Source organism: Cornus florida, unplaced genomic scaffold (assembly GCF_030987335.1).
Source record: "Cornus florida cultivar Cherokee Brave unplaced genomic scaffold, ASM3098733v1 CherokeeBrave_3.0.0_Hap2_Chr11, whole genome shotgun sequence".
Classification (NCBI taxonomy): Eukaryota; Viridiplantae; Streptophyta; class Magnoliopsida; order Cornales; family Cornaceae; genus Cornus; species Cornus florida.
Window position 1 is genome coordinate 5755759 of NW_026775581.1, and position 71688 is coordinate 5827446.

At 39.1% G+C, this 71688-nt stretch overlaps 2 protein-coding genes across 2 annotated transcripts; one reads left to right on the forward strand and one right to left on the reverse strand.

Annotated features, from left to right (window-relative positions):
- The first annotated feature begins 23502 nt into the window (after positions 1-23502).
- Positions 23503-29714, forward strand: LOC132280802 (uncharacterized). Its single transcript, XM_059782558.1, has 4 exons — positions 23503-23768; positions 23883-24079; positions 24193-24368; positions 29424-29714. The coding sequence occupies exons 1-4, from the start codon at positions 23503-23505 to the stop codon at positions 29712-29714; spliced, it is 930 nt and encodes a 309-aa protein (XP_059638541.1).
- Positions 29715-34718: 5004 nt separating this feature from the next.
- On the reverse strand, positions 34719-35429 carry LOC132280803 (uncharacterized). The gene has a single exon (XM_059782559.1). It carries the CDS (start codon positions 35427-35429, stop codon positions 34719-34721), a length of 711 nt encoding a protein of 236 aa, XP_059638542.1.
- Positions 35430-71688: the final 36259 nt, after the last annotated feature.

The window sequence follows — 71688 nt, forward strand, 5'->3', positions numbered from 1 at the left end:
TTGCAAAGCTTGAAGCTCAAATTGGGCAATTAGCTAATTCTTTAAATGTGAGAGAGAAAGGTAAGTTGCCTAGTCAAACTGAGACCAATCCTAAAGGGCAATTTATGGCGCAAGCAAGTCCTTCATCAGAATTTTCTGGAAATGAGCAAGTTCAAGCAATTACTACCTTGAGGAGTGGTAGGAAAGTGGATAATAAGGTAGAGGTACCTAAGGAGGATAATGAATTGGCACAACCAAGTGGTTGCATCCATCCCATTCCAAATTCTATTCCAATTTCCTTGGATGCTAGTGGTTCCAAAAAGGACATTCCATCATCTTCATCATCATCTCCCCAATTAGAGAAGCCTTATAAGCCAAAAGCTCCATTTCCTCAAGCTTTGAGAGAGACTTCATCATTTGGGAGACAAGAAGGAAAAATTCATGATATGATAGAAGTGTTTAAACAAGTGAAAATCAATCTTCCTCTTCTAGATGCAATTAGGCAAATTCCACCATATGAAAAGTTCTTGAAGGACTTGTGCACACAAAAGAGGAAGAGCAAGGGAAGGGACCTTAAGAAAGTGCTTTTAACTGAACAAGTGAGTTCCATCATTCTTTCTAACACTCCTCCTAAGTTCAAGGATCCGGGTGCTCCGACTATTTCTTATGTTATTGGAAACCAAGAGGTTCGTAGAGCTCTCCTTGATTTAGGTGCAAGTATCAATCTCATTCCATACTCTGTTTACTTGCAATTAGGATTAGGGGACTTGAAGCCAACATCGGTAGTCATCCAACTAGCCGATAGATCAATTAAAAAACCAAGGGGAATTGTTGAGGACATTATAATTAAGGTTGATAAATTTTATTTCCCGGTTGATTTTGTGGTACTAGATACTGAGCCAATCCCTAATCTTACCAATCACATTCCAGTTATCCTAGGAAGACCATTTCTTGCCACCGCCGATGCCACCATTAATTGCAGATCTGGCATTATGGATATCTCATTTGGCAACATGATGGTTAAACTTAATGTTTTCAATGCAAGTCAACATCCCACAGATGAAGATGAGTGTTTCCTAGTAGATGTCTTAGATGAAACCATAGAGGAGACTCTTCCCTCTATTCTATCTAAGGACCCTCTTGAGGCGTGCCTTGGTGAAATGTTTGAAAGTTGTGGTTTTGACATAGAAGGATCCATAAGTGAGGTGAATGCTTTGATAGACATTGTGGCCACTTTGGATTACCCACCTTGGAAAAGTAAGAAAGAATCTCTTCCTTCACTCTCTAGTACTCCACCAGTTCCATCTCTCATCTCTCCTCCTATTCTTGAGCTTAAGCCTCTTCCATCAAATCTGAAATACGCTTTCTTAGGCCCAAAAGAGACTCTTCCGGTCATCATTGCTTCCAATCTTGAAAATGACCAAGAGAATGATCTTTTGGAAGTGCTTAAAGCTAACAAAGAAGCCATTGGATGGAGTGTGGCTGACCTAAAAGGCATTGACCCTTCTATTTGTATGCATCGCATACACATGGAAGAGGATGAAAGGCCATTTAGGGATGCTCAAAGGAGATTGAACCCAAATATGAAGGAAGTTGTCATGAAGGAGGTTGTGAAACTTCTAGATGCAGGAATCATTTATCCTATCTCTGATTCCAAATGGGTTAGTCCAACTCAAGTGGTTCCCAAAAAGTCAGGAATCACAGTTGTTGAAAATGCTAAAGGTGATCTCATCTCGAAACGCACCGCCACTTCATGGCGTGTTTGCATAGATTACCGAAAGCTGAATTCTGCCACTAGGAAAGACCATTTTCCATTACCTTTCATTGACCAAATCTTGGAAAGATTGGCTGGGCAACAATACTATTGCTTCCTAGATGGTTATTCGGGGTACAATCAAGTGGCCTTAGATCCATTGGATCAAGAAAAGACCACATTCACATATCCTTTCGGTACATTTGCTTATCGACGGATGCCTTTCGGATTGTGCAATGCTCCTGCCACTTTCCAAAGGTGTATGATGTCAATTTTTTCGGACATGGTGGAGAAGTATTTAGAAGTCTTCATGGATGACTTCTCGGTTTTTGGGTCCTCATTTGATTCGTGTCTCCAAAATCTCAAAAAAGTGCTTCAAAGATGTTGTGAGACTAATCTTATGTTAAGTTGGGAAAAGAGCCATTTCATGGTTCAAGAAGGAATCGTGCTTGGACATGTCATCTCTAAAAGAGGAATAGAAGTAGATAGAGCGAAAGTTGAGCTAATTTCTGAATTGTCTCCACCTACTATGGTGAGAGAAATCCGCTCTTTTCTAGGACATGCCGGTTTTTATCGCCGATTCATCAAAGACTTTAGCAAAATTGCTAGACCCTTGTGTAACCTTCTTGCCAAGGAGACTCCATTTGTCTTTGATGAAGCATGCCTAAATGCTTTTCATCAACTTCGCACTCTTCTATCATCCGCTCCTATCATGCAACCTCCAAATTGGTCCTTACCATTTGAGATTATGTGTGATGCTTCCGACTTCGCAATGGGTGCTGTTTTGGGGCAAAGGGTAGGTAAACTACCATATGCTATATACTATGCGAGTAAGACTTTCTCAGGTGCCCAATTGAACTATTCTACCACCGAGAAAGAGTTACTTGCCGTAGTATATGCCCTTGATAAATTTCGGTCATATCTCTTAGGATCCAAGGTAATTGTGTTTTCCGATCATGCCGCTCTTAGGCATCTTTTAATGAAAAAGGAAACCAAACCTCGCTTGATAAGATGGATTCTACTTCTTCAAGAATTTGACTTTGAAATCAAGGATAAAAAGGGCTCTGACAATGTCGTTGCCGATCATCTGTCTAGATTAATGGTTGAATCTTCTCCAAATCTTGAAATTCATGAATCATTTCCGAATGAACAATCAAATCTCAAATGGGACGTTGCCTTGGTTCGCTGACATTGTTAACTATCTTGCAACCAGCAAACTTCCCATTAATTGGTCAAAACAAGAAAAGGACCGATTCTTTGCTAACATCCGGAAATACTATTGGGAAGATCCCATTCTGTTTCATTATTGCCCGGATCAAATCATCAGGAGATGTGTGCCGGAAAGTGAAGTTCCGAGCGTCCTTGCTTTTTGTCACACACTTGCTTGTGGTGGGCATTTTAGTGGAAAAAAGACCGCTTTGAAGGTTCTTCAAAGTGGGCTCTTTTGGCCCATTATCCACCGAGATGCCTATAACTTTTGTAAGGTGTGTGTTCGGTGTCAAAAGTTGGGATCAATGTCAAAGAGAGACATGATGCCCTTAACTTCAATCTTTGTAGTTGAAATCTTCGATGTATGGGGCATAGACTTTATGGGACCATTCCCAATGTCTTATGGCTTTCAATACATCCTCGTTGCCGTTGATTATGTTTCAAAGTGGGTTGAGGCTTGTGCTACCAAAACGAATGACCACTCCGTGGTAATCGCATTCGTTAAATCAAATATCTTTACTCATTTTGGTATGCCAAGGGCTATGATAAGTGATGGAGGAAAATATTTCTGTAATCAATTCTTGAAGCAACTTTTCTTGAAATACTCCGTCACAAATAAAGTGACCACTCCCTACCATCCCCAAACAAGTGGGCAAGTTAAGGTGTTAAATAGGGAAATCAAGCATATTCTTGAGAAAACTGTCAATCCGACCCGAAAAGATTGGTCAAGAAAATTGAACGATGCTTTGTGGGCTTACCGGACAGCTTACAAGACTCCAATAGGCATGTCTCCATATAGACTTGTTTATGGGAAGCCTTGTCATCTTCCGGTTGAGCTACAACACAAAGCACTTTGGGCAATAAAAAGGCTCAACTTTGATCTTGATAAGGCTGGAAAGGACCGTTTACTCCAACTCAATGAGCTAGAGGAATTGAGAAATGATGCCTATGATAGTTCAAAAATTTACAAGGCAATGACAAAAGCATTTCACGATAAACATATTGTGAAAAAGTCCTTTGAAGCCGATCAAAAGGCTTGGTTATTCAACTATAGGCTCAAATTTTTCCCTGGAAAGCTTCGAACCAAATGGGAAGGCCCTTATCAAATTATCTCTGTCTCACCTCATGGGGCTGTTGAACTTAAAAATCTAAAAGATGAAGGGACCTTCAAAGTTAATGGTCAAAGGCTTAAACCATACATTGATGGACAAAATTTTCAAAGAAATGTGGGATCTACTCTCTTGGTAGATCCCATTTACTTTGAAGATTGAGAACATCTCACGTCTTTCTATCGACGTTAAACACTAGTTGTATCGAGTTTCTCCTTCATTGCATTTTAATTTCCATTTTATTATTATTTTATTTTTATTTTTCCTTTTGTACATTTATGCATTTTTAAATTTAAAAAAATAAAAAAAATTATAAATGAGTAATGTAGGTTGGTGTTTGATTTTATTTCTATTTTATTATTATTATTTTTATTATTTTTGTATATATTTCATGTTAGTTTTGATTTATTTAAAAAAAAAAAAAAATTAAAAAAAGTATTAATTAGTATAGGTTGATAAGTGATTTTATTTCAATTTTATTTATTATTATTTTTATTTTATTTTTTATCTATTTTTAATTTAAGTGTATATATTCTTTTTAGTTTTGTTTTGTTCTATTTTTTTGTTTATTTTATTTATTTATTTATTTATTTATTTTTATTAATATTATTATTATTTTTAAAAAAAAAAAAAATTGAAAAATTGAAAAAAAGGAAAAAAGAAAGATCGATCCCCAAAATGGGTAGGAGATCGATCCCATTTTCTTGGCAGAGAGCAACAAAAAAATAAGCCAAGTGGATTGATCCCCCGTCCAAAGGGATCGATCCCATTTTACTTATGTTTCTCCCTTCTCATTAAACAGTGAAGGGGACATTTTTTGCCTAAAATTGTCGATCCCCCATCAAAGCAGATCGATCGCCCCTTAGCTTTGTTGTACCCTACCTTCAATCTCCAAAATACATTCCTCTCTGTTCTCCCAGTTTCGAGTCGCCACTCTAAATTTCCTCCTGGCGTTCACGGTGTACAGGAACCCACAATCTTCCGCTGATCTCTTCTCCTCTTCCACGGTGTCGCAGCTGTTAAAAATGGCGCCATGGTTCTGAGTTCTTCTCCGCCGACGGTTTGAGTTCACCGTTGGCTTCGCCTTTTATTTTCAGACGCGGCTGTTCGTTGCTTTCCGGCGTCGCACCTGGGTTCGTCTTTCCGATGCCATTTGCCGTTTTCTGGGTTCGTTAGCCGGTAATTCCGGCTGGTTGGTTCGCGGCTCATTATTCTCCAACGAGGTCGCGGCTGCATCGGCATCATATTCCAGCGATCTCGGCTTCATCGGCATCCCTTTTCTTCCAGCGATCGCGGCTGGTTTACGGTTGCATCGGCGTTGTCTTTCTGGCGAATTTTTGGATCGCTGAATTCTTGCGGCGGTTGGTTCTTCCAACAGCGGTCGCGGCTGTTCATCTTCTCCGGCGAGCTTTTGGCTTCGCCGTTCCAATTGATACATAAAAAAATAAAAAAGAAAAAATAAAAAAAAGAAAAAAATTAAAATAATAAAAAAAACAAAAAAATAAAAAAATAAAAACATAACATAAAAATTTTAATAATTAAAAAGTATATATATATATATATATATATATATATATTGAATTGATTTATTAAAAAAAAAAAAAAAGTAGATAACAAATAAAAAATAAAAAATAAAAAAAAAGAGTAGCATTGATGTTTAAAAAAAAAAAAAAAAAAAAGAAAAAAGCTAAGTAGAATTTGTAGTAGTGTTTTTAGTTATTTATTTCTTTATTTATTTTTGATAAAAATAAAAAAAAATATTAAAATAAAATAAAATTTCAGTAACGTTCTGTCTTACTAGAGACGTTAAACTTAGCCCATTTTTCTTATTTTATTTTGTTGGTTGTATATACATGTTCTTTTCCTTTGTAAAAAAAAAAAAAAAAAAAAAAAAAAAAAAAAAAAAAAAAAAAAAAAAAAAAAAATTGAATTGATTTATTTTAGTATATATTTATTTCTTTTTAGTTTAGTATATATTTTTTCTTTTTAGTTTAGAATATTTTTCTTTGTGTTAAAAAAAAAAAAAAAAACACTGGGAGATCAATCCCATTCTTGAAATTAAAAAAAAAAAAAACATATCACAAAAATTTCAAAAATATGTGTCCCCGTTATGCCCTTCTGCTTAGTTATGCATGTTTTAATCTTTTACAAAGGGCTTGATATCATATCTCTTTACATCTTATTCTATATTGTTTTGGAATGTATGCTTTACTTATCCCATTTGATATTTGATGTGAGTTGCTAGTGTGGCTTTTCTAGTAGGTTTTTGCATCCAAGTTTGGGGGAGACCTCTTTCGTCATGGATCATTGTCGGGCGTCATTAACTTTTGCCATCATGGTATACTCTTTCCATTTCTTTCATTGTTCTCATTGCACATTGAGGACAATGTGCAGTTTAAGTTTGGGGGTAACGTAGCCTTGTTACATTCTACTTTAAGTTGAGCTTTAAATGCATGATTGAGATTTGAGATATATTTGGCAATGATTTTGAACTTTTGAAGCATAGTGCCTTTAAAAAACAAGTTGTTAGAGTCTAATACTTCTTGTATGCTCTAGGATGCCATTTAGGGGTAAATTTTAATTTTTGACATCATGTTTGCTTTTGTGGTACACATCATCTTGTTGGTTGAAAATGCTTTGAGAGTTGATTCTAGAATTCTACATTTGCACTTGCGCACACTAGCATTCAATTTGCGGGGTACATGCTTAGTTGATTATTGTCTTGGTTTGTTCCAATTGAGCTAGTATGCTTTGAAAGCTTTCATTCTTGATAAAATGACCTTGCAAAGAAAAGAAAGAAATTAAAAAAAAAAAAAAAAAAAAAAAAAAAAAAAAAAAAAACTGCATTCTTTCTACATGTTAACTGATTAAAAAGGAAGACAAAGAAAGAATATAAGATGTATGATTAGTTTGAGTTCGTAGCCTAGTCATTCTGAGTCATTACGCCCTTAGGAGTGTCTTTACACTTAACGCCCTAAGACCATCTGGTTTGGGAGTCGTTGGCTCAACGCTTGTTACATGGGGTGATTAGAGAGCTTAATGAACTTGGACATTGCACATAGTCATACATAAAAATAAAAAAAAAATTAAAAAAATTAAAAAAAAAATGAAATCAATAAAAAGATGTTTGATTGAATAACAAGGTTCATTCAATGTCTTGATGTCTGGTACTATATCTGTATACTAGTTTGAGGGTAAGACTATGCCATTACTTTGATTTGCTAAGATAGCAACACATTTTGATGCCGGTTCACTAAAAAAGGATGATAGAATTGATTCAATTTGCATGATTAACTTGCTTGATGTGTGGAGGACCATTGTTGCTTACATGATGTTGAAATATTGAGAATAGCTTAGAAATGGCAGAAATTTGCATACTTGAAGTAGTCTACTTTAAACACTTATTTGATATATGTCGTTGCTTCTCAAGTAAGAAAGAGCTGTTGATGTTTATGGGTATCATTTCTGCAAACCCTCACGAGACTTCACTCGTCCACTAGGGGTAACCTAGGGGTTTAAAAGGCTTGTTGCATATGCTAAATGCAACCGTGATCCCTACGAAAGTGGTGTTATCTTTATTTGCTTTATTAGTTCATAATTGTATATATGTTTGTTTCATTTCCATGCTGTAGTTTATTGCTAGGGACTAGCAATATCTAAGTTTGGGGGCGTGATAAATGCTTAAATGTTGCACATTTCAGCACCTAAGTTAAGGTATTTCAGTCTTTGCATCTATCTTAATTTTATGTTTTAGTCCTAATTTATGTTTATGTGTATTTCAGGGCAATAAAATTAAAATGAGCTAAGAACGGTCCAATTAAGCCTTTTTGGAATTAAGCAAAGATTTTCAGACAATGGCACAAAGCGGTCAATTTCGGGCCTTTGATGATGTTCCCAAAGATGGAGAAGCAAACCAAATAGCCCAGGGCAAAAATGGAGCTGAATAAGGCTTAAAGGAATTTGTCAACTCTGGGGGGATCGATCCCCAGGGTGGGGGATCGATCCCCCAGGACTTAGCAACATTACAGTTTTTATTTAATTTTTGGGCTCATTTTGGGAACTGTTGGGCTTTAATGAGATTGTTACTTAAGGCCCAGTGAGCCATTAGATTAGGGTTAGTTTTAGTTTTTATTTAGGTAAAGATTATTAGAGAAATTAAATTAAGTTTTATTTTATTATTTTTCTGTATCGTAGTATCGTATTTTCTCTCTGGAAAAACACGCGAAAAAAGAGAAAAAGCAAGAACAGGCTAGGGTTTGGAAGAAAAGTTCAGAGAAGATGAAGTAGATGATGGGAATTGTCCTGTCTTCGACTCCATCAACCATGAGTGGCTGATTCTTCTACTTAGGGTTGGATAAACCCTAAGCATGTAACCTATTCTCTCTCTCTTTTCATACTTTTTGGGGATTAATTTATGTAATTAGTATATAGTCTTGAATATTATGAATTAAATTCTTCCAATTGATTATCTGTATTAATCTCATATTGTCTTATGTGTGGTTGATTGATAAACAAATTTTACACATGAATTCTTTGTTAATTGATTCTTGTGATGGCTATGCATGGTATTGCTTAGTTGTAATTGTGTTTCAAATTGATGAAAAATGCTTCCATTTGATGGATGGTACTACATGTTTAGGTTAATTTGTTGTCTAATTATTTTTAAATTCATGTTTAATTTAAGTTTAATTAATTTAATTGCAATTCAATTATTAGGTAAGTAGACCATCCATACTTATGTTTGAATTCCATACTTTTTGTCACAATTGCATTATCTTCTAGATTAATGTGTGTTAAATTTGTAACTTGGATTGATAAATCATGCTTTGAATGGGTGAATTGCACTACACTTAGTTTAATTGTCATTAGGTAGTTGATTCATGCTTGAAATTGATGGTTTACACTTTTCATTGCACTTGTTAGCCACATATAGATTACATAGTATTATTTCCCCAATTAGTTGAAAGTGAGTGAGTTAGGGAATGTGCTTAGTGGTGAATCCTACACCCTAAGTCTCTTTCCAATCTCTTAAACTCTATTTCTTTATTGTAATCATTTAGTTTAAAATTAGTTTTAATCACAAACAAAACCCTTTTGGCAATCACATAAGCACTAAAGTAGAATTCAATTCTGGAAAACCTATAATTGTTTAGATCTCTTGGGACGATCCCTGCTCACTTCATACTCCATAGTATAAGTGTTTAGTGGTTTTATAAATTTTAAAATATGGTGCCCACTTGACATTATTTCTAAACCTAAAGTGTTGTGCATTATTTTGTGCACACGCTCGGTCGCACTAGCTTCTTATTCAAATCTCAGATAGCTAGAGCTCGTGTTGATAATGTTTTATGAATGTGATATTAAAGTATAAATTGATACAAGGAAAGAGAGATGTAAAGATGAGAGATAGAGAGATGTGTAAAGATGAGAGAGAGAGCTGTGCCTTTTGTATTTCCTTCACCCTTCAATTATATATATATAAGCCTATTTATAGGCATTATTTTCATGAGTAGCAAACAGCTTATCCAACAGGTTGCACTGCCACACTAATCCTTTAATCTATACATCAAATACAAGTGGACCACACACAAACATACATATATATAACAATAAGGGTTAAGTGCAAAAAAACTCCCCTAATATATAGGGTTTGTGAAGAACTAGTCCCTACTTTTTGAAAATGTGCATATTAGTCCATAAAATCAAAATTAAAAAAATAAAAATAAAAAAAAGGTGCAAATAAGCCCCTCTGACCACTTTTTTACAAAAAGTAAATAAAAAAACCCCATTTTACCCTTTTTATTCCTATTTTACCCCCCTAACAGAATGTGCATGAAAGCCCTACCCCATATCATATTCCCTCTCTCCCCCCCTTTTGCATAAAACCCTAACAAAATCACCACCGCTGCCGCCGCATATTATAGCAAACGCCGGGTGAGACTTTCTTGATTTTAGTTGATTATGTTGTCCATACTCTTTATATTAATGAAATTTATCTCTTTTTGAAAGGCAGGAACAAATTAAAAAGTGAATCAAAGGATGTGGTGCTCAATGGTTGACTGATTTGCTTTCATTATGTGGTGTTCAACAGATTTGATGGGTTGAGTATATGATCTTGAGGAGAAAGGGAAAGGCAGAGAGGAGACTGTTCATTTTTTTCTGTTTTTCTTTGTTTTTTTAACACCACTCTTGTGTCATTGACAGAGAGAAGACTGAAAATCAAGAGTGAGTTTTTAATCGTTTATTGAGAAGAAGATTGAAAATAAGAAAGAGAAAAATCTTATTATTGATATATATATATATAGAAGATCTTCGATTGCCAAAAATAGAACTGTTTGACGGAGTACTATTACATTACTTGTGATGGTCCTTTTTTCTCTCTAGCTGAGGCGATTAGGGTTTCCTAGGGTTCTTTAGATTTTATGTTCTAATGGAGGTGGGGCAACCCTCCTCTCCGGAGGGTGGTGGTCATCCCGTTACCATCCAACCTACTATCAACTGTCCAACATGGAGTTCATTACTGGTTACTTCAAACTCGGCGGGGTTTACTCCATTGAAGTATTACAGCGAGAGTAGAGGTCAAGAGATTGTGATAATTGAGGATGAAGATATTATCGAGAAAATGAAGTATTGGGAGAACTCAGTTGTTTGCTATGTGTTAGGGAGTAAACCATACTTTCCTTACTTTAAAGCTTGCGTTCAGAAGTGGTGGCATAAGGATGCTGTGGTGGTGTCGATGAAGGAAGGGTTTTTCCAGGTTCGACTCCCATCTGAAGATGATTTGTTGCAAGTGTTAGCGAGATTCCATACTTTTCAGGGGCGTGCTATCATTGTGAAGAAATGGCATAAGAGTATTCAAATGGAGAGAGATATATTATCTACGGTTCCTATATGGATGAAAGTTTGTGATCTGCGAGTGCATGCACGTAGTGGGACTTCTAGATCTAAGATTGTATCGAATATTACCAAACCGATGTATATAGAAGACATGGTACAAAGTCATGATAAAGGGCTCTATGTCCGTGTGTTGGCTGCAATGGAGGTTAATGGAGTTTTTCCATAAATAATACGCACTCGACTTCATGGATTGCCTTGTAAAGTGCAGGTAGAGTATGAATGGAAGCCTCAAGTTTGTAATCTTTGAAAGAAAATGGATCGTAATGAAGTTGTGTGTCCTCAAAATAAGACCAAACCTATTAAACCAAAGGAAAAATGGGTGGTTAAGGCTAAACCAATAGAAGTTAAGGATGTGGTGAATCTACATACAGTTTTGCCAAATGAAAATCAAAATGAATTGGAGGGTAAATCGAAGGTGGGACAATCAGAGTGTCATCAGCAGACTTTAACTACTAATGCGCTTCAGGTGCTTAAGGAAAGTATTGAAAGAGAAGAGAATATGGAGATTGGGGTCGTTAATGTTGAATTAGAGAAGCAAGTTAAGGAGAATAGTTTCTTTACATCTCCAGTTCAAATAGGAGATAAGGAGCAGGTTATCAACGTGGATGACTCACAAGAGAAGGTTCCAAAAACTCAAGAAGGGGAATGTGAAGGTTGTGATGTTTCTATTTTTCGTCATTTTCTATTTTTCTGGAATTTTTGTTGTTGTAAGGGCATTTTCATCTTTTTGCCATTTTTCGTACTAGACACTGTGGAGTGTGCCGATTGTGTTTGAGAGTTGTCTGGGGCATTTCATTGAGTTCAGGACTCTTTGAAATGCAAGGGTGATCATTCTGGCATTTTTCAGTTTTTTAGCCGGACGGTTCCGTGTGGGACTCGCTACCAGAATTGTTGCACACGAAAATTTTGGTTGGGTCCATTTGCATCATATTTATTTTATTCAATGTGTTATATGTGGTTATTGTATAGTTGGTGTATATATATATAAGTTTAGGGTGTGAATTAATACGAAAAAGAAAAAGGAAAAAAATAAAAGAAAAATGAAGTGGGACCCACCCCTACCTTAAAGGGGGTTAGAGACCACCCTTTGCTCTTTTATTTCTCTCTTCTCCCGCAGGTCTCTTTATCACTCTCTCAAAATTGCATTTTTTTCTTTTCTTTGCTTCAAAAGCTTCAAAGCTTGATTCCTCCTTTAATTCTTGGAATTTTTTAGTGCCGTTTGCGGCAAATTGAAGCTCACGGCGAGATCTACAAGTTGATCGGAGCCAATCTCCATTTGGCCACCATATAGGGGATTTCAAAATCCTAGGGTTTGAGGAGAATTTGGTGCTTTTCATTCATTTAAAGGTAAGGGTCTCTAATTCATGTTTTCTTGTTCTTTTGTGAATCAATTTCTAGTTAATTGATGTTAACATGCTTAATTGAAGTTAATCTCTCTTAGAATGATTTTATTATGGTTATAAAGTTCATAATTTTACATATATGTTGATTTGTATGAAGAACATGCCTAAGTGTTGATTTTCCACGATTATTGCATTGTGAATTTGTTAGAGATGATATATGTTTACATGTATGATTTCCTTGGATTTTTGGTGATGAATGCCTAATTGTAAAATTTGAAAATCTCTTATTTCCATAGTAGTGAAGGCATGAGACATACATGCATGTCATTGGGCATGAAAGAAGGGAAATGTTTTGAAAAGAATAAAAAGGGGGTTTTGGGGAAAAAAAAAAAAAAAAAAAAAAAAAAAGTTTTGGGAAAAGGATTTTTGTGAAAACCCGGACGCCAAGGGGCTACCGAGGGTCCGTGGAGTTGATGTAGCCTAGAGGGAACTAGGGAGATTGCCCTAGCGTGGTTGAGCTATATGGGCCCCAAATGACGCCGCGGGGTTACCAAAGGTCAGGGACAGTAGCCAATCCTTCTCTCGTGTCGCCAAGGGGGTACCAAGGGATGGGGTTACTTTAACGGTTTGAAAAGTGAAGAATGGAAGTGATTATAAGTATGGGGAGCGGCATACATGGCATCGCATATCATGGCACTGCATTGTTTATTATGAAATTGAAATTAATGTTGTATTCCTTTCCAGCATAGCATGATCCCTATTTACTATTTCTATTTATTATTTGGATTCACGGGGCTACAAGAGGTGTGTCTTAGGCACCACCTACTGAGCAATTTGCTCACCCGATTATATTAACATTTTTCAGAGCACGGTAAAGAAGTGGCGGACGACAATCCGCCACCACCTTAGTAAAGTTGACGGACTTGGACTTTTTGTGTTCGATGTGTATATTAACCCATTTTGTTGTAAATGATATTGGAGGATATTTAGCATCTTCTACATGTCTAGAAATGGTCTTGAGACCATTCATTGTATTTTGTGGTCTCAAGTTGATTTCAACATCCATGGAAGGCCTTAAAGCCATATTTTTTATGTATGACGTTTTCGCTTAACTTTAATGGTGTATCGGACTCATGTATGGCCTTATTTGATTTTAGTACTACTTAGTTATGCTAGTTTTGTCATCAAATGGAAGAATTGGGATAGGTTTGTGCTTTGTGTAAGGTCACCAATGGACCAAAGTGATGCCAAGGAGCATAAGACTTAAATTTTAGTCTGCAGGGGGCGAATTTGAGGTTCTGGGCATCTTGAACTGGTTCAGCCCCATTGAACCAGTTCAAGGGGGACCCTAGGGTTCAAGAATGAGCATTTTGCCTATCTTGAACCCGTTCAAGATTCCTGAACCCGTTCAAGTCCTCCAGTAGGTCACTTTTCCTTGATAGCCTACCAGTTTTGATCACTTGACTTCGTGCAGTCATAACATCTTTGTTCGGAACCCAAATAGGGTCATTCTTGAGTCCATTTTCAATAATTTTTAGTTAGCTTTCCAATGAGACTAACCTCATCCTTAAATTCCATTCATGTTCAGAGTTATGGGCAATTTAGTGGGACAGTGTCAGAATTTCCCTTGAACCAGGTAAGGGTACTTTTGGGAATTCGTAACCAATGACTGTAGAACTTCACCGAGTGTCATAAAATGATTAAGAATGACTATTTTAAACCTCATGTGATTAGTTAAGGATGGATTACCCTCTCATATTGTAAAATGACCAATTTGCCCTTAGTGTGTCCTCGGGTTTGGTTAAAGACCCAGTTAGCGATCCAGACCCCCGGTTTGGGTCATTACAAAGTTGGTATCAGAGTGATGGTTCAAAAACCATTTGGACGATGGGTCGAGGCCCACATAGGGTTGCATGGGAAGTTGTTTGCATTGTTTACGTGATTAATTGCTATGTGTTTTATTACTTGAAGAGGCATGCTTAACTGTCTAATTGTTTATATGCTTACATGTTTATGCTAAAGTGTTTCTTACATAGTTTTGCATGTTAAGTGTTAGAATGGCATCATTTCATGTTGAGTCATCCATGGTGGACTTTAGTGTCATGTCATTGAACCACTTCCTTGTCTTATAGTATGATGCCGCCACGAAGGGAACCCAGAGGTATTGGCTCTATGCCGACAAAAGGTGACGTTGGTGAGAGTTCTAGCACCAATCCGGTGGAGCAAAATGAGAAGGATACACTTCTTAGGGATTTGATTACCCCAAGAGGTGTTTCCACCAGAAAGGATGATGTTAAAGCACCTGTTGAGGAGGATGAAGGCTCGACGGAACTAGCATTGAACCGCTTATTACAGAGAGCCTTGAGGGCTACCATTGCTACTCATTCGTAGCTGGTACCACAACCAGTAGTTCAGGTAGAGGAAACGCCAGCGCAGAAACGTCTTAAGTTGATTTTAGGGTTTTCTAAGTTGATGCCAATGATGTTCGAAGGTGGTGCAGATCCCATGGTAGCGGATGACTACATGGATTAAGTAGAAACTCAGTTGACCTCTATGGATGTGATGGATGATTATGTGAAAATCATCCTAGCCACCTACAAGTTTACTAAAGATGCCAAGCTTTGGTGGAAGTCAGTCACCAACTGGCATAAAGTGGAAGAGATAAGTTGGGATATGTTCAAGGAGCTATTCTACGAGAAGTATTTTCTAGTTACCAAGAGATGGGAGTTAAAGGATCAGTTTATTAGCCTTATTCAAGGCAATATGTCGGTGATGGAGTACGAGAACAAGTTTACCTCTCTCTCTTGCTTTGCCCTAGAGATGGTGAGCAACAAAGTTGACAAGGTCTGGAAGTTTATCTCCGGGCTTGACTACAAAATGAGGCCGTTGATAATGGCATAATACATCAAAGTTTATTCGGAAGCAGTAGAAAGAGCACTATTGTTAGAGGCGGAGGCCAAAGATAAAGATGCAAGAACGGAACAGTGGAAGCAAAAGAGGAATGCAGGGTCATCTTCAGAAGGACCTTCATGGAAAAGGAACAGGGGTGGTTCATCTCAGTTTCAGGGGCAACGATCTGCACGATCTGCTCCTACCATTCCTATGCCAGCTGGGTCTGATAAGAGTGGAGTTGTTTGTTATTAGTGTCAGCAACTTGGATAGTATAAGTCCAGATGTCCTATGAACTCGACCATAGTTTCTGTACCATAGAGAGCTTGTTATGGGTGCGGCAGCAGGGCCATTTAATTTGAGACTGTCCGAGTTAGGGAGCAAGCACCGGTAGTGGTAGAGGGTTACGGCGGAGGCCATCGTAGTCGGCTATAGTTTTGTAAGGTTTTAGACCACCGCTACCACTACAGTCTACCATATCTTCACAGGGTTCACAACCAGCTAGGAGGGATGCTCCTATTATGTCGGCACAGTAGTCTGGTGTTCAGGTTGGCAGTTCTCAAGCGTAGGCACCACAGGGACCTGTCTTTGCACTTGCACCGACTGATGCATCTCCTGGTCCATCAGTTCTCCGAGGTATCTTTCTAGTGTTTGGTTCATGGGCTCGTGTCCTCTTTGACTCTAATGCATCTCATTCTTTCATATCATCCTCATTTGCACTTGCATTGGGGTTAGAGGTTAGTTTCATGGATCGGGCGTTGTGTGTTGACACGCCAATTAGGGTTTCAATGTCTTTGAGCTGAGTCGTGAGGGATTGTTCCATTGTGATAGCCGGATGAACTTTTATGTTTGACCTTATCCTCCTGGAGATGACTAGCTTTGATGTCATTCTTAGGATGGATTGGTTAGCTTCGTTTCATACCACAATCGACTGTTTCAAAGGTAGAATCACGGTTTGCACTCTTGAGGGAGACTGTTTCTTTTTCATGGGAGATCTAAGTGATTCCCTACCTTTATCATTATATGGGATTCGGGGACGGAGTCGTGGTGTTTACTTCTTGGCTAGTCTTCTAGCCGAAGAAGATGATGTAGTGGAAAAAGATTATCCTGTGGTTATTCGTGATTTTCTATATGTGTTTCCGGAGGATTTGACAGAGTTGTCTCCACACCGAGAAGTAGAGTTTACTTTTGATTTGATGCCCGGTACAGCGCCAATTTTATGGCACCATATCATACGGCACCAGTTGAGTTGGAAGAATTGAAAAAGTAGCTTGATGATTTTAGGATGAAGGATTTCATCCGACCGAGTGTGTCACTGTGGGGAGCACCGGTCTTGTTTGCTAAGAAGAAGGATGGTTCTTTAAGGTTGTGTATTAATTACCGGAAGTTGAATCATGCCACCATCATGAACAAATATCCTTTGCCAAGGATAGATGATTTATTTGACCAGTTGAGAGGAGCTAGTTGTTTCTCGAAGATTGACTTGAGATCTGGCTATTATCAGTTGCGGGTTAGGGATGAGGACATCCTGAAGACGGCATTCTATACACAGTATGGACACTACAAGTTCCTTGTCATACCTTTTGGCTTAACTAATGCGCTAGCGACATTCATGGACTTGATGAACCGTGTCTTTCACGATTACTTGGACCAGTTTGTGGTAGTTTTCGTGGATGACATTCTTGTATACTCACGAACTCGGGAGGAGCACAAGGTCCATTTGAGCATTGTATTACAGATTTTGCGGGAGCACCGATTGTATGACAAATATGAGAAGTGTGAGTTTTGGCTACAAGAGATAAAGTTTTTGGGACACGTTGTTTCGGAAGGTGGAGTGTCAGTGGATCCATCAAAGATTGAAGCAGTTTTGACTTAGGAGCAGCCCAAGAATGTTTTTGAGATCCAGAGTTTCCTTGGCCTAGCGGGTTACTATTAGAGATTTGTGAAAGATTTCTCCTGTTTGGCAGCACCTATGACCCGCTTGCCGAGAAAGGGATCAAGTTTGTGTGGAATGAAACCTATGAGTCATCCTTTCAATAGTTAAAGACAAGGTTGACTACAGCTCCAGTATTAGTGATACCCGAGCATGGCTTGGGTTATGTGATCTATTGTGACACTTCACGTGATGGTTTGGGATGTATGTTGATGCAGGATGGTAGAGTAGTGGCTTATGGGTTTCGATAGTTAAAGACTCATGAATACAACTACCCTACTCATGATCTGGAATTAGCAGCCATTGTGTTTGCTTTGAAGTGTTAGAGATACTACTTGTATAGTGAAAGATTTGAGGTATTCTCGGATCACAGAAGTCTCAAATACCTTTCTCCCAAAAAGACTTGAATAACAGACAGAGGCGATGGGTTGAATTTTTGGAAGATTACAATTTTGATTTGCAGTATCATCCAGGCAAGGCAAATATGGTAGCTGATGCCTTAACCCAGAAATCTCGTGGAACTTTGGCCGGTTTGGCTATCCAGAAGTGGAAGATACTTGAGAGTTTAGCAAAAATGGGATTGTATTGTTACAATGAGGATGATTGCAGTGAGTCGGCTTTCTTGTTTAGTCTTATGGCTCAGCCTACTCTTGTCGGACGAGTGATTGAGTCACAAAGACAAGATCCCGAATTGGATGCCATTCACACTTTGATCTCCAATGGTGAGATAGTGAAGGATTGGACTTTCCATGAAAATAGAGGTCTACGGTACAAGGATTTGTTGGTTGTTCCCACAGTTTACCGTAAAGACGTTCTACAGGAGTTTCATACTTTCCGCCTTACAGTTCATCCAAGTGGTACCAAGATGTATCACAATTTGAGACGTTAGTATTGGCGGAATAGGATGAAGAAAGATGTTGTGCAATTTATGGCTAAGTGCCTTACCTATCAGCAGGTGAAGGCCGAGCATCAGAGACCAGCCGGTTTGTTACAACCATTACCTATAGCGCAGTGGAAATGGGAACAGATTGCTATGGATTTTGTAACAGGTCTTCCAAGGTCACAGAGAGGCAATGAAGCCGTATGGGTCATTATTGACAGATTGACCAAGACAGCTCAGTTCTTGCCTATTAAGGCAAAAGATGATGCAGAGGCACTTGGTGCCCTTTATGTGAAAGAGATCGTAAGGTTGCATGGAGTTCCAGTAACTATTGTTTCGGATAAGGATGCCAAGTTCACTTCAAAGTTCTGGGAAGGACTTCAAGCAGGGTTTGGCTCAGCGTTGCACCTTAGTACGACATTCTATCGACAGACGGACAGCCAGTCGGAGCATACCATCCAGACTTTGGAAGATATGCTTCGGGCATGTGTGTTTAACCTGGGTGGTAGTTGGGAGGATCACCTTTCACTTATTAAGTTTGCCTACAACAACAGTTATCAGGCGAGTATTGAGATGGCTTCATTTGAGGCGTTCTATGGCAGACCTTATAGGTCACCAATTTGTTGGACCGAGGTAGGCGAGACAGCCGCCTTAGGACCCGACATAGTATTCGAGACTACTGAGAAAATTAAATTGATCAAATAGAGATTGCTCACAACTCAAAGCCGACAGAAGAGCTATGCAGATAGGTAAAGATGACCGTTATCTTTTGAGGTGGGAGACCATGTTTTTCTACGGGTTTCTTCACGGAAAGGGTTGATGAGATTTGGGAAAAGTGGTAAGTTATCGCCATGATTCAGTGGACCGTTTAAGATCTTAGACCGTATAAGAGAGGTTGCCTATAGACTTGCTTTGCCATAACAGATGGACAAGGTTCACAATGTATTTCATGTGTCGATGTTACGGAAGTATGAACTGGATCTATCATACGTTTTGGATTGGGTTGATGTGGAAATTGATGAGGATGTCTGTTATGAAAAAGGGCCAGTTCAGATCCTTGACACATGGTAGAAGGTGTTAAGGGACAAGGCGATACCGTTGGTAAAGGTTTTTTGGAGACACCATGGAATCGAGGAGGCTACTTGGGAACTTAAACGAGAGGTTCGCTCCAAGTACCCGGCGTTGTTTTCTTCCCCAAGTATGGCTTGGTTTCAGGGACAAAATCTTTTTAAGTTGAGGAGATTCTGATGTTTCCATTTTATGTCATTTTCTATTTTTCCGGAATTTTTGTTGTTGCAAGGGCATTTTCATCTTTTTGCCGTTTTTCGTATCGGACACTGTGGAGTGTGCCGGTTGTGTCCGAGAGTTGTTTGGGGCATTTCATTGAGTTCAGGACTCTTTGAAATGCAAGGGTGATCATTCTGGCATTTTTCAGTTTTTCGGGCAGGACGGTTCCGTGTGGGACCCGCTACCGGAATTGTTGAACACGAAAATTTGGGTTGGGTCCATTTGCATTATATTTATTTTATTCAATATTTATATGTGGTTATTGTATAGTTAGTGTATATATATATATATATATATATATATATATAAGTTTAGTGTGTGAATTAATAAGAAAAACAAAAACAAAAAAAAAAGAAAAGAAAAATGAAGTAGGACCAACCCCCACCTTAAAGAGGGTTAGAGACCACCCTTTGCTCTTTTATTTCTCTCTTCTCCCGCAGGTCTCTCTCTCACTCTCTCAAAATTGCATTTTTTCTTTTCTTTTGCTTTAAGAGCTTCAAAGCTTGATTCCTCCTTTAATTCTTGGAATTTTTAAGTGCCCTTTGCGGCAAATTGAAGCTCACGGCGAGATTTACAAGTTGATCGGAGCCAATATCCATTTGGCCACCATATAGGGGATTTCAAAATCCTAGGGTTTGAGGAGAATTTGGGGTTTTTCATCCATTTAAAGGTAAGGGTCTCTAATTCATGTTTTCTTATTCTTTTGTGAGTTAATTTCTAGTTAATTGATGTTAACATGCTTAATTAAAGTTAATCTCTCTTAGAATGATTTTATTGTGGTTATAAAGTTCATAATTTTACATATATGTTGATTTGTATGAAGAACATGCCCAAGTGTTGATTTTCCACGATTATTGCGTTGTGAATTTGCTAGAGATGATATATGTTTACATGTATGATTTCATTGGATTGTATAATGTGAAAATCTCTTATTTCCATAGTATTGAAGGCATGAGACAAACATGCATGTCATTGGGCATGAAAGAAGGGAAATGTTTTGAAAAGAATAAAAAGGGGGTTTTGGGGAAAAAAAAAAAAGTTTCGAGAAAAGGATTTTTGTGAAAACCCGGACACCAAGGGGGTACCGAGGGTCCGTGGTGTTGATGTAGCGTAGAGGGAACTAAGGAGATCGCCCTAGCGTGGTTGAGCTATCTAGGCCCCAAATGACGCTGCAGGGTTACCAAGGGTCAGGGACAATAGTCAATCCTTCTCTCGTGTCGCTAAGGGGGTACCGAGGGACGGGTTACATTAACGGTTTGAAAAGTGAAGAATGGAAGTGATTTTAAGTATGGGGAGCGACATACATGGCATCACATATCATGGCACTACATTGTTTATTATGAAATTGAAATCAATGTTGTATTCCTTTCCGGCATAGCATGACCCCTATCCACTATTTCTATTCATTATTTGGATTCAAGGGGCTACAAGAGGTGTGTCTTAGGCACCACCTATTGAGCAATTTGCTCACCCCATTATATTTAACATTATTCAAGGCACGGTAAAGAAGTAGCGGACGATAATCCACCACCAGCTTAGTACAGCTGACGGACTTGGACTTTTTGTGTTCGATGTGTATATTAACCCATTTTATTGTAAATGATATTGGAGGACATTTAGCATCTTCTACATGTTTGGAAATGGTCTTGAGACCATTCATTGTATTTTGTGGTCTCAAGTTGATTTCAACATCCATGTAAGGCCTTAAGGCCATATTTTTTATGTATAACGCTTTCACTTAACTTTAATGGTGTATCGGACTCATGTATGGCCTTATTTGATTTTAATACTACTTAGTTATGTTAGGTTTGTCATCAAATGGAAAAACTGAGACAGGTTTGCGCTTTGTGTAAGTTCACCAAAGGACCAAAGTGATGCCAAGGAGTATAAGACTTAAATTTTAGGCTGTAGGGGGCGAATTGAGGTTCTGGACATCTTGAACCGGTTCAACCCTATTGAACCGTTCAAAGGGGGCCCTAGGGTTCAAGAATGAGCATTCTACCTATCTTGAACCGGTTCAAGTCCTCCAGTGGATCACTTTGCCTTGACAGCCTACCAGCTTTGATCACCTGACTTCGTACGACCATAACTTCTTCGTTTGGAGCCCAAATAGGGTCATTCTTGAGTCCATTTTCAAGGATTTTGAGTTAGCTTTTCAATGAGGCTAAGATCATCCTTAAATTCCATTCATGTTGAGAGTTATGGGTATTTTAGTGGGACAGTGTCAGAATTTCCCTTGAACCGGTTAAGGGTACTTTTGGGAATTCATAACCAATGACCGTAGAACTTCACCGAGTGTCATAAAATGATTAAGAATGAATATTTTAAACCCCATGTGATTAGTTAAGGATGGATTACCCTCTCATATTGTAAAATGACTAATTTTCCCTTAGTATGTCCACGGGTTTGGTTAAGGACCCGGTTAGCGATTCGGACCCCTAGTTTGGGTCGTTACAAAGGTATTAATCAAGGAAGGTTAGAAAATGCAGAAGATCATCAAGGGGGTGTAATAGCTCCACAAGGTCTAGAAAATGAAAAGGGTCCTTTACAAGGGGATCCTTTATCACCTGGAAATGGTAATTCTTCTAAGAAATAGAAAAAAGGGAATCGAAAGAAGGAAGTGGAGATTGATCCATCTGTGGTGAGAGTCACTAGAGGCATGGTCGCGGGTGGGGTTGCACCTCTTAATCCAATTGTTTAATGATTGGTTTATGAAAGTTAGGGGACTCAATAGGAAGGCTATGCAAAAAGAAGTTAAGGCCTGGTTGAGTAATTCATCTTTATCATTGTGTGGACTTGTGGAAACTAGAGTTCAAGGTTTGAAATTTCAGAAATTAATAGATCATATTAGAAGGAATTGGAGTTGGGTGAATAATTATTCAGCTAATGCTAGAGGTCGTATATGGTGTGGTTGGGATCCAATGAAGATGATTGTTTCAGTCATGAAAGTTATAGCTCAAATGATTCTATTGCAAGTGGAGACTAGAGGGTCTTACAATAGGTTTTTTGTTACTTTTGTTTATGCCAAAAATATAATAACAGAAAGACTATTTTTGTGGAAGGATCTTATGGATAGTGCTCAGCATGTCAATGGTCCATGGATTTTACTTAGGGATTGGAATATAGTAAGGTTAAATTCTGCAAAATTGGGTGGCAAACATCACTCCGCTAGGGTGTTTCAAGACTTTAACAATACTATTGATACATTGTCCTTATCTGATATCCCAGTGATTAATGGGGTTTACACATGGTGCAATAACAGATTTAGTGAACATAGGGGTTGCTAAGAGTAAAATTCGGGACGCACCTCTGGTGTACCAGTTATCCTGCCCACGGTAAACGCTAGATTAGACAGAGGTTTGAAGAATGAGGCTTGGGAGCAGGCATTTCCAGATTCTCAAATTGATCTGACTCCTCCATTGACTTCTAATCATTGGGGGTTGTGGGTTAAATGTCCTTTAAAGATTACAGATGGGTCAAAACCTTTTAGATTTCTATCAGTGTGGAATTTACAACTAGCAGTTAAAGATTTAATTGCTAAGGTGTGGAAAGTGAGGACTACTGGTGATCCAATAAAGAAGTTCTTATATAAGTTAAAACTGGTGAAACAAGCTATAAAGGAGTGGAACAAGGATAAATTTGGGTTAGTGTATGAGCAGGTTATTGGGTGTAGGAATTCTCTTGCTGTGATTCAACAGTCATTGAATAATGACTCTCTAAATGATGATCTGATTGAGCTTGAGAAGGATAGTAGGATGAATTTAGAACTACTATCTCAAATGAGACTGTTTTATTAGCTCAGAAATCAAGAGTTCGATGGACAAAGGATCAAGAGAGATGTTCTAAGTATTTTTTTTCAGAAAATTAAACAGCATAGATCCAATAATAATATCTTGGTGTTACATGATGAGGGTGAGGTGATTACTGATACTAACAGAATCAAAGATAAGTTTGTGGAGTATTATAAGTCTGCTTATGCAAATGTCCATCTTGTGCAATGTAATCCTGATGTTAAGTTTATCAGGAAAACTTTGACTATAGAGGAAGGTGAGGATTTAGAAGCTCCTATATCCAGAGAGGAAGTGAAAAATATTGTTCTTTCAATGGGGCCTGATCGTGCACCTGGACCAGATGGTTTCACTGCAAGATTTTTTCAAAAATTCTAGAATATTGTGGGTGAGCAATTTACTGATGCCATTATATTTTTCTTTAATCACACTGATATGGATAGAGGTATTAATGGTACCTTTATTACATTGATTCAAAAGAAACCAGAGGCTCTAAAGGTTGGAGAATATCATCTAATTTCATTATGTAACACATTCTATAAGGTTATTGCAAAGATTCTTTCCAATAGATTGGCAAGTGTGTTGGGTAGGATTGTTGGTAAAGAACAGACAGCTTTTGTTCAGGGAAGAAGAATTCAGGATAACATCATTATGGCTCATGAACTCTTGAAAGGTTTTGGATCAAAATTTGCTAAACCGAAGTTGGCTTGGAAGATTGATTTGTAGAAGGCATATGATACGGTTTAGTGGTCATTTCTGCTGAAAATTATGGATCTGTTTGGCTTTGGTTCTAAATAGATCAATTGGATTTATAGGTGTATCTCTTCAGTTTGGTTTTTAGTTATTGTTAATGGCTCTCCTTATGGGTTTTTTCAACCAGAGCGAGGACTAAAACATGGTTGTCCTCTATCTTCCTTGCTTTTTACTTTAGTTATTGAGTATTTTTCTGGAACGATTGCAGCAGAGGTACAGTGCGGTAAGATTATTCCAACACAGGCTGCAATACAAGCTGGTATACCTATTACTCATCAGTTTTTTGCTGATGATTTTTTGATGGTGGTGAGAGCTAATATGGCTACTATCCTTACTTTAAAAAAGATTTGATTTTGTTTGAAAATACTACAGGTCTAGCTATAAGTAAGGAGAAATCTGAGGTGTTCCTCATTGATTTTGTTGAAAGAAGGGTTGAAATTGTTAGAAGTCTTGGTTGTAAAGTTGGAAATTTTCCATTTACATACCTTGGGGTGCCAATTTTTGACAAAATGTTGCATACCAGAGACTGCAATGACTTGATTGATAAAGTGATTTCTTTTACAACTAGGTGGAATGGTCTTCACCTTTCTATGGCTAGCAAAGTGGAATTGTCTAGAGCTTGCATCCTTCCCTTAGTTTAATATTGAACTTCTATGTACACTCTTCCTTCTGTGGTTATTAACCTGATAGAGAGAAGAATGAGGAATTATATATGGGGCCATGTGGAAGATAAGAAGAAGATGCATGGTTTAAGATGGAATAAATTGGCTGCTCCTAAGGAGGAAGGAGGTTTTGGGCTGAGACGGCTGGTTGATATTGATAAAGCTTCAAAGTGTAGCATTACATGGGATTTCCTGTTGTCTAAAGACAGAATTTGGGTGGCTTGGTTCCAGAAAAAAATATTTGAAAAATTCTTCTTTTTGGAATGTTATTTAAAGGGATGCTGATTCTTCCATCTGGAATTTTAGTAGTTTGTGATGTGATTAAAGAGAATTGTGGATACAGTATAGGGAATGGTCACAACATTAAAGCTTTTTTAGATCCATGGTGTGATTGTAAATGCTTAGGTTATCTTTTTAGCAACAGATTATTGGGGTATCTTAGCAGAAACAAACAATGTCTGTTGCAGAAATTCATTACTGTGGTCATTGGGATGACGAGTAACTGTTAAACACTAATCAAGAGCTGAGACAGGTTTTTTATAATCACAGAATTATTGGTGGAGAGGATTAACTTCGATGGAAGATTCCATTCAGTTTTAAAGCAGCTTGGGAGGATTGTAGAACTCTAGGACAAGTTGTTGGTTGGGCAGGATTGTGTTAGAGTGGAGGGAGGCCAAGATGGTCTACACACTCAGTACTTGTTCTACAGAAGGCTGTACTCACTCATTGCTATTTGAATTACAAAGGTTTCTCTCTTGCTTCAAAATGCTATATGTGTTACCAAAATGGCAAAACTTTAGATCATTTGTTTTGTAGTTGTAGTTATTCTTGGAAGGTGTGGTCCATTCAAACTAGAATTCTTGGTTGGGATTTACAGAAGATGTTGAAGTGCAGGAGTTGGTTGATGTGTTTACTCAAAGCTTTAAGGGAAAGGAGAATAAACTGAGTCGTATTGTTTTCACAGCCATGCTTTATTTTTTTTGGAAAGAAAGGAATGAGAGGATGCATAATGCTCTATGTAGAGATGCATTGTAATTGGCTAAGTGTATTCTTTGGGAGGTTCTTAATGTAATGGGGGTTAGCCTTTAGGATGTCCTGTAACCTTATTTGTTTGTTTTGTGGTTTCATTGGCCTGTCTTTGACAGGTTTTGTTTGTAAAGTAAGGGTATGCCTTTGCTAATTCTCCATGTACTATATTGTTAATATTTTATAAAATCCTTCATTTACAAAAAAAAAAAAAAAAGATTGCAAAAAAATTGAAATCAAAGGAAGAAATACGCAAATCAAATTTGCATAAAAAAGGAAAACATATAGCACATATGATGTAGAAAGGGGAAGGAATAAAGAAGAAAAAAAAAAAAGAAAAAAAAGAAAGAAAGAAGAAAGATTTAAGGTGTGAAATCAATAGAAAAATCATGAAGTTTTCAGAATTAAAAATGAACAAATCAGCAAAGAACACTTCCCCAGAAACTATGAAACAAATTGACGATTTGCAATCTTGGTGATATGTGGCATCGACAATCATGGGCGCGATCTGGATTTTGCCGAATTGTGTAAGCTTCACCAGTGGGTTTGTGCAGCCATGAATTATTGTCACATACAGAGATATATATTGATTATAGTAAAATGACTCAATTAGCCCTTAAATTAAAAGTCATATGAGTATTTTTAAGGGTATATTTGTCCCAAACAAATACAATTTAATACAAATTAGACAAAAGGGTCATTTTACATGGCTTATATTTATAGTTACTAATTTATTCAACTAAAGTGAGGGTATTGTCGTCATTTTATACCACATAGGAACCTATTTGCACCAAATTGATAGTATAGGATTTTTTTTTTTACCACATAGAGATCGTTTTGCACTATATCGATAGTAGATGGGATTTTTTTGCACCTAACCCTAACAATAACACCCATTTTAGTAGTCGATGAGAAGTAATGATTATAGTACTTCCATTGATAAATGAAAAACGTTATTGAAAAGAAAAAAAGATAGAAAAAGAAAACACATACTGAGTCAAAGATCCAGCCCAACAATGGAAAGGTCATAAATATTATTGAAATTATTATTATTATTTTTTCATGACAAAAATGGATTAGGGGATTATCAAATCATCTTTTTAATTCATTAACTTCATAAAAATCGTCATCATCGCGTCATCGTGGATAGCCTAGTCACAATTATGATGTGAGCTTGTCATGTAACTGGTGTTCCTAAACTTTTGATTAATTCTGGAGAGCGGATTTTATTAATTGCATTTTATACAAGCAAGGTGAAAGCAGCATCATGTCATAAATTACATATATCTATGATGTATCTATTTTGAAGAGTGTCAGTATTTAATTAATGAATGATATTATGTCATCAATTGTTCGGCTCCTGAAAACTGGGGTTCCACTTTCTAAGTGAATGGAATGTAAGGGTGAATGTCGGGCGTGCCAGAAACTGCTGTCGTTCCAAAGTAGATATCCGAACAACTATCCAGTAGGAGATTGTAGGGATCAAGCGATTGTATGAAGGACTGGAATTACCACCTTCGGAGGTTCCTTTTGCCTTGAAAAAGGACTTTTGGACTGCACTATGGCTAGTGGAAAGGAAAGCGGTATTGAAAGTGCAGGACTTCAAAGTAAAGTATTGGAAAGTAGGAATAATAAGTGCGGGACTTGAATTAAACATATTGAAAGTGCATTACATGAATATAAAGATATATGAATGTAAAGATAATGAAGTATTGTTTGGCTGTGTGATTTGAATAGGGTTTACAAGCGAAGCCTAAGTGATCTATTTATAGAGTTTTCCATGCATGCATAGCAGCCTTGGCAACTTCCACTTGTATTGATTTCGGGTTGCCAAAAGTCCCACGATTCTTTTGGCAGTTATAACTTCTTCCTTCCATCTTCTTCTAACCACTTTGTCTTCCACAATTTCTTGTTCCCTCTTTTCTACCGTAAATACCTTCCCCTTCAAACACGATTTAATTAGCTTTGTCATCCATAATTTACAATAACTTCTCTTCAATTAGTGGTAGCAGTTGCACGAAATACCACCACTTCCAATTGACATATCCTTATTTGGCCAAGTGTCCCATGAGTCTTATAATCCCCTCCTTCTTTAAACTCCCTCTCTTTCCCTAATTCCATATATACATGAGTGTATATAGGAATTATTACAAACCCACGTTCCCTCTTTTAACCGAACTTCCCTTCTTGAATCTTCCATAACATCGTGGCCTCTTGAATTTCAACGTCTGCTTCATTATGGACTATATCTGACATTAATATATATGTATAAATATATATATTTATGGATACAAATCATCCTACACCCTTTTCTTCTGTAGACCACACCTCATTGATTTTAGCTGAACTTTCCATATTAATCTTCATGGCGTCGTGGTTACTTTTCATTCTTCCACTGACTCTACATCATGGGTTGCGGTTATAACACACCTCCCTGATTTTAGCTTTTATCATGGGTTGTTCCTTCCATGAATAGATATATCATCTTCTATATTGGACAATCACGTCTCCTTAATTTTAGCAGCTTCCCTTCAGCTTTGCCTCATTTAGAACCCATGGCACCATGTATTCCTTCCTCACAGCAGTTACTTCATCGTGGGCTAAATCTGATATATATATATATATATAGAAATTAAACTCCCACGTCTTGTTAAATTTTAGCAAGAGAAGTTGACTTGGCTAAACCATTGTTGAAGCCTCCTAAAAATAAGGAGAAAACCAAACCCACGTTCTCCTTCTTCTTGTTTAATCAACTTTGGTTTTGCCATAATAGTAAGTCCCTAGTTTAAAAATCACAATAATGACTTTAAAAGGAACTAATATATCATGATCAGGACTATGGTAAGTTCAATGGAACTCGCCACATATGGTAAGATTTATTCACCCAGGAAAAGGTGGGCCCTTGTTTTAAAGATGGCAAGTCCTAATTGGACTTGCCTCTTTCCTTTTAATAGAAACAGAATCCATACAGCAAGTTCCACTGGAACTTGCCACATACTTCCTTCTTATTGGTGAATAACACAAAACTTCAACAACTCCATATTATGCTTCCTCTTTTAGATTTTTAAAAGAATTGATCTAATGTAGCAAGCTCATTGGAACTCACTATATATCACCTTTCCATTGGGCTAAAATAATGGAGTAAACATATGCCCCCCAAATTCCATGCCATGTGGAACAACTTAATGATAAGGCATGGGATTTGAATTCCGCCATCATGACCCACTTAAAATTCCAACTTCCTCTTTTCATGCGGCTAACATCTTTGTTTCCTTCAATAACTATTTATTCCACCGCTTATTTGAAAAGTACCACATATTCCGAGAAGATCCTATCCATTTATGGCAAAAACTTCATTCCTTTTTAAATTTTGAACTCTCCAAACAAATCCCCTTAAAAATCGTCATTGGATTTAGACAACCCAAGTAATCATTAGTTGAAGAGTTTCTACACAACACGCTGCTAGTTCCTCGATTTCCTCCATATTAACCCTCATCTGTCGCCAACTTCCAAAAGAACATTCCATGTCCCAATATAAGTCCTATCCATTTATGGCTAAAACCATCAAGCTAGCTTCCTAATCTTTATTACCTTCTTTTGAATTTTGAAAATCCCAACTACCAACCCTCAGAAAATGTAGCTTTCTCATTACTTCTATATATATGCATGTATATCTCTCATCCTCATCACAAAAGCTCTCTCTTTTCCCTCTTTCTTCTCCTCCAACCAAACCCTAAAAAATAGCAAAACTCTAACCTTGTAGAAGTAACGAACCATGGCTCCTGTCAAAGCTAAGAAACCTCCCAAACAGACCACTAGTTCCTCTCTTCCAACCCCTTCAATTCGACCTAAAATCAAAACTCGAAGCCCTAGCCATCAAGTCCAATTATTTCTGCAATCCCTGAATCTTGCTAGGCTACATCTCAACCCTCTGGTTCCCTTGAAGATTCTTCAATCGGGCTTGGACCGGCCTTTACAGGTGTGGCCCCTTCCGAGTTGGCAGAGTTCTACCCTTTCGATACGTCTCCTCTCCCCTTTGATTTGGAGTTCCCTCTTATTTTAAAGAAAGTAAAGCCCTCCTTCAGTATAAGGAATTGGCCACCATATCGTTCCTCTTGGACTTTCTGGGTGAATCGTCTTTCCAAAGATGAAAAGATTTCCTCACAGTGGAAAAAAACAAGAAATCTTGGATATTATCCATATTAGCAAGGCCTCCATTACACTTGACCCAAACCTTCTCTTCCCAGCCCTTTTTTCTAGTCTTCAACCATAAATGCCCTTCATTTGAGATGCGGAATGATGCCCCCAACCTTAAGGGATATTTGCTGTATTACTGGCCTCAAACCTCATGGAGATGATGTTAATGCCACTCTCTATGTTGACCAATTGCCTTTTCCCATCAAAAACACTGGCAATAAGAAATTTGTCTCATCCCACCTTTCTTTCATCAAACACTATAAAAGAAACGGGCAGTCGAAGAGGACGAGCACATAGCTTTCCTAATTTGTTGGCTTTCTGGCTACTTGCTATGCGCTCCATCCGGGCAAGTTACCAAGGACTTTGTTTAAGTTGCCATATCTTTGGCCAGGAATGGAGATTTAGCATTGGCTCCCCTCGTACTTTCTCATCTATACAGAGGTCTGAATGACCTCCTTACCTCCAAATTTTTAAGATTTCAAGGCCCTTTCTGGTTGTTCCAAATGTGGCTTAAGGTGTATTTCCAAGACAGAACTTCCCCTCTTACCATGCAAACTGGAAAAAACCTTCTATGTTATCCCTTAGCTACAGCAGCCCCTTCCTCTTTCAGCTTTGCTGAAAACTTTGAGTATTTTTACAACCAATGTGAAATGGGAGATGACAAATTCTTTGACCCGTTTACTTTCCTTGGTCGCATGCCATCATGGCTAGTCCCTTCTCCAGGGGTTTCCACCAAAAAACATTCTGGAGAATGGAAAAATATCTGGGCGAGCTTTCTACTTGCTCAAGATCTTCATTACAACACTGCCAATCCTACTCTAAGGAACAGCTTTTGTGGCCTGGAATTCTACAATCCAGCTCAACTAGCTAGGCAAATAGGATTCACCCAACTCATTCCCTTACCGCCATACAAATCTCAGAACAGATACTTCAATCAAAGAGTGAGGATCATAGATGTTACCAAATTTGCTGCAATTGATAAAGCTTATGAAGTGGAAAGGTTGACTTTCAACTTTCAAGGCCATACTAGTAAGCCTCAGTCTCCTAATGAGTTTACCGTATGGTGGACGGCCTACATTTCTTCCACTCGGACGAAAAATCATAAGGTCGTTTGTGACACTATTTTAGCCTCCTTTGAACCCTTATCTCCAGGTAACATGTACTCTTAGTGAACTTTGCCTTCCATCTTTTTCTGTTCCCTTTCCATATACTAAGGATTTAACTTAAAATTCCTCAGATGGAGAAGAAGAAATTCAAGAGGAAAGTGATGAAGAAGAAAGTGAAGAAAAAAACACTGTTTTGCCCACCAAAGTTGAAAGTGTGGCTGAGAGTGGTAATGTGAGTCACGAACTTATCTCTTCTAGTGACGAAGAAGAAGAAGTGGAAGTTGAGGAAGAAGAGGAAGAAGAAAATGCCTTGTATAAGGCAAAAGGAAAAGAAAAAATATCTCAGGTATTTCCAACAAAGCCAGACTTAACTTTTCCAACTTTTGGATTTTCCTAATATCTCCTTTTGTAGGGACTGGCCATTGTAAAGAAAGAGTTTCAACCCTAGTTTTCTTCCTCTGATGAAGATTCTTCCAATGATGATGGTATTTCCAAAGGGCAAACTCATACTCAGCATTCTGTCAAAACAATCACCAAGCATAGTCCCACTGGAAAAGTTGCTAGAAAAGCAAAAAGGAAAATTGACTTGGAAAAGGCCGAAGAGTTCAAACAGCCAAAAGACTCTCCAAAAATAAAAAAAGTTAAAACCAACCAAAGAAATTTTTTTGTAAGTCTCATTTGTTATCTCCTTTACCTTTTTAATCTCTTGAAATATTCATAATCCCCCTTACACTTGATCAATATGGCTCTACTAATATTCAACCAGATGCACAAGTTGCCCAAGGAGAGGATTTAGACCTTCAAGCCTCTATTATGGAAAGTCTACTGTCCAAAGTGGGAAAAGTCTGTCTATTCCAATTCCAACTATTGGAACCTCTATTCCTGCTGGTACAAGTGGAACTTCTACAGGCCCTCCTCCTCCCATCCTAAAGGCAAGTCTTCATGCGTTTAAGCTTCGCCTCCTTTCTTACTTTCTGTCTAATAAACAAAGCTTTTCTTTCCTTCAGGCCACCCCATCTTTGTCCACATCAACATCTTTCACAATGCATAGAGGAGCTCTCCCAGTGGCCGATCTATACAAAGTGATCAAGGCCACTCAGTCTTCAAGCACTTCAACCTCAAGTGCTAACATGCTCATGCTTCCAGATCCCTCAGAAGATATTATCACAGCAGTTAAAGGAAAATTGTTATCTTATCTTGCTTATGATGTGGAAAAAGTTGTCACTTTCCATTATGACCTGGCCAGAACTATTGTCACCCTGAAGAAATAACCTAGATTTCTTGATTACATTCAAGCTGCCTTAACCAAATTACAACATCAACTTCAGTTCATTGTTTCCTATGTGAATTCCAGTTCTTCCTCCCTTTCAGAATATGAAAGAAAGGCTAAACTTAGGGACAAAGCCTTTGAAAGTTTTTATCTTACTTTAGCACCCTACCCAGAGATCAAGGCATGAGCTAAGGAACTTGCAGCCAAGAAATACACATAGACTGAGGAGCTAAACAAAATTTAAAAAGAACTGGAACAAGTGGAACGTGATACGTTTGAACTGAACCAAACTGCTAGTGCCATTCTTACTGAATCTGAGCCTCACAGGAAAGAATGGGTAAGTCTGGTGAATGAATTTCCCCAACTTGAAGAAACAAAAACTAGGGCACTAGCTACCCTTGAAGAAGCAAGGAAACTTTGGATGGATCTTGGAGGTGTTCTTGCTTCCATTTAATATGGTTCTCTTATGATACTCTATGGTTGTTAGTAAGAAAATAAATAGATTACTTTGAAATCTTTGCCATGGCCAGCTTTTGAGGATTAGCGGCCATTTTTGAAATATATCATGAAATCAAAGTATCTAATGGAAATAATGTTCATCTTCTCAATTCTTTTGTATGTGCCTTTTGCATGGGAAATTTTAAGTCCTTGAAAACTGGAAAATCCCATCATATTCATTAACAACAAGGCATAACCATAACATGGCTTTCCATAACAAAGGAATTTAAGAGAACAAAATAAATTGCTAGCATAGAAAGAACATGTATGTACAAGCAAGATAAGTAGTTCCTAATATGAATAAAACCTGGACTATGTAATGTAGCCTCTTTCTCACTGAAGCATTCCATACTTAGAAAAATCATCTGATCTTGGAAAGATAGTTGAGTCTCATTATGTCTGTAGCCAATATACCTTTTCAAGCATTTAGCTTTTCTTCTTTTAAATGACTCCTTCATACTTAACTATCAAAAATGGCCAAAATATGACCATTATCCTTCCTTTCTAACTTTCCAGTTTACTTGGAAAGGAAGCTACCAGTCAAGTTACGTGGCTAGTGGAATGATTATAGATTTTTAGCTTTCATAAATGAAAGGATGATACTCTTTCAAGTATACACCATTCACAGGATGCTTGTGAGATTCTCCATCTATGTTCATTAATCTATAAGGCCCTTTTTCCAAGGACTCATTCCACCAAGTAAGGACCCTTCCAATTAGGGGTCCACTTTCTATATTCCTTGTCTTTGACTCCTGGTGGAAATCTGACTTGCCATACTAGGTCTCCTTCAACAAATGTCTTTGCATTAACCTTCTTGTTATATGCCCGTATGACTTTCTTCTTTTGAGCAATAATATGGTCCAAGGCATTAAGACGGACTTCATCAAGGTCTTCCAATTCCACCAACATGGCATGGTTGTAATCTGTTGGAGTAAGCTTGTTTTGGAAAGCCACTCTTACAAACCTTATGGTCATTTCCATTGGAAGAATGGCATCATGTCCATATGTAACCATATATGGTGTGACGCTAGTACTTGATCTTTTTGAATTTTTGTAAGCCCAAACAGCCTCAAAAAGTAGGTGATGCCACTCCCTTGGATGAATCTCAATCATTTTTTCAAGGATATTGAGAATTACTTTGTTGGAAGCCTCAGCCTGTCCATTTGATTAGGCAAAATATGGAGTGGAACTGATCACTTGGACGCCACACTCAGCACAATAATCAAGAACTTTGTTTCCAACAAAGGAAAGTCCTCTGTCAATGGTGATAGTCTCTGGAATTCCAAACCTATGAATAATGTGCTTCTTGATAAAATCAATCACTGTTGGCTACTTACAGGTCTTTAATGGAATAGCCTCCACCCATTTTGTAAAGTAATATGTTGCTACCACAATATGAGCATGGCTATCTACAGATGGTGGTGTTAACTTTCCAATAAAGTCCAAAGCCCACCCTCTGAATGGCCATATTTTTACTGCCGGCTACATATTGATAGCTGGAACTCTTTGGACCGGTCCATGTTCCTGACATGCAATACAAGTCTTTGCAAACTTTATGCAATCCTTCAGTATACCCTTCCAATAATAATTGTACCTTCTCAAAAGCCACCCTATTTTGATTCTAGCTTGATGTGCTCCGCATATTCCAAGGTGTGATTCTGCCATCACTCTCATGGACTCACTCCTGCCAAGATATCTTAGCAAAAGCCCATCTTCTTTACTTTTCTTGTAAAGATCTCCATCAATCAAAATATAATAAGGTGCCAAAAGCTGAATTCTTTTGTTCACATTGGTACTAGGCTCCTGCAAGAAATGGATAATTGGTGTTCTCCAATCTTCCAAGTCTAAGCCATCTATATCAACATTGAAAATCTCCCATGTTTTCTTAGCAGGTTTGATCCTTTCTGGCTCATCAGTTTGGAAATGACCTGCCATCTCATATCGTGACTCTATAAAAGGGAGAGTCTTTCTTTTGATTGTGATTAAAGTTTCTTCTACACCCGGTGGGACTTTCACTCAGGAGGCTAGTTGTGCTAAATCATCAGCCTCCATATTCAAATGTCTTGGCCAATATTTGAGTTGGAAATCATCAAACTGGCAAAGTAATTCCAAGGCCAAAGAATGGAAAGGCCTCAAATGCTAGTTAAGACATCTATATTCTTCAGAAAGTTGGCTAAGTATCAAATTTGAAGCTCCAATAATCTGGACCTTCTCCACCTTTAGCTCTAGCAGGATTTCCAGCCCAATAATTAGTGCCTTATACTCAGTTTGGTTATTTGTACACTTGAAATCTAAGAAGAAAGAAAATGTGATTTTTCTTCCCTTTGGTGAAATGATGACTATTCCAGCTCCTCCTCCATCATGAGTGCTTGATCCATCAAACATGAGAAGCCAAGGTGTATAGTCAAGGTAAAGATTATCCACCTCGTCACATATTTCTGAATCAATCTTGGTGGAAGGATAGTCTGCTAGAAATTCTGCCACTGCCCTTCCTTTGACTGCCTTTTGTGGAATATACTTGAAAGAAAACTCCATTAAGGCCAATGACCACTTTCCAATACATCCAGTGATCAAAGGCCTCGAAAGCATATACTTAATCAAATCTATTTGAGAAATAATATACATGGCCACTGGCAACATATAGGTTCTCAACTTCATAGACGCATAATATAAGGAAAGACACAACTTTTCAATGGAAGTGTACCTACATTCCACTGGAGTGAGCACCCTACTTAGATAATAGATAGCTTGCTCCTTTCCCCATTCATTGTTTTGAGCTAGAAGAGTTCCAATGGATTCATCAATGATTGATAAATATAATCTTAAAGGCCGCTTCTTGATTTGAGGCATCATCACTGGAGGGTTGGCCAGGTAGCTTTTCAAAACTTCAAAGGTTAGCTAGTGCTATTCTGTCTACTTGAATTCTTCAGCCCCTTTCAATTTCAACAATGGGGAGAAAACATGAGTTTTTCCAGCATGGTTGGCAATGAACCTCCTCAAATATCCAACCTAGCCAAGAAACCTTTGTAGTTCTTTCTTAGTGGCTGGTAGCTTTGCTTCAATAATTTCCTTTGCTTTATTTTGATCTATCTCAATACCTTTTTGGTGGACTAGAAAACCCAGGAAGTTTCCAGCTAAAACCCCAAAGGAACACTTCAAAGGATTCATCTTCAACTTGTACTGTCTCATTCTTTCAAAAGCCATCTTTAAATTATAGAGATGTTGAGCCTTGGCCGAGGATTTGATGACTACATCATCAATGTAAACTTCCAAGAAATGGCCAATCAGACCTTTTGATATGTTGCTCTGGCATTCTTCAACCCAAATGGCATGACAACCCATTCAAAAGTTCCAATGGAACCTGAACATCTGAAAGCTATCTTAGTAATATCTTCCTCTGCAATGTAAATCTGGTTGTACCCAGAATGTTCATCTATGAATGAAAGAATTTCATTTTTGGCAACAAAATCTACTAACTGGTTAGCAACAAGCATGGGATATTCATCTTTCGGAGTTACAAGATTTATATTCCGGAAATCCACATACCCTTAACTTGTCATTCTTCTTAATAATTAGAACAATGTTGGAAATCCAATCGACATACCAGGCGGTTCTTATAAAACCAGCCTTGTGTAGCCTTTCTATCTCTTCTTTGACCTTTAGAACAACTTCTTAGGACATCCTTCTTGGAAGCTGCTTGAAAGGCTTGAAACCTTCCTTGATTGGCAGCTTATGCTCTAACAGCTCTCTAGAAAGTCTTGGCATATCCTCATATGTCCATGAAAAGCAATCTTTGTATCCTTCAAGTAAGGAAATCAATTCTTCTCTAAAGGTTGGTTCCAAAAGCTTACTGATGTAAGTAGGCCGAGGGTCTTGCTCCGTTCCAAGATTAACTTCCAAAAGTGGATCTTGTACTTCAACCTTGAGGTCGTATAACTTCATTGGTGCTGCCTTCAAGTCTATCAGCTGGATAACATCCAACTTGTCTTCAGTACCTTCCATAATCTCCAAAACATTGGTTGAAAATGAAGTACCAACAGCAGCAGCCCTTTCCAGCCGTAGTTCAGCTAAATATGCTTTTAACCTAGCAAGGCAGCAATTAACTGCCTGGCCAAGTATTCTATTTTCTTTACGTTTCTCTTCCATAAAAACTTTTGTTTGAAATGTAGTGCTGAACACCGACCTTTAGTAGAATTGTTGGCCTTGGTGTTTCTTGGAAAAGCTCCCTTACATCATCTTCCGTGAGAGTTCTTCTCGTAGTGGCCTTCCTTGGACGGCCCTTGCTATCCTTTCTAATAAATCTGATTGGAACGAATTCTTCACTATACAACTCGGCATCTGCATAGTAAACCCTTGCCACAAATGGCCGGCTATCAGCCTCCACTACTTTTACCTCATCTCCATCCTAAAATATTAGCATTTGATGGAGTGAAGATGGAATGCAAAATTTTAGCTGAATCCATTCGCGGCCCAAAAGCAAGTTATAGGCCGATGTAGATTCAATAACAAAAAAGGCTGTGAAGGAAGTTCTATCTCCCACCGTTAATTCCAACGGTAGAATGCCTTGTGTCTTCACTATTCCTCCCGTGAATCTACAAATGGATACATCAGTTAGAATGATATCTTCAGGCAACTTTCCAAGCATGCACATAACATTGACTGGAACAACATTCAATACTGAACCATTATCCACTAGAACTCTTGCCAAGGGCCTCTCTTCCACTAGTACCTTGATATATAAAGGTTTGAGCTGCTGAGTCATGCCATATAGTGGCTTTTCTAACACAATTTTCTTTGGTTTCGTGGGGCTGTTTTCTTCAATTACAACTCCCTTTAATTTCTGGAGATGCTCAGCTTCTTCTTCAAAAACTTCTTCTATATGGATACCATTATTCAGTTCCATTATGATTGGCCCAAAACTAGACTATCCAGGGTTTTCCATGGGAGGACTTGTATCTACTACATCTCTTTCCATTGAATTGGGCTGATTTGGTTGTGGCTCAAAAAATAAGGGAAGAACCACTACCATATTGCAAGTAAATTCACCTGGAAGGCTCCCAAAACAGATTTTCTTGCTGCTGCTGGAATTGTTGGGGATTTCCAAGTCTATTCTATCTTTTGTAGGAGGGTCGTCTGCAGTCAAGGAATTTCCAACCTCTGAAACCAAATCCAATAAATCATCAGGATCTCTAACCCTTTCTTTAGTTGGAAGTTCAGATAAATCTGATGGTTTAGCCATCTTCTTTGGCCAGTTGGACCAACCATGGTCTTTCTACCATAATTTCCTTCTATCAGCCCTCTTCCTTTGCTGCCTTCACTTTTGTGTGTGGATCATATAGGAGTCATCATAAATAGGGAACTTAGGATGATCAAGCCTCCTCCACCACTCATTTTGCGAGGTAGGAGGTCTAACCATTCTTAGTCGGAGATGCTCATTCCCCCTTCTAACCCATACCTCCGAGGCCATTTTTGGCCTAGAATACCTGCCACCTTTAGAGCCTCTATCTTGCCAACTACTACTTCTATACTTTCTGCTAGGACGAGGCCCTGCCTAATAGGAAATTCTATTCCTTTCCAAACTCATTGGAAGGAATTTTGATCTCCTTTCTTCTGCCCTTCTTTCTGGATGGACCCAGCTTTCTTTCTCTGGAATGGTTACAGTAACTGTTTTTTCCACCTTTTGGAAAGTTAGCCGGTCATGGACCTTCCTTTTTTGGCCTCGGTCATCAGTGGACAGCTTCTCCTTTGGAACATCTCTATGACAGCCTTCATTTTGAATTTTACACTTGAGGAAACAACCTTACTGGATTAAGGCTATTTGAGCCTCACGGAGTTGCTTTTCCAACTCGGCCACCGTTTTCTCCAAGGATGCTGCAGCTTCAGGACTTTCAAGTTTTCCACTAGCTCTTGAATCTGCCAAGTCCACCTTCTTCTTAGGGTGTTCCATGGAAAGTGAAGTAACATTTGTGGCAACAACCTTGGGGAAAGGATTTTCATCAACACCCATAACTTCTATTTTTTTTGGAAACTTCAACCTGCCATCTTCACTCGCCTTTTGCACTATGTTACGGAAAATCACACAATTATTAGTGGAATGCCTCCGTGAATTGTGAAATTTGCAATACTCTTTCTCGGCCATTTCTAAGACCGATGGCATCTTGTGGCTTATTGTGAAAATCAGTTGCTTGTCAGCCATGAGTAAATCAAAAATTTGTTCGGCTTTAGAGATGTCAAAAAAGTAACTTCTAGAAGGGTTTACCCCCTTCCACTTGGAACCAGAGGCGGCCTGCGAGTTGGCCGTGGCTAATTTTGGTTTTGTCAAGGCTTCACAAGTATAGGCCTTCTTTATATTGAACTCGGCTAAATTTACATCAAACTCCCCTTCAGTTTCAGTGGTATACACCTCATAATTAGGATCATGATAGTAAGTGCCCTTGGAAGAACTCTTCCGGTCTTGCTCCTCACGAAGGAGCTCTTCATACTTAGCCACTCTGCCGACCAAGTCAAACAAGTCATGAAATTGTATTCCTTCAAACTTCTTACGAAGTTCAAATTCTAGACCATTCACAGCCATCTTCACATATTCTTCTGACGGCAAAGACAAATTACATTTGAACTTGGCCCACCTGAATTTGGAAAGGAAGCTCATCACAGACTCTCCAGGTAGTTGATGAAGTCTGGAAAGGTTTGTCATTGACACTTCAGGCTCAGCTCTATAGAACTGAGTATGGAATGAATCCTCAAATTGCTGCCAACTTTAGATGGAGTTGACTGGCAAGTTGGAATACCACTTGAAAGCATATCCAATTAGTGTGTTTGGAAACAAGCGTACTTTCAGCCATGGATTAGCTGCTGCTTCTCCACATTAGACAGTTAACCGACTGAAATGTTCCAAGGTAGACTATTCACCCTCTCCATTGAACGTTGCAAACTCCAGATTCTGAAATTCCTTGAAAAATCAACTTCATCAATGAACTCTGGATAGGACTTTCTGTAAGTTGGCCTTCCACCCCTTCGAGTTAGGCCAAATTCCTATTGAAGGAATTCTGCAAATTGGCCTCTATCAAGCGCCATAGGCTGTGGAGGGCTGTTGTCTGGCCAACCTTAAGGTTGATTGGCCACTTGATGCCCCCCACCCGCCATAAGCAAGGGGTTGGCATCTGCATAATTGTTCCTGCCATGGTTCCTTCCTCCTTGGTCAAAAAGTGGCTCCCTTGAAAAAAGTTGCCCCCCAACCGCAATAGGAATAACCATGGGTGGCCTTGCTGGAACAGGTACGGCTGGCTGAATGTTCACAGGTGGAACATTCTGTTGTGCTTGAGGGTTGTGGTATGGCCATGGTTAGCCAGGCTGATCATGCCAAGTCTGTTGTGGAAATGCCACAGGTGGAGGATTCTGAACTTGCTAAATGGCTGGCATGAGCGCAGCTTGTGGAACAGTCATCTGTGCCACTAGAGCAGTCACAGATGCAGCTGGAATGTAGGTTTGTGCCATTGGAAGGAACTGCACATGCTGCTGAGTTGGAGGGAACGGTCCTGCATGTTGCTAAGAGGAACTTCCTTCAACAAATGTGGCCGGCCTGCTAACTTGGAAGGCCAACTGTTAAGACCCTTCAAAATTGTTTGGCCGAGGGGCCAAACCTTGGTTTAAGCTTCCAAGGGTCCGTTTTAACATAGACTCGAACCTTTGAGAGATTCGGTCTACCATTTCTTCTAACTTCTGCTCGTTAACAAGAGCGGATTTTGCATAGTCTTAACTAGCCTTAGATTGGTCTTGCGCAACTCTGGCTAAGTCTTGCGCAAACATATCTTGCTGCATTGCCATTATGCGAATGTTGTCCATGATGGGTCCATTTGCCATTGTTTGAGCAAATTTTTCCACCATATCATTTTCATCAGGTGCAAATCATGAACTTTCCACTAGAAGTTCACTGGCTTGCATCTCTTCTAGTTCGGTAGGGTCTTGGACGGACTTGCCTTGCCTTCTTCTACCGGCCATTGAACAATTTGTCTAGATGTCCCGCTAGGCGTGCCAATAATGTTCGGCTCCTGAAAATCGGGGTTCCACTTTCCATGTGAATGGAAAGTAGGGGTGAATGTCGGGCGGGCCAGGAACTGCAGTCGTTCGAAAGTGGATATCCGAACAACTATCCAGTAAGAGATTATAGGGATTAGGCAATTGTACGAAGGACTGGAATTACCACCTTTGGAGGTTCTTTTTACCTTAAAAAATGACTTTTGGACTGAACTATGGCTAGTGGAAAGGAAAGCAGTATTGAAAGTGCAAGACTTCAAAGTAAAGTGCTGGAAAGTAGGAATAATAAGTGCGGGACTTGAATTAAACATATTGAAAGTGCATTACATGAATGTAAAGATAATGAAGTGTTGTTTGGCTGTGTGATTTGAATAGGGTTTACAAGTGAAGCCTAAGTGGTCTATTTATAGAGTTTTCTATGTATGCATAGCAGCCTTAGCAACTTCCACTTGTATTGATTTCGGACTGCCAAGTGTCCCACGATTCTTTTGGCAGTTATAACTCTTTCATTCCATCTTCTTCTAACCACTTTGTCTTCCACGATTTCTTGTTCCCTCTCTTCTGCAGTAAATACCTTCCCCTTCAGTCACGAATTGATTAACTTTGTCATCCATAATTTACGATAACTTCTCTTCAATTAATGGTAGTAGTTGCACGAAATACCAACACTTTCAACTAACGTATCCTTGTTTGACCAAGTGTTCCATGAGTCTTATAATCCCCTTCTTCTTTAAACTCCTTCTCTTCCCCTAATTCCATATATACATGAGTGTATATAGGAATTATTACAACCCACGTTCCCTTTTTTAACTGAACTTCCCTTCTTAAATCTTCCATAACATTGTGGCCTGTTGAATTTCAACATCTTCTTCATCATGGACTATATCTGACATAAATATATATGTATAAATATATATATTTATGGATACAAATCATCCCACACCCTTTTCTTCTGTAGACCACACTTCCTTGATTTTAGCTGAACTTTCCATATTAATCTTCATGGCGTCGTGGTTACTTTTCATTCTTCCACTGACTCTACGTTGTGGGTTGTGGTTATAACACATCTCCCTGATTTTAGCTTTTATCATGGGTTGGTCCTTCCATGAATAGATATATCTCCTTAATTTTAGCAGCTTCCCTTCAGCTTTGCCTCATTTAGAACCCAAGGCGCCATATATTCCTTCCTCACAGTAGTTACTTCATCGTGGGTCAAATCTGATATATATATATATATATATATATATATATATATATAAATTAAACTCCCACGTCTTGCTAAATTTTAGCAATAGAAGTTGACTTGGCTAAACCTTTGTTGAAGCCTCCTAAAAATAAGGAGAAAACCAAATCCACGTTCTCCGTCTTCTTGTTTAATCAACTTTGGTCTTGCCATAATAGTAAGTCCCTATTTTAAAAATCATGATAATGACTTTAAAAGGAACTGATATATCATGATCAGGACTATGGTAAGTTCAATGGAACTCGCCACGTATGGTAAGATTTATTCACCCAGGAAAAGGTGGGCCCTTGTTTTAAAGATGGCAAGTCCTAATGGACTTGCTTCTTTCCTTTTAATAGAAACAAAATCCATATAGCAAACTATACTGGCCCCTTGTAATATCATATAACTTCTAATAATAATTCAATGAGCTGCGATCTAGCGTGGAACTTGCCACGTACTTCTTTCTTATTGGTGAATAACACAAAACTTCAGCAACTCCATATTATGTTTCCTTTTTTAGATTTTTAAAAGAATTGATCCAATATGGCAAGCTCATTGGAACTCGCCACATGTCGCGTTTCCATTGGGCCAAAATAATGGAGTAAACATCAGTATTTAATTAAAGTGTGAGATATAAGTGATTATGCATGATTCTATATAAATAAAAATAAGTCAATTTTGAATGTTCCTTGCTTGCATCGACTTTGGCAACTTTAAGTCATTTCCATGGCAGCTTCACCATTGATGCACACTAACCAATTAAGTTTATGAACTACATATTCATGGCATCCTAATTTCAAAGTTTTTATGCATTGCACTAAACTCCCCTATACTATCAAAAATTGCAAAATATCATTTTACTATGTAGTATTTTTTTTTTTTTTTTTTTTGGGCAACAAATATCATCAATTTATCAAAGGTTACAAATTACTCCAGAGTATTTTGAGTTCAATGGCATTTTTCAAGTGTGGTGGTGTTTTCTGTTTTTCTTTTTTTCTTTTTTCCCGAAAATTAAAGCAATTTTCATTGATTGTAAGAATTTACAAGAGGCCTTAGGCCCAAAATTAAAAGGAAGCAAGCCTAAGCTTAGAACAAGGCTGTGAAAATAGGCCCAGCAAGGAAAACAATTCCAACCCCAAAAAAAAGAACTACCAATAACGGCAATAAGCCGTTAAAGGAGGCCATCAATTCAATCCAATGATCTTGAAACAGCGGTCAAGTCATCCTGAAATCAGTCCAACGGCCGCGGGAGAGGTCTGCAACAAGACGGGGAGATATTTTAATCCATAAGAATGGATCTAGATGATGAGAAATCATGAAGACATCCTAGTTTCAGAATTACAGTAATGGTGGAGGAGATCTTAGCACATACAACCCTCTGCGAGGCCTTCTATCCTCTGAATATTCTGGCATTCCTCTCTTCCAAGGTATAACACACCAAAGCAGATAACCCCAATTTCCTGTGTAGATTAGCTGAATTCTCTACTTTCCATTGATTACTTGCCCACAGAACTAAAGTATCCCAGTTCTTAATTATTAGGGTAAAGTACATTGACACCTCCTGAGGTTTGGGGAAAGGACAAGCAGAGGAAAGTTAGCCTGTTTTTGGACAATGATGGATAAAGAGACCCCCAAGATGGTGAATTGACCTTATTACCCTTTCAAATAAAATTAACATTTTAATTGACTTAAATACCCTTTGATTAAACCCAAACCCGAAACCAAACCCGAACCCGAACCCACCTGTGTATATTATACAGTTCACCAAAGGAGAGAGAATGGAGATCAAATGGATGGTGGTTGTGGCCGTGGTGGTGGGTGTAGAGAGAGAGGGAAGAGAGGGGCTGCCATAGTTGAAGAGATGAGGTAAAGAGGAGAGAGAGGAAGAAGATATGAGAGAGATAGTGGTGATGGTTGCAATAGTGGGGGTGGCGGCGATGACTGCGACAGTGGCGGCGAAACCCAGAAGCATTGGCGAAACCCTGAAATTGCCGATGAGGACCAAGCTCTGATGACGATGCGGCCACGGACTGAACAGTGTGGCGAAGTTTAGAAACCGAGCAATAAGAGACCAACGAGCAGAAACAATCCGGCAAGGACCAAGCTCCGATGACGACAAGGTTCAAATGAGCACAGTCCGACGACTATCACCTGCAAGGCCGAGGAGGCTGAAGTGGCCATCGCTTCTGCCGTCCGTTTTGAGTCCAATTAGAGCCTTTTCCGTGCGAATATGAGAATTGGGGATAGTGATGTGCACAGATGAGGGGGTGATATATGTGTGTGTGTGTGTGTATGCGTGTGTATAGAAAGAGAGGGAAAGAGGGTGGTGGTGGTGGCGGCGGCACCGATCTCATCCTCAAATCTTCCCTACAGGCTCAAACATCAACTCTCTACCGCTGTCAAGAATCAAAGACGCCGGCGTGGGGAACGTCTCTGTCAATCCCGATCAAACCCGACTTGTTCGAGGCCGAGTTCGCCGCCCGAACCGAGGCTGAGCTTCGGTGAGGTCGAGGAGGTGGCAGTGGCAGAGCTCCTTTTCGACGTCTTTTTTAGTGGGTGGTGATTATGGAGGTTGGGCGTTGGTGGAGATTGGGGGCGGTGGTGACTGGTTGTTGGTGTGTGTGTATATATATATATATAAGTATATATAAAAGGATATTTTGGCCATTTAAGTTTTAAATATTTTATAATTAAAATTAATAAAATAGTGAAGGGTAAAGTGGACTTTTCACTTGATTTAAGGCTCTGTTTGGAGGGCAAATTTCACAAGGGGGTGTGTTTGTCCAAAAACAAGCCAACTTTCCTCTACCTGTCATTTCCTCAAACCTCAAGGGGTGTCTTTGTACTTTATCCTAATTGTTATATGAATGTTGCATTTGTATTTGATAAAACGCTACAGAGGGGATGTAAAAGAGCAATTAAAGAAAAGGTGGTCATGAGACTCATTAGACATGCTACATAGGGGACAAATGTTAGTGTGCTTGGCCATTGATTTGCTGTCAAGGGTTGGCAGTTTGGATTGGGCTGCCAACCAAAGATTAAACTTCATTCTTGGTATGCTTGGAGAGTGCCAAACTAAATTGTGCCATGGTACAATAGGAAGGTCACCTAGCAGATGTGAAACAGTGTGACTGAATGAGTACAAGCCAGTAGGAGAAGCTATCCACTTCTTAGTGTCCCTTGTAGATGTGTGTGGTTCAGGTAGGCTGAGCAATTTTGGAATGGCATTAGTGAGGGTGATGGGGAAATCCCAATTGTTGTTAACAATGAAGTTGTCAACTGTTATGTCATCAAGAAACCCTCCCTCAGACAGTAAATTAATTAGAAACCTAGAGCATAGAGGTCCACCTGGAGCCCAGTTATCCCACCAGAAGGACGTATTAGCACCATTGCCAAGAGAATGTTTGATGAGAACCCTAGCAATATGTCTCAGTTGTAGCATTTTCCTCCAACACCAAGAATAGGGTTGTGAGTAGTTTAGAGTCCACAGGTTTCTAGACTTGAGTAGGTGGGACTGGCACCATTTCACCCACAGTCTATTGGAGCTATTTGTTGGAGATCCCAAATGAATCTCAAAATCCCAGCCATATTGGCAATTTCCAAATTGAGGATCCCCAAACCACCTGCAAGTTTAGGAGTACATACCTTACCCCAAGCAATAACCCCCTTAGGATGAAGATGTTGCACCAGTAATTCTAGGTGGAAACCAGCACTGATTTAATTAATTACAGTCTACCTACATAAGAGAGAGACCTTGATGACCAGTTAGTAATTCTATAAGTGATCCCACTTACCAGTAAGCTGCAATGCTGAGCTTTTAGGTTAGTAGAGATGAATGGCCCTCCTAGATATCTCACTGGTAGTGTGGCTGCTTGAATGCCAAGTAGTGAAGAGATCTCATATTGAGTGTGGTCATTGATTCCAGAGAAATACACTACACTTTTAGATAGGTTGATGTCAAGGCCAGACATTGAGCAGAATAAATCTGAAGCAGACTTCAGGATTGAGATTGAGCAAATATCTCCATGGCAAAACAGAAGTAGGTCATCAGCATAGGATAGATGAGTGAATTTTTTATCTCTGCACCTCTAGTGGTATTTGAAAAACGAAACTTTTTCCACATAGTTGGTGACAATTAAAGAAAAAGCCTCTATGATAATCACAAAAAGGAAAGGAGAGATGGGGTCCCCTTGTCTAAGACCCCTTTTCCTTTTGAAAAACCCTTGAAACTCACCGTTTAGGGAAATAGTGAAAGAAGGGGATGAAATGCAAGCTTTAATCAGTTAAATAAACTTGGGAGGGTAGTTGTGCAATGATAAGCAATTGATAATGAAGTCCCACTTCACAAAGTCAATGGCCTTCTTGAGGTCCACTTTGATTGCACACCTTGCAGGTGTACCATGCTTATGATACCCTTTGAGCAGCTCATAGGCCAGAAGAATAGGGTCAGTGATTTTTCTGCCATGGACAAAGGCAAATTGGGCTTAGTCAATGAGGTGTGGCAGTGTGGATTGAAGCCTAGTTGCAAGCAGTTTTGATATACACTTATAAATGGTGTTGACACAAGAGATAGGCATGTAGTCATGAAGTGAAGCTGGATTCTGACATTTTAGAACCAAGGAAATGTATATGTTGTTTGCCTCTGCTACGAGTTTCCATTCCTAAAGAATTATGATATTGCTTTTATAAAAGACCTTCCCATAATATTCCAAACACTTTCAAAAAATAAAGCATTGTAGCCATCTGGACCTGGGGTTCTATCCTTATTTAGCTTCATCATACAACATTGGATCTCCATATTAGTTGGCAAGTCTTTAAGGTAAAAGTGTAAGCTGGTAGTAACAACCTTGGTAATAAATGGTGCTAAGTCACTAATTTGGTGTGGAAAAGGGGGAGATTGACCTAGCAAGAATTGAAAATGGTTGACCACTTGGATTTTAATGTCCTCTACATTATGAATGACTTGGCCATCATCAAGAGTTAAAGAGACAATCTTCTTTTTGTTGTTCCTAGAGCTAAGTGATCTATGGAAGAAAATTGAATTGCAATCCCCAAGTTTTAGCCATGCCATTCTAGACTTATGCCTTAGAACATCTTCTTGAATATTCCCCTATCTCCAAAATTCTGTGGTGAGGGCTCTTTCCAATTCTCTGAGAGTAGTATCACTGGGAGATGAATCAAGGTCCATTTGATAAGACTGTAGTTCAAGCTGTAAAGCATGGATTTTGGAGTCCATCTATGAAAAATCTTTCCCACATATAGTCCTTAGGGCAATTTTTAAGTGTTTGAGCTTCTGTACAACTTGGAACATTGTTGTTCATTTGATGTAAGTACTCCAAACCCCTTGGACTGAGGATGAAAAAAGCTGGTGAGATGTCCAAGCATTAAGGAATTTGAAGGGGGTATGCCTTGGTGGTTTGTTAATATCAATTGTAACAAAAATAAGGCTGTGGTCAGAGATACCTGGTGTGAGGAAATTACATTCTAAAATTGGGAAGGAGGATGTCTACCTTTGGTTAACCAGAACCCTGTCAAGCTTCTTAGCTATACAAGCATCTCCCATACTCTTATTTGACCAAGAGTAAAGAATCCCACAAAACTTAAGGTCCTCCAATTCTGCATTTTGGAGGCAGTCCTTGAATTCAGTCATTGCAGTGCTCCACTTTATAGATCCACCATGCTTTTCTCCTATATTAGGAATGACATTAAAATCCCCCATTAACAGCCAAGGGGCAGAAGCAAAGTATGGTTGAATGGTGAGTAATATCATCCCACAAAATCTATTTTCAATGGCATAGTTGAAAGCATAGATGAATGAGGTAAAAAATGATATATTTAGACCAATGAATGAAATAGAGCAATGAATTGCTTGTCTACTACAATGAATAACTGATAAGCTAAAAATGCTGGGGTTCCAAAGTATCCAAATTCTCCCAAGGTCTAAGAAAGGATAATTGTCTGTGATAGACCACTGGGGAGCTATATTCCTGTGAATAGCTGCCACATTTGAAATTGCCACTTTGGTCTCCACTATGGAGACTAGATCCAATTTTCTGTCAGACATTAGTTTCTTAATTTCTAATTGTTTAGAGGGTTGGTTCAACCCTCTAATATTCCATGTAAGGAGAGAAATCATAGGAAGGGTGGAAAGAAATGACCTCCAACATGCCTTGGTGATAAGCGCCGAATACTGTATATTCAAGCGCCCTAAATTACAGTAACAAAGTTCATTAATTGATTATTTTATGTAGATTATCTCCATTTGCATGTTTTTGTATATTTTCAGGTTAAATTGCAAAAAGGAAGCAAAAATGATGCCTTGTGGAATTTTGAACAAAAAGGGTGCCAATTCTGAAATTCTGGCAGCAGTAGAACCTGACTTTTGTCACCATTTTTGACCTAGCAAACTCAAGAACTGGACTTCCATCATAACATGAAAGATTTAGAGCTCTGAATCAGCTTTCCAAATCTTCAAGCAGTTCATCATTCGGAGTTCGGAGCAGAGAGTTATGATCTTCTTAACAGAGGTGCGCAGAACTGCCTGGCAGCACTGAAGTACTGCCTTTCTCCCCATTTTCAACCAACCAGACTTGAGAATTGGGTCTTCATCAAAACATGAAGTTTTTAAATCTCTGAATCAGCTCTCCAAATTTTCAAACAGATCATCATTCGGAGTTCGGAGCACAAATTTATGGTTATTCTTCCACAGTGGGTCAGAGATGGGCAAGAATTGCATGTTGCTCATTACACTAATTTAGAGTGCTCGAGACCACCCTTCGAGTGCTCGAAATTCTGGCAGATTGCACTCGGAAATGGCTCAATTTTAGCCACTTGCACATTGGTTTCCTCAATACCATCTTCCTTCTTTATGAAGTGGTTGGAGGTGTTCCTTGGAGGAGAGAGAGAGCCTTGACTTGAGCTTGATAAGAGAGAGGGAGGACCACACATTTAAATTATTCTTCATTCTACAAGATTAGAGGAGAGAGAAGAGAAAAAAGAGAGGTGTTCTTGAAGCAAAGGAAGGAGCACGAAAATGGAGTCTTTCTTCAAGCTTCCTCCTTCCTCTAGTGCATCAATGGGTAACTAAACTCTATCTAGGGAGGTGATGAAGCCTCCCCTTGTTGTTCATGTTCTAGATTAGGTTCTATTTTGGGGATTTTAATGTATAGATTTTGGTATTTTCATAGTTTAGAGCATATTACTTCTTGTAATGAACTCTATTATGTTTAAATGATTGATGTAAGTTATTTAGCTTGACTTGATGATTCTTACATTAATCTTATGACTTGTATTCTCATGGTGACAATAGAGAGAAAACTATGAAATGTTTTCAAGGCATGTGTAATACCCCTAATTTTAAAATGATAGTCTCGGCATTTTTAATATTTATTGTATTGCATTTTTCTTTATTTTATTGTCTTAATCGCATTTTTATTTATTTTATTTCATTTGTTTAAATTGGTTGTATGTGCATTATTTGGTTTAATTAATTGCTTAATGGTTTATTTGTTTAATCAGTCATGTTACTTAATATGTTTTTGATAACTGTTTATATAATTTTATTTATTTATTTAATTGTGTTTATTTAATTGTTTAATCAATTTTATTTAATGAAAATTTAAATTTAAGGGAATTTAGTTTTCTGGTTCTTTACGTGAATTTAGGGTTGCAATTTTACATAGGTGGCCGACGTAGGTATTTATCTTAGGTCAGTTTATGGGCCGAGATGGGCTCTGGCTTTAAGGTTACATGGATTAGGGTTTAATCACTAAGCCTATAAGTATGTGTGTCACGGTGGTTTAGGGTTTGAAAAGAATTAAACGTAATTTCTGTAAGCACAACAGGGACCGTGGGATACAGAGGGAGAATAGAGAGAGATAGGAGAGGAAGGATAGGTGGAAGCAAGGTAGAAGGAACGTGGGTTTGTGGAACAGCAGTGGGGAAATTGAACGGGTAATACAGAACTGGGAATTTAGAGTTTCAAGTCTGAAACTCAAAGGCAAATTATTATCTTCCTCCTTCCCTTTGATTTGTGTTCTGTGCACCTGGACATCTCTAGGAGATTAATTGGCCTTAAACTGAACCATGCATATTTTATATATGTTTTACTTGATCGTTTTATCTGTGAAATTTATTTACAAAACAATTATAGCACGTATGTTTTCTTGACTCTGTTTTGGCATAACGTCTCACTGATTTAATTTTTATCTTGAATCTTACTGAAATCAACCGAGGTCTGATTGGATACTAGATGTAATTTAAGACTTCAAATTTAAAATTGGAGGAAGAACAGAGGGGTTGGGATAAAACTGATGTCGCAATTTAGTTTCAGTATTGTTCTTCAACTATGCTAGTTTAAATGGCTTGATTAAAATTTGTAATTGTTTGCAAAACTATTGTAAACAATCTTGGGGAATGCTTCTAGACTAAATTAAGAGTCCTAAGATTAGTTTTAGAGACCAATAGAGTGGTTGGATTTGATCAGAGAATGAGTGGACGGACTGAAACGAAGCAACGGGGACAGAGGCTCTCAAAGGAGGTGAGAGCCGGCTCCATAGAAGTGGGAGCCGGCTCCCACAACAAAGTAGAGCCGGCTCTAAGAAGTCCTAGAGCCGGCTCTAGGCTAGAAAAGAGCCTGCTCCAAATTCTGGAGCAGGCTCCCTTGTTATTTTTGGTTTTTTTTAATTTTTTTTAAATTTTTCTACGTACTATGTTCACTGTTTAGGCAATCTGGGTTATTAATCAGTTTTAAAATTTTAGTTGGGTGTAAAATAATAATTTTAACTTGTAACTAAGGTCTTGAATTGCATAAATTTACCCCTTAGTTTAAATGGAATTAACAGTACGCTATTTGACAACTTTGCGTACAGTTAACGGCTGGAAGGAGATTTGTTGATTAATTTTAATCTGATGGTTTAGGGTGCTATAAAATGATTTTAAATTTATTTTTGATGCACGATGAAGTCTTTTAAAGTAATATATTGGACTTGTGGCATAGTGGGGGCTCTGTGCTAAAGGTTACAACACAGTATAAGTATATGACTTAGTATTCTGTTACCGGATGGAGGGAACTAGATCGCTTAGTTTAATTTAGCGATTTATTGGACTATAATATTATTATAGAACTAATTTTAAACACATGATAGGGTCATTGTTTTTATTAAATTTGAACTATGCATGTGTTGGATTTTAATTGTTAGAATAGTTTATTCTCCGATGCAATTACATGGATTATTACTGGATTTTATTTGCTAGATTGTTAAGATTCCTTCTGCAAGTATTGGATGGTGGTTTTTGGACTGTAAATTATTGAACTGTTATATATGTTGTAATTTACATGGATATGGAGGATTGTATGTACCGGTATGGGACGGTGACATACTAGGGACGGTTTAGCTCAAAACGCATAAACCTAACCTAATGGATTAATGGAATGGATTGAAAGATATCGAATCCTAATTATGGCTAAGTTGGATCAGCTGTAACCAAGTTGGATGACTTCCTGGATTAACGGATGGTAGTTAAGTCATATCCACTGAATAAGTTGAGTGACTAACTAGTTGGTTTATTGTAGGTCATTTTAATAAATAGTTGAACTGCTTACCCTAGATTTAGACAGACTTTATATATATGTTTATGGTACCATGAGTTGAGCTTGAGTCTCAGACTCATTGGTTAGGGTGCGTATATGCAGTGGATGCGTAGCTGGTTATAATAGGTTAAGGTGTACCCTGTTAGGTCTAGGTACTCATGCCCACCTTTGGGTGCGTATTCGCATGTTGCCTTCTATTCAGGTTGAGACCCCTATTATAGACTAGTGAATGTCCCTTAGTGTGGATATATTTATACGTATGGACTAGATAGATATTATGAGGTGTCTACGGTGTATCTGCATATCGGGTCACTGTATGGATTGCAGTTAGATTAGAACTTGCTCGTGTGTCTGACCCACTCCTTCATTATTCTTTTCAGGTACAGGACGGTTCCAGCCTTAGAGCTTGATCGTGCTTGTTGAGGACAGTCTCACTTTCATCTGATTACGTAGGACTTCTCTCGATGTTTCTAGTATTATCTATTTTCAGTTTCATTCTCAGTTGAACTTTTAGTTAGGTCCATCAGTGGATTCCCAAATTGTAACTTTGAAGTTTTGGAGGATTGGAGTTTCAATTTTCAGTTGTACATGGAAGATTTTATAATTAATGTTTCTTTCAGTTTTATTCTATCTTTATTGTTCTTTTTGTCATCTGTGTTCGTTTTAAAATACTTTAATTGTTTGATATTCCCTCGGGTTTGGGCCTGGGCCTGATCAACCCGTGTCTCAGATCCGAGGGGTATCACAGCATGTTGATAGAAAAATGGATAGTCCATTGCTTAGGAACTTCCTTTGATGGGTTATGCTAGTTTCCTACTTCATGTGCTTTGTCATTTGCTTGAATGCTTGATGGTCTTTAGCTTAAGATAATATATTTGACTCTACATCCTAGTTTAGGTAGTTCAATGTGTTAGCTTTTGAAGGATCATTCTTGTGCCAATTTAATGGATCTCTTAACAAATATATGGTAACTAAGTGTTGTCATGTATTTCTTGACCATTGCATATATTGTCCATCCCCAATTTAGACTTAATCTAGCATGTACTTAGGGTGTAATGTGAATTCATCTCCTTAGTCTTCTCTACCTAAATCTCTCTTTCTAAATTTCTTACAATTTTATTGTTAATGTATCTTTGAATTCCTAGTTTAGTGACAAACAAACAAACCCTTATTACCCCTTATCATTCTAAGAACAATTCTAGACTCTTAGGTTGCCTTAGACTAGCGCAGTCCCAGTGGTTTGACTTACCCGACCAATAGCCCTATTTTACAATGATTCGTGCTATTGCGAAGGTTGATGTATAGTTGATCAACCGATCAATTTTTGGCGCCGTTGCCGGGGATTGCAAACAGTTTAGCAACCAAAGTTTAGGGTTAAATTTAGTTTGATTGTGCATATTGTGTTTTGTGCATATTTTTCGTGTGGTTTAACCATTTTCGTGCTGTAAGATTCTAGGGACTCAACTCTCGCTGTGGGAACGCTAGCAAAGTGTAAGTCTAGAGGACCCTAGGTAAGCTTCTTGACCTTTTAGTTTCGCATTGTTATATATTGTGCATGTGTTAAGCTTAGAAGTAGTTAATTTATTTGCAAGCCCTTGTTGAGGCTATATTATTGTTTTAATTTCATGTTCAAGCATCGGTCCTTGTCGTGGCCATTTATTTTCTGTCTTGATAATTGAGGAAAAAGGGAACATCGTATGTGGAGTTGTGGATAATGAATTGCTTTGTTGATTATATGCTGTGCTGCTGATGTTCGGTCATAGGTCACTCTCTCTACCCACAATCGATTCGCCCATTGATATCAATTCTCTTGAAAGAAATCTTAGAAGAAACCTTAGGGAATCTACTCTTACAAGGGATCTTGAAACTGAATTTAATACAATGGGAGATAATATAGGAAATCCGGGGAATGAAAGGGCTGAAATTCCTAATATCGAGCCAATGACCCTTAGAGATCATTTCATCCCTACCACCTATGCTTCTCCTTCTTGCATAGTAATGTCAAACATCGATGCAGCTCAATATGAGATCAAATCAAGCACCATCCAAATGCTTCCATCATTTCATGGCTTTGATAATGAAGATCCATATAAGCATCTTGATGAGTTCCTTGAAATTTGTTCGACCATCCGGTTGAGAGGTTTTCCGGACAATGCACTCCATCTCCATCTTTTCCCATTCTCCATAAAGGATAGGGCAAAATACTGGTTGAACTCCCTCGCTCCCAATTCCATTACTTCTTGGGCTCAATTGCAACAAGAATTCCTTAAGAAGTATTATCCGGTGAGTAAAACCAACCAAATGAGGCGTTCCATTCTAAGCTTTTCTTAAATTGATGGAGAACAACTCCATGAGACTTGGGAAAGGCTACAAGATCTTCTTCGGAAATGTCCTCATCATTTGATCCCAAAATGGCAATTAGTGCAAGCTTTCTATGCCGGCTTGACCGAAACCCATAGATTCATGGTTGATTCTTCTTGTGGTGGGATGTTCATGTCCAAGAATGCGGATGAGGCTTGGACCCTACTTGAGAATTTAAGCGAAAATTCACTTCAACATAATTTTCGTAGGGCTCCGACCTCAACCATTGCAAAGAACACCAACCCTTGTCAATCAAAATCAATAAGGGAGGAATCATCTCAAGTGGATGCCATCGCTCATAAATTCTACCAATTGATGGCACCACATCTTCCTCCTTCATTGTCTCAAAATTCGGCAAGTTCAGTTTGTGCTTCATGTACTAGTCCATTCCATCTCTCGAAAGATTGCCCCACACCGACGCAATATCCCAATCCCAACCAAGAGCAAGCTAATGCCATGTTCTCAAGGCCGGGGCATAACCCGTATTCCAATACATATAATCCGGGTTGGAGGGACCATCCGAATTTTTCGTGGAGGCAACAAGCCCCACAAAATTCCCAATTTCAAAATCAAGGGCCTCAAAATCAGCCCTCTTCTCAATATCAAGGTAGGCCTTTCCAAGCCTCTTCAAGCTACCGTCCTCCTTACAATCCAAATGTTTCCAATCAACCTCCTGTGTGTCCAACTGACGAGATAGTAGCTGCAAACAAGCAAATTATGGAATCATTGAACAAGCAAATCATGGATTCCAATAAGCAACTCTTGATATCTTTGCAGCCTACTCTCCAAATGGTTCACTCTCATACTCAATCCATAGCTAATCTCGAAAATCAAGTGGGCCAAATAGCTAACTCAGTGAATCAATTGCTTCAAAAGGACAAGGGCAAGCTTCCCTCTCAACCTTTTGAAAATCCTAGAGGAATGCATGTGATTGATGAAACCCCTCCTCCGAGTGGGCCGACTCATGAACAAGTTCAAGCTATCACCACCCTTCAGAGTGGTAGAGTGGTTGACAACAAGGTTGACGGAGACACAAGTGAGAAAAACCCTCCTTTGAAAAATCCAAATCCAAGCTCTTCTAATCCAAATTCTTGTCCAAATACCATTCACGGAAATCCCACACATGTCACCCCAAATGTGGAAACTACTTATGAGCCAAAAGCTTCGTTTCCTCAACGTCTTCAAGAGTCGACACATTTTGGGAACAAGAATTGTAAAATTCAAGACATGTGGGAAGTTTTCAAGCAAGTGAAGATTAACTTGCCCCTCTTGGATGCTATCAAGCAAATCCCTCCCTATGCAAAATTTCTCAAAGATTTGTGCACTTAAAAGCGCACTTCTAAAAATCATTTGCCAAAAAAGGTGAGGTTGACTGAAAATGTTAGTGCTATCATTCAGCACAGCACTCCTCCGAAGTATAAGGATCCGGGTGACCCCACAATCTCTTGCGTCATTGGTGACAGAAAAATCGAGAGGGCCCTCCTTGACTTAGGAGCTAGTGTGAATTTAATTCCATATTCAGTCTACCTACAACTTGGTTTGGGAGGTCTTAAGCCGACTTCCGTGGTTTTACAACTTGCCGATAGATCGGTCAAGCATCCACGAGGCATTCTTGAGGATGTTATCATCAAAGTGGACAAATTCTACTTCCCAGTAGACTTTGTGGTTCTTGATACAGAACCGGTCCATGACCCAAAAAAGCACATTCCCGTGATCCTTGGTAGGCCATTTTTAGCCAAGGCTAATGCATCAATTAATTGCCGAACCGGGGTGATGGACATTGCTTTTGGAAACATGCAAGTCAAACTCCACATCTTTCATGTAACTCAACATCCCTCCAATGAGGATGATTGTTTTCTTGTGGATGTCATTGATGAAGTGGTCGAAGAATCTCTCCCCTTCATTCTAAGCAAAGATCCTCTTGAAACTTGCATGTCCCATTTTGACTTCTCAAACTTTGATGTTGATCAAGCCATTCAAGAAGTCAATTCCTTGCTTGATATTAATGCTATCATGGATGTACCTCCTTGGAAAATTCTAAAAGAACCACTTCCCCAACTTTCCACTACTCCTCCGGTCCCATCATTGCTATCTCCGCCACAACTTGAGCTTAAGCCACTCCCGGCCCATCTCAAGTATGTGTTCCTTTGTCCAAAGCAAACCCTTCCGGTCATCATTGCCTCGAACCTTCAAAAAGTCCAAGAGACCAACCTTTTAGCGGTGCTCCAAGAGCATAAAGAAGCTATTGGTTGGACAGTGGCAGATTTGAAAGGAATTGACCCCTCCATTTGTATGCACCGCATTCATATAGAGGATAACGCAAAGCCTACTAGAGAGGTCCAGTGCCGGTTAAATCCAAATATGAAGGAAGTGGTTATGAAAGAGGTGATCAAATTGCTAGATGCGGGAAGCATCTACCCTATCTCTGATAGCAAGTGGGTAAGCCCCACACAAGTTGTGCCCAAGAAATCTGGTCTCACCGTTGTTGAAAATTCAGCGGGTGAGCTCGTGCCACAACGGACTACCACTGGGTGGCGTGTGTGCATTGACTACCGGAAACTCAATTCATCAACTAGGAAGGATCATTTCCCACTCCTATTTATTGATCAAATCCTAGAAAGGTTAGCCGGCCAAAGCTTCTATTGTTTTCTTGATGGTTATTCCGGCTATAACCAAGTGGCAATCGCCCCCCAAGATCAAGAGAAAACAACATTCACATGTCCCTTTGGTATTTTTGCCTATCGACGCATGCCTTTTGGTCTATGCAATGCGCCGGCAACGTTCCAAAGGTGCATGATGTCCATATTCTCGGATATGGTTGAAAAGTTCTTGAAAGTTTTCATGGACGATTTTTCCGTATTTGGCTCTTCCTTTGACTCGTGTCTTAAAAATCTGTCTCTTGTGCTCCAAAGATGCAAAGAGACGAATCTCATTCTAAGTTGGGAGAAAAGCCACTTCATGGTCCAAGAAGGCATTGTTTTAGGACATGTCATTTCTAAGCGGGGAATCGAGGTAGACAAGGCAAAAGTTGAGTTAATCTCTAATCTTCCTCCTCCGAATTCCGTCGGTCAAATTCGTTCTTTTCTTGGCCATGCCTGATTCTATCGTCGCTTCATCAAAGATTTTAGCAAAATCTCACGGCCCTTGTGTAATCTCTTAGCCAAGGATGTTCCGTTCAATTTTGATGACGCTTGCATGGAAGCTTTCATCAAACTTCGCACTCTCCTCTCATCCGCCCTAATCATGAAACCCCCTAATTGGTCTCTTCCCTTTGAGATCATGTGTGATGCATCCGACTATACATTAGGGGCGGTTTTGGGCCAACGTGTGGATAAACTTCCGCATGTCATTTATTATGCTAGCAAAACTCTCTGCGATACCCAATTGAACTACACCACCACTGAAAAAGAATTGCTAGCTGTGGTGTACGCCTTGGATAAATTTCGCTCCTATCTCCTAGGTTCCAAGGTCATCGTCTTCTCGGATCATGCCGCTCTTAAGCACTTGTTAGCGAAAAAAGAGACAAAACCCCGTTTAATTCGATGGATCCTCTTACTTCAAGAGTTTGACATTGAAATCCGGGACAAAAAAGGGACCGACAATGTTGTCGCCGATCATCTCTCTCGCTTGCTTATTGAAAAATCTTCCGAATTCGCAGCCATCCGTGATTCTTTTCCGGATGAGCAACTTCTTCAAGTTTCATATTCCAATATTCCATGGTTTGCGGATATTGTCAATTATCTTGCGGTTGGCAAAATTCCAGCTCATTGGTCCAAACAAGAGAAGTACCGGTTTTTCTCCCAAGTCAAGCATTTCTTTTGGGAAGATCCAGAACTATTCAAGTATTGCCTGGACCAAATCATCCGGCGATGCATTCCTGAAACCGAGGCCACAAGCATTCTAAATTTTTGCCATACTCTTGCTTGTGGAGGCCATTTCAGTGCCAAAAAGACCGCTAACAAAGTTCTTCAAAGCGGATTCTTTTGGCCTACCTTATTCCGGGATGCATACAATTTTTGCAAATCGTGTGAACGGTGTCAAAAACTTGGATCCATGTCCCGAAGAGACATGATGCCCCTCACCAACATTTTAATTGTTGAAATTTTTGATGTGTGGGGGATTGACTTCATGGGACCATTTCCATCTTCTTATGGCTATGAGTACATCCTTGTAGCGGTGGATTATGTGTCTAAATGGGTTGAAACCGAGGCTACCAAAACCGATGATCATAAAGTCGTGATCCATTTCATTCAGTCTCACATCTTTAGTCGTTTTGGTACGCCCCGAGCAATCATTAGTGATGGCGGATCTCATTTCCGAAATCGTTATCTCAAATCCGTCCTTACTAAGTATTCAGTCATTCATAAGGTTGCTACACCTTACCACCCTCAAACGAGTGGTCAAGTAGAGTTTCTAACCGAGAGATTAAGCACATTTTGGAAAAAACAGTTAGACCGGACCACAAAGATTGGTCATTAAGGCTAAACGATGCGCTTTGGGCTTACCGGACAGCTTATAAGACACCCATTGGCATGTCACCATATCGACTTGTCTTTGGCAAAGCATGTCATCCCCCGGTAGAATTAGAGCACCGTGCTTATTGGGCCATAAAAAGGTTCAATTTTGATCTCAAACAAGCCGGCTCTAATCGTGCGTTGCAATTAAATGAACTTGAGGAATTGCGTAATGACGCGTACGAAAGTGCAAAAATCTACAAGGCAAAGACTAAAGCTTTTCATGACAAACACATCGTCAAGAAGTCTTTTGCCTCGGGACAAAAGGTTTGGCTTTTCAATTCTCGCTTGAAAATCTTTCCCGGTAAACTCCGGTCAAGATGGGATGGTCCATACATTGTCACTACCGTCTTTCCTCATGGAGCAATCGAACTTCATAATCCTGCAAGTGGATCACACTTCAAGGTAAATGGCCAACGGCTTAAGCCTTGCATTGACGGCACAATCCTAACCCGAAAAGTTGAGGAAGTCCTCTTGACGGATCCAATTTATGAGGATTAGTGCCTGCTCTAGCTTTGTCTAGCTATCGACATTAAATTTAACAACTCAAGGGAAGCAATTCTTTCAATTTCCAAGCTTCCTTCTCTTTGAAATTGCTCGTGCCTTGCAAATTTTCTGGGAAACGGTTTAGAAAAGCCAAAAATTTGATTTTTCTTAGACCTTCTCAACTCTAATTTTCATTCCCAGAAGTCTCCATCGCTTTCTAGCAATTTCATTAGATTTTTCAAATGCGACTCATGTGCATATTTTCTCATTTTTAATGAAAAGTTTGAAAATTTTCTCAAAATTTTTCCATGCATTTGAGATGATTGCAAAGTTTAAAAACAAAATTTTCAAAATTTTCCATGGAATGGAATGAAATTCAAAAGTTGAGAATGTTTCCTTGCATTAGAAAATAATTGCAAAGTTTGAAAAATTTTCAAAAATTTTTATGCATTGCATTGAAGCTTTGAGCTTGGCAATTTTTCCATCCATGCTAAGTTTAAAAATTTTCCATCCATGCATTTGTCCATGCATGGGAATGGCATGCAAATTGCATCCAAGCATTGTTTGGGAATCATGTTGCCAAGTTTCAATTTCTTTCCAGGGAATTCATCCAAAAATTCAACTTCAATGTTGCTATGTTGCATAATGTTGCTCACATTGCAAATTCAACCTCCATGTTGCCTAATGTTGTTCACTGTCTTCATTTCGTGCACTCTACTACCAAGCTTCGAGTGCTCGCAGCTACATTCAATTTTCAGCCCAACTTCCGCAGCTACTGCCTCAAAATCGAGCACTCGAAGGCCAAGCTTCGAGTGCTCGAAGCTTCCCCAATTCCTTAGCATGCTCGCTGCCTAATTGTCGAGCACTCTAGCTCCCCTGTGGAGTGCTCGAAAATTCCCTGCATCAACCTCTCTCTCTCCACAACCCAATTATCATAACCAACCTCAACCCAACTTTCTTTCTCATTTTTCTCAACCCAAGTAACCCCATACATCATGCATGCCATCTCTCGGCAACCCCTCACCTATCCACCATGCAAGCTCACACCAACCAGCCAACTATCCCTCTCAGCCTCTCTCTCCACAGCACAACCATAAACCATGCACCATGCACCATGAATCACCATGCATGACACATCAACCTCACCCCCACCCAGCAAGCAACACACCATGCAAATCATCCACACCATGCAAATCATGCCAACCATAAACCTCACAAACCCGAGCCACACCAAACCACCCTCAAACTATACAAACCACATCCCCATGCATGACTCCATCCACCCACAACCTCCATGCATGCATGCAAGCCCCATGCATGCATGCAACCTCAAACTTCCCTCACCAACTCTCTATCTCTCCACCTCACAACCAACAACAAACAAACCAAATCCCACCATCCTTTTAACCCTCAAAACCACCTCCTCCACTCATCCCTTCCCACCATCCATCCGAGCCTCTAACTCCATGCACAACACCCACTCAACCATCTCTCTCTCGGCATCCACCCTCAACCCAAACCACCTCACCCACCCACTTCACTCTTCACCCAACCACCACCTTCTCTCTTTCTCTCATCAACCCACACCCTGCATGCCCACAAACCCACCAACACCATCACCTCTCTCTCACCCTTACCACCACCCCTCTCAAACACGACCATGCAAACCCAACACCACCACACCTCGAGCACTCCCACAACCCCATCACTCCTTCTACACATCCAACTCCACGACCTGCATGCATGCATGCAAGCCCCATGCATGCATGCCCCTCTCGATTCTCTCTCTTCAACATCACCTACACAACCTCAACCTCCAACATCGCACTCCCACAGCCCCTTCTCCACAAACCAACCAACTCCACAAACCAACTCTCTCATCTCTCGGTCTCTCTCTCATCACCCCCTTTCAACCAAACCAACCGACCTCTCTGCCAAATTCTAGAGCACTCGAAGCCAAGCTTCGAGTGCTCGCCATTCCGTGAGTTCTCTCACCCCTCGGCTCCCAACCCACTGCCCCATTCTAGAGCACTCGAAGTCCAACTTTGAGTGCTCGAACCAAGCTTACCCTCCTCTCTTTTAAACCCCGAACCCCCACTCCACTTCCCTTCCCACTCTAGGTCACATTCAAAACCAACCAACCTCACATCTCTCTTCTCGGCATTCACCAAGCCACCCACACCACCCTCTCAACCAAACCACCTCAACCATCCCTCTCAACCTCCTTCAAAATCACCCCCACTTCACACACCACCACCTCTCAACCACCATCAACCTACCTCAACCCCCAAATCCTCACCAAACCACCCTAAACCATCTCTCACCCCTTACCACCTTCTCTCACTTCCACACCACTTCTCACTCTCCTCAATACCCCACCACCCCATCATCTCACCTCCCTCTTCCTGCCTTCCTTCTTGCTCTCGGATACCCTGAAATTCAGGTCTGTGTCCTCTTCATTTGTTTTTCTTTTCCTTTGTTCATTCATAGTGTTTTACAAGGAGGATGGGCTTGTAATATTGGAGTTTGGTTCTGTTGATGCTTTGTTGTTGATTTGTTGATGATAGAGCTTGATTTGCTTGTCAAAAATTTTGGGTTTCATCATCCACCTTACTCATTTTCACCTTCTCCTTTTTGTGGTGCACGCCAGGTGTTCGCTGAAATTCCTCAACCAAGTCCACCTCTCTAAATGTCTCATGCCGGTCCTTCTCGCCCTCCTAAACCCTCTGCGGGTGCCCGTGCTGTCAATTGTGAGCGACCACGTGATCCTTGGGATCGCAAACAACTCAACTATGAGCTTTCTTTTCCGCTCACAGATGCCTTTGACATTCTACCCACTACTTCGTGGGCTGTGGCCGAATTGACTAACCGGCATCTGCAGCACATTTGCGCGCCCCTTGCCATGGTTGCCTACCCCCGTGTAGTGCGCCTCTTCTACCAGAATCTCCAATGCCCTGAAGAGCCACCCATTTCTCTCACTACATCCATTGATGGCACCACCTATGCTTTCACTATGACTGACATCATTCAGGTTTTTGGTTGCCCCATTGAGTGCCCCGATGACATTGTCAATCGTGAGAATCTCCCTTTATATGAGGAGCCGGATACATTAACTGTGGAGCAGGTTGTCGCTGCCATTGGCAATGTTGACGATACTAATAGGCCCCGGTCTTTTATCCGCAAAACCAATCTTCCATAACGCCTCTGGTTCATTGACACTGTTTTCAAGCACAATGTCTGCCCTTTGGTGCATAGCACCGAGCGTAGGGGCCTCCTTTTGCAAGCCTTATATGCCATGGACCAAGGCCAATGGTTCACCATCCCGGAGCTCATTTGGACCACATTTATGAAGCTTTGGCATGACGTTCATAATGCACGGGCTCCGCGAGTTGAAAATCGGAAATTGCCTTTGCCGTTTTTCATCACTCGGCTCCTAAAGCACAAAGGTTTCATTGTTCCTCCCCATGAACCAAAAGGCGAAAAGATTAAAATTTTTACCAAGCGCCGGTGGATCAATGTTCTTAGTCATTCTAGTACCCCTCAGCCTGCTGCCCCCCTGTTCATCCAAGCTCCACCTCCTCCTCCTTCTGAGGATGCTTCCACAGCAGCAGCCGCTGCAAGGGTAGAGCCTCCGGTTGACTCTCAGCAGGACCAGGCTTTCATCTGGGCTAGCATTGCCGGTATTCATGAGCGGATGGATCATTTTGAAAATTCTTTGTCCGCATACACTCGGACTATGTGTGAGACTTCTTCCCGTGCCGAAGAAGATCGTCGTCTTGCTGCTGAAGACTGCCGTGTCGCAGCTGAGGAACGTCGTTTGGCTTCCGCCGAACGGCGTAAGACTCAATCTCTCCTCCATTCCATCCTCGCCCGTTTACCCTCTGGCCCGTAGCTTGTTGCGAGTGTTGGACCTTATCTTTTTGTTCATATGTAAATATTTCTCTTGTATCTTTTGTTTTACTTTTGAACTTTCAGAATTTGCTATGTATAGGTTGCTCTAATAGGCATGATCTATGTACAACTTTTTTGTAATCATGTAAACTTCCTTTTGAATGCAAATTCTCTCTTTTCTGTTAACTTTTTGTTTATTATTTTTTTTTCTGTATATGTGCTTGTACTATTAATGCCTTTTGTGGTTGTTTCTTTTTATTCTTTGTCGTACTATCCAGGTGGCGCAGTCCATTTCAAGTTTGGGGGTTTTGTCTCACCATGTTTTTTTCCTCCCCCTGGATATTTTTGTTCCTTTTTACTCTTTGTCATTTTTGTCTTTAACTTCAACCCATGTCCACATTGAGGACACTGTGTAGTTTAAGTTTGGGGGTGCAATATTGCATTTTTGGTATAATTTTGGTATCACTATTTTGTAAAACAATGATAGTATAGCTTGAAACTTGTCGGAGACAAAGCATATGTTTAATACCTTGTGTATAGAAGCAATTGAGAAATTTTTGAAAATAAAGAAATTTGAATTTGAAGTGATCCTGCAAATACAATGTAGTCTATATAAATGCCTCAATTAGATACTTGCTGGATTTACACTCTTATAAGCTTCACAATGCACAGATGCACATTGGAAACTTAACTGTGAGGCATGCAATTTGATTAACCTTGACCTTGACCTAGTTAATCTGATTTGATGAACCTGATAGATGAATATCTTTGGCATGATATTTTAAGTTAAAAAAAAAAAAAAAAAAAAAAAAAAAAAAAAAAAAAAAAAATTGAAGATGAGAAAGAAAGAAAATAATGACCAATTGAAGTTCGTAACCTTTCCAACTCGAGCTATTAAGCCCAATGGAGTGTCTCTACACTTAACACCCTAAAGCCGTCTGGTTTGGGAGTTGTTGGCCTAACGCTTGCTACATGGGTTAGTTAGAAAGCTTAAAGGACTTAAATATTGCACGGTCATTCAAAAAAAATGTATGTAATAAACATGGTTTGTTGGAATTTGTAGCATTTCCAACTTGAGTTATTAAGCCCTAGGAGTTTCTTTACACTTAGCACCCTAAAGCCGTCTGGTTTGGGAGTTGTTGGCCTAACGCTTGCTACATGGGTTGGTTAGAAAGCTTAAAGGATTTCAACACTGCACAACCATTTTATGTTTCACTTTTGAGTTATAATAAATTCTTAACAGGCAACAAAAGTTGTCTTGAAAATAAAATCATGCCTTAGAGACTTCATGTAAAGGGAAATTCATTGATTTGAAAACTTGTACCTTGGAATTAGAAAAGAAAGTAAAAGCCGTATGTTGAGAATTCAATTCACTTTCACTGGAGTTTGAGTTATTTCCATTTAAGAGATGACAATTGAATTATTTATATGGACTATGATGTTGATGCATGCATGTTGAAATGGTTTTTGCCAATTTTTGTATCAATGCTTCATATATGCAAGGTAGTCTTCCCAATGATCCAGTCTCCAGCTCTTTATCTGTTTCAAGTTGTATTTGAGCTATATTTATGTTTATTTTTGCCATGGTGGATATTTTTGTAATAGCATTCCCATGTTTTTCATTCCATTGAGCTTTGCATTTTGGTTTTGCTAAGGGACTAGCAAAATGTAAGTTTGGGGGTGTGATAAGCGCCGAATACTGTATATTCAAGCGCCCTAAATTACAGTAACAAAGTCCATTAATTGATTATTTTATGTAGATTATCTCCATTTGCATGTTTTTGTATATTTTCAGGTTAAATTGCAAAAAGGAAGCAAAAATGATGCCTTGTGGAATTTTGAACAAAAAGGGTGTCAATTCTGAAATTCTGGCAGCAGTAGAACCTGACTTTTGTCGCCATTTTCGACCTAGCAAACTCAAGAACTGGACTTCCATCATAACATGAAAGATTTAGAGCTCTGAATCAGCTTTCCAAATCTTCAAGCGGTTCGTCATTTAGAGTTCGGAGCAGAGAGCTATGATCTTCTTAACAGAGGTGCGCAGAACTGCCTGGCAGCACTGAAGTACTGTCTTTCTCCCCATTTTCGACCAACTAGACTTGAGAATTGGGTCTTCATCAAAACATGAAGTTTTTAAAGATCTGAATCAGCTCTCCAAATTTTCAAACAGATCATCATTCGGAGTTCGAAGCACAAATTTATGGTTATTCTTCCACAGTGGGTCAGAGATGGGCAAGAATTGCATGTTGCTCATTACACTAATTTAGAGTGCTCGAGACCACCCTTCGAGTGCTCGAAATTCTGGCAGATTGCACTCGGAAATGGCTCAATTTCAGCCACTTGCACATTGGTTTCCTCAATGCCATCTTCCTTCTTTATGAAGTGGTTGGAGGTTTTCCTTGGAGGAGAGAGAGAGCCTTGACTTGAGCTTGAAAAGAGAGAGGGAGGACCACACATTTAAATTATCCTTCATTCTATAAGATTAGAGGAGAAAGAAGAGAAAAAAGAGAGGTGTTCTTGAAGCAAAGGAAGGACCACGAAAATGGAGTCTTTCTTCAAGTTTCCTCCTTCCTCTAGTGCATCAATGGGTAACTAAACTCTATCTAGGGAGGTGATGAAGCCTCCCCTTGTTGTTCATGTTCTATATTAGGTTCTATTTTGGGGATTTTAATATATAGATTTTGGTCTTTTCATAGTTTAGAGCATATTACTTCTTGTAATGAACTCTATTATGTTTAAATGATTGATGTAAGTTATTTAGCTTGACTTGATGATTCTTACATTAATCTTATGACTTGTATTCTCATGGTGACAATGGGGAGAAAACTATGAAATGTTTTCAAGGCATGTTGATAGAAAAATGGATAGTCCATTGCTTAGGAACTTCCTTTGATGGGTTATGCTAGTTTCCTACTTCATGTGCTTTGTCATTTGCTTGAATGCTTAATGGTCTTTAGCTTAAGATAATATATTTGACTCTACATCCTAGTTTAGGTAGTTCAATGTGTTAACTTTTGAAGGATCATTCTTGTGCCAATTTAATGGATCTCTTAACAAATATATGGTAACTAAGTGTTGTCATGTATTTCTTAATCATTGCATATATTGTCCATCCCCAATTTAGACTTAATCTAGTATGTACTTAGGGTGTAGTGTGAATTCATCTCCTTAGTCTTCTCTACCTAAATCTCTCTTTCTAAATTTCTTACAATTTTATTGTTAATGTATCTTTGAATTCCTAGTTTAGTGACAAACAAACAAACCCTTATTACCCCTTATCATTCTAAGAACAATTCTAGACTCTTAAGTTGCCATAGACTAGCGCAGTCCCAGTGATTCGACTTACCCGACCAATAGCCCTATTTTACAATGATTCGTGCTATTGCGAAGGTTGATGTATAGTTGATCAATCGATCACTTGGGCTAGCTGAAGAACCTTCTTGCATCAACCCTAAAATGTTGCACTCTTTCATTCTTGCAACTTTCTTGAAACTTCTGACTGTCATTTTCCCTTTCTGAACTAGTTTGTTACAGCTACCTAGATCACTTAATGAGGATGTGGCCAGAAAGGATAGCTGGAGAAGTGGTTGTTGACCTAAGCAGACAATGGAGTATGTGTTGGTGAGGTAGCATGGTTGTGTACCACTTCAGTGGTCTTAAGAGGACTGGGTTTCCTTGGAATAAGAAGCTTGGATTTCCTGTGATTCTTATGTTGAGGGAATGTGGTTGGTAGGCCAATGATATGGTGGAGAGTAGAAGTTGGGCAATGAAAGGATAGCATAGATGATGTAGTTGGGTTGTGAGGGGAGAAGGTAGAGGTTTTTGGTGAGGAGAAATTGAGCTTCCAACTGTAGAGGGGAGAATGTGGTGGGGATGGTGATGTAGTATAAGACTGTGATTCAATGAAGGAATTGCTAACCATTGTGTTGTTTATTTTATTTGAGGAGGGGGTTTGTAACGGTGAAGGTGAGTGAAGGTTATTTGTGTCATGGTCTTGATGGTGTAGTGTGGAGAAATGGTTTGCAGGTGAGGACTTGACAGTGGTTGGTGTTGATGGTTTAGTGACAAATGCAGTGCCTTTGTTCTTCTTCCTTCTAACTGTTACCCCAATAGTGGTTGGATTGCAAGGTTGTGATCCTTGTGAGAGAACATTCAATAGTTGGTTGAACTTCAGGGCAGGTGGTGCCTGAGTTAATTGCAATACCCTTTCCATGAGTTGGATTGATGAATTTGAGAGGACAATTGGCTTCTTAGTGGTTGAGTTGTCTACATTTGGCACAGAATTTTGGTAGCCATTGGTACTCAATTCTGATGTCCACTAAGGATAAATCATCCATTTTAAGCTAAACATCGTGCTTTAGAGGTTTGTTGAGGTCAAGGTTGACACAGATCCTTGCAAATTTCAACTTAGTCCTTGTTTATGTGGCTTCATCAGCATATAATGGCTCTCCTACAACACTTGCAATGTGGCTTAGACCCTTTGTAGTCCAATAGTTGGATGGTACATTGTAAAACTTGGTCCATATAGGTAGACATCCCAGTTGTGTAGGTTGTGAATTGTTAGTCTAGTTCCATTTCCTTAATGAGAAAGGGTGGCCAGCTATTGACCATGGGCATTGAGACAACACATTATCTAACTCTGAGGATATCTTGAACCTGAAGAAGTAAGAGTTGTTCTCCCCTAGGATAGTGTCAGTTAACCCAAATGGTTCCACAAATTTGTTGCAGCATTTTGTATTACCTTGAAGGGGAGTTTTTTGTGAATGGAGAATTCTACCAAGTGATAAGAAGACCAAAAATTCAGACCTTCATCCACAACCTCTCTTGGTGGTTCAATGACATTGAGGTTTTCAAAGAAAGGAGCTATGTAAACAAACTTCATTTTGTTTGTTCCATGTTATACAACATTGGACCAAGTCTTTGCTACTGGCTGTTGGTTAAGGTGTGATGATTGGTTGATGTATGGGGGTGGTTATATAATAGGGTGTGCCAAGGCTGGTAAAGTTGTTATGTTTTCAGTGGGTAAAGTATCTATGTTTGGTTTTAATTGTGGAGGTGGTTGGACTACAATTGTAGGCTGAAAGTTGGGAGATGGGATGGTACTATTTGAAAAGCATGTGAAGTTATTTCCTTTTTGGGTAATATGTTCTGGTGCAGCCTGCAAAGATGTGTTGACCAGTCTTAGAGATTTGAAATTCAAATTTGAATTCGAACCTGGGACCAACAATGGTGGATAAGCATCTGTTGTTGTGGGAGAGATGGTGGTTATTATGGAGGTTACAGGTGGTGGATGGACTTCTACTTCAGTTGTGGGAGGTATGATGATGGTAGAAATTGGTGGTGGTGGATGAACTTCAACTGTTGCTGCTACAGCTGTGGGAGCCATGGTGGTGGTGGTTGTTGAAATTACTAGTGGATGTGCCACTTGTGCTATGGTGACCTAAGTGGTAGCGGTAATAGCTGGAGGCGGATGTGTTTGAGGATTCAGTGATTTGAGCTTAGATACTTCAGCTCTCAGTTCAGAAATGATCTTGTTTTTTTCGTAGTGCATGTCCATTGATTTCCCCAAATTCTCTTCAGACCATTCTAGTTGTTCTTGGAGCCTTTCAATCTGATGACGAAGAGAGTCATAGAGTAATAGATTGAAGTTTCTTGGAGGGTATGTATGTGTTGAATCAGGATTTGTGGGCTTTGAGTTGTGTAATGGGGGCTTTGATTTCCTTCGGATTATAGGAGTGTTGTTTAGGATTTTGCTTGTTTGCAGGTGTTACCCAAGAATTGACTCTAGAGGGGGGTGAATAGAGTCAATGGCCAATTTTTGCAAATTATAAAAGTACAATTTCTAATCAATAGTATAACCAATTGTGTAATAAACAAGATATGAAAGTAATCAATTTAGCATAACTGTAAAAGAGATAAGGGAAGAGAAATTGCAACAATAACACGGCGATTTTTGCGAGGTTCGGAAACTCCTACTCCTCGGCTCAAGATCCCTCTTGAGACTTCCCAAATTCCTTAGAGCTTCTCCTTAATGGTGGAGAGCAAACCTTCAATTGAAGCAAGACCTTGCTTCTCTTTCTTGCTAGGAGAACACCCTTCTCCTAGGCTTCCTTTTGGGTCACACCAACCCTTTACAATATCCTTGCTAAGAGACCACCTCTCTTAGTTTTACATAGGCCACACCAGCCCTTACAATTTCTTTGCTAAGAGAAACTCTTCCTCCTAGGCTTACAGCAAATTTGTAGATAGAATTTGTAGTACAAGAAATCCTCTCAAGAACTGATACAAATCAAACCTCACAATAGAGTATATATGAAATCAAGTGAAGCTCAAACTCTAAGTATGAAATGTATGAGAGATGATGAGGAAAATACAGAACAAAAGCTCTGATGAAATACTAGAACAAAAGTTCAGCAAAGGCTCACTAAATGCTCTCTGAAGTTCACTCTGATTCAACTATGGAAGGTTGTATATGAGACAAAGATCGATGTCTGAATAGAGGCTCTATGAGTGAGTATAACCAGAACAAAAGCTCTGTATAAAGGTAGAGCCAAAAGCTCTCTTTGATGCACTTGAATGAATGTTCTTGAATGCTCTCTCAAGTAGTATAATAGAGCAAAAACTCTATGAAGATTAAAACAAGAGCAAAAGCCCTGTTAATCTTTACTGGAATCTCTCAAGATAGAATAAGAGTGAAATGAGAGAGATGAAGAGAAGATTGAGAACAAAAGCTCTGATTGCAATGTGATTTAATGTCTCTTAAATGGTGTGTTTATTTGCAGACAAGCCTTCTGTATATATATAGAAATTCGTAGCTCAATATAGCTGTTAGAAGTGGTTAGAGGAATTAAATGCAGAAAAAATGCCGTTGTAATTCAAAACCCTCAAAGGAGCCGGCTCTTTGCAAAAGTGGAGGCGGCTCCATTAGAAAAGTGGAGCAAGCTCTTTTTCTGAAAAGGAGACGGCTCAATGGAAAAGTGGAGCCTTCTCTAGATTTTTAGAGCCTTCTCTACTTTTTGGTAGAGCCCTCTCTAGTTTTTCATTGAGCCTTCTCTACTTTCCTGAGCCGTCTCTAATTTTGTAGAGCCTTCTCTAGTCTTTGAGAGAGCTGGCTCTATTTCTTATAGAGGCTGCTCTTGCTTCATGAAGGCTACTGCTAAATTGGACAGAAAAAAGTGCATGACTTCAAATAGACGTAACTCAGTCCATGAAACTCCAAATGAGGTGAAATTTGAGTCTAAATTTATTGTCTTGAAGTCAGCTATCTAAAGCCACCGGCCTTGCTCAAAAATTCCAACCATAGAAAAAGTTATGGCTGTTTAAGTGCAACCTGGTCAGAATTTTCGCAGAGCAGAATCAGGTATTTTGTGAAGCTCATATCTCAGTCATTTTTAATCCAATTTAGGTGAAATTTGAGTCTAAACTCAAGGGCTCGAAGTCAGCTTTCCAATGCCACTGGCCTTCTGTAAAAATTCCAACTGCACAAATAATTATAGCAGTTTTAGTGCAAGCTGGTCTGAAATTTTCTAAGCTGAAAATAGCTTCTTTTGAGATATCCATCTTTCTAGCACCTAGGACTTTGATGAATGATTCAATTAAGTTCAAGGCCTATTTCTAAGAGTCTTAGGACATATGAAGATGATAAATTTCAAGTGCATTGTGTCCAAGAGTTATTTACCAAATTTTGGCAACAAAGGCTTTAAAGATGAAAAATTAATTCAATGCCTTTTCCTTTTCTTTTTAGAGACCAAAATAAATATAATGATTAATGTGCATGGTCCTAGAATTTCTAGCTTAAAAAATGAGTTCTTTCAAAGCTTATCAAACTTGAACTAACTCTTTCTTAGCAAAGATTTCATATGACAATATATATAAATGAAGTTCCTAGTCTATTGCTAATGGTCATAGGAGCATATGAATGATATATGACATGCATGGTCCTATAATTTTGAGTTTCAAAAAATATTCAAATATACTTTGACATTGAATCTTAAGCTCTCACCATCCTATCTACCCTTTTCTTCATTCTTTGACCATGATCGTTTAGGCTTGATGAAGACTTGCTTTCTTTCTTTGAAATGCTTTGTGTGATCTTTGAAGTCCAAGTTTTTCTTTGATTTCTTGCAACTTTGATGCTTCCTTGAATCCATTGCTTGAATGTTTGGAATGCTTTGGAATGCTTGGAATGGATCTTCTAGCTCATCATTGAGGATTAAATGTTGATCAACTATATATCACTCAATTAAAACATTAGTACTTAAACATCATTAATGGTTTGTAATCATCAAAACATAAGATTGACCTTTAGATAAAATCCTTAGGCCAACAGCAGGTTTTTGGATATTTAAGTTTGGAGGGTTTTGTGCTGTATCTGTTGGCAGGGTATGAAGAGGAGGGCTTTGCATACTGTGGTTGAGGTTATTTGGAGGTTGATGCTATGTTGGATGGATTTTTTAGAGAACGGTTTAGCCTGACAAGTTTAGTTGTTAGTGGAGGGAAGTGGTCCGGAGGTTGGCCTTTATGTGAAGGTGGTAGTGGAGGTTCATAAACTTCAATCTGTAGAGGTGTAGAACATGGAGTAACAGTTGGTTTAGCAATGCTCTTGGGAATGGACCTGTAAACTTTCTTGTTAGAATTTTTGGTTGATACAATGTGAGAGAAGGATGCCTTGGAATCATTGGGGTGAAGATTGGTAAGGGTTTAAGGTGGTTGGGAGCTGGATTGTTCCGAGAGTGTCTCAGGGGAGGTCTCATGGTTTTCACTTCAAGTACCTACCTAGTATAGGATTGCTCTAGCCTCTAGGTGTGGTGGTGTTGTTGACTGGTAAAAGGGACAGGCCTAAAGTGTCCCCACCCTATTGATCCTAAGTTCGATTCCCCTTCCCCGAACTAAAAGGGACTACAATAATGCTAAAATCAAGCTACTGTATTAAAGTTGCCAAAGTCAATGATGATCAGGAACCCAGAATTCATATCACCACTCCTAAAACTCTCATCACCCAATAAT

Excerpts from the sequence above, each read along its gene's own strand:
- LOC132280802 (XM_059782558.1), top strand. The coding sequence starts at position 23,503 with ATGGATAGAGGTATTAATGGTACCTTTATTACATTGATTCAAAAGAAA. Across the intron at positions 23,769-23,882 it reads TCAAAATTTGCTAAACCGAA|GTGTATCTCTTCAGTTTGGT; the intron begins GTTGGCTTGGAA and ends TTGGATTTATAG. Across the intron at positions 24,369-29,423 it reads GCAATGACTTGATTGATAAA|GCTACATCTCAACCCTCTGG; the intron begins GTGATTTCTTTT and ends GAATCTTGCTAG.
- LOC132280803 (XM_059782559.1), bottom strand. The coding sequence starts at position 35,429 with ATGCCTCAAATCAAGAAGCGGCCTTTAAGATTATATTTATCAATCATT.